The 72089-nt window shown below is 30.5% G+C and overlaps 2 protein-coding genes and 1 long non-coding RNA gene across 5 annotated transcripts; 2 read left to right on the top strand and 1 right to left on the bottom strand.

The window, feature by feature from the left end:
- Window positions 1–3557: 3557 nt before the first annotated feature.
- On the top strand, window positions 3558–9798 carry LOC105776945 (LRR receptor-like serine/threonine-protein kinase EFR). Its single transcript, XM_012599931.2, has 4 exons — window positions 3558–4505; window positions 4755–4826; window positions 6989–8980; window positions 9202–9798. The coding sequence occupies exons 1-4, from the start codon at window positions 3590–3592 to the stop codon at window positions 9558–9560; spliced, it is 3339 nt and encodes a 1112-aa protein (XP_012455385.1). The 5' UTR covers window positions 3558–3589; the 3' UTR covers window positions 9561–9798.
- A 24928-nt stretch (window positions 9799–34726) lies between these two features.
- Window positions 34727–36359, top strand: LOC105787160 (uncharacterized). Its single transcript, XR_001131458.2, has 3 exons — window positions 34727–34921; window positions 35125–36040; window positions 36154–36359. It is a non-coding gene; the product is annotated as an uncharacterized LOC105787160 (long non-coding RNA).
- Window positions 36360–58161: 21802 nt separating this feature from the next.
- LOC105776996 (protein GRAVITROPIC IN THE LIGHT 1) lies at window positions 58162–67958 on the bottom strand. Of its 3 annotated transcripts, none has more exons than XM_012600035.2 (3): window positions 67840–67958; window positions 67312–67405; window positions 58162–59861 (listed from the first exon to the last, which is right to left on the bottom strand). In XM_012600035.2, exon 3 carries the CDS (start codon window positions 59859–59861, stop codon window positions 58485–58487), a length of 1377 nt encoding a protein of 458 aa, XP_012455489.1. In that variant the 5' UTR covers window positions 67312–67405; window positions 67840–67958; the 3' UTR covers window positions 58162–58484. The 3 variants fall into 3 exon arrangements, with proteins under 3 accessions (XP_012455489.1, XP_012455481.1, XP_012455497.1); XM_012600027.2 differs by lacking the exon at window positions 67840–67958 and adding an exon at window positions 67638–67763; XM_012600043.2 differs by lacking the exons at window positions 67312–67405; window positions 67840–67958 and adding an exon at window positions 60044–60271.
- Window positions 67959–72089: the final 4131 nt, after the last annotated feature.

Consider the following 72089-nt stretch of genomic DNA (forward strand, 5'->3'; position numbering starts at 1 on the left):
AATATTGATGACTGTGTTAGCCGATTGATGGGGTATTGAAAAAATTCCAATAAAAGTCCCATTTTTTTTACAAAGTTTACAAACAGATATCTAATATGTTTCTAACAGCTTGGGACAGATGGTAGACTGTCGGTGGCCACCCACTTTCACCCTAAATCCTAAACCTGCAGATATATTAATTAAAATTATGCCAACTATATTTGATTTTGTAAGTTCAAAGAATGAAGAATAGGTAAAAATATGTTGGAAATATGAGGCTCCCAACAAAAATGCGATTCTTGGAAAATGTCATATTAATATAAAACCTCGAATCACCCTGGTTAACACAGACAAATAGATGTGGTAATCCATGCCCAAAGTGCTGGGTCTTATAAAGCATAGAAATGGTCTTTCACCTTCATAGACAGCTTGGAGTTGCAAATTGAAAGCTAGATGCCAGAAAAGTTAAATGAAGCTTAATTTGTTAGTTGTTTTTGGAGTAAAAATAACATGAAGGTCTTTGTTTTGTCCCATTTATTTAAAAAATAGATAAATTGATCTTTAAACATTAGATTAAATAGTAAATTAGAGATTTTTGTTAAAATTTTTATCTATTTATATTGTTAAAAACTAGCATAACTAATGAAATTACTAACTAATGACATATAGCATGCTAGCGTACCTCATGCTAAAATGCATAAATCATTTTTTAACAGTAGAAATAGATGAAATTTTTAAACGAATGATCAATTTACTTTTTGATTTAACATATTTGAATTAATTTACTCAAATAAAGAGTGAGCAAAATACAATCTACCTAGTATAGGAGCGTATATAATACTGTTATTTTTAGTCACAGATATCCGTAGACATTGCATGAATACTATTGGATCAAGCCGGCTAAGTAATCAATAAATGCCCACCATTATAAATTCCATGAATCTCTTATTTCATTCCAAACATGTAATACTTGACTTAGCCAACACGTTCTTCATTGATATAAGTGAGTTCAATTGTAAATAGAGGTCTTCCACATCTTCATTGATATCGTTCACTATTGACTAATTAACATATTGAGAGTATTAGCTCAAAAACATTTTTTTGAGTTTTCTTATTTTTTTACTTGTTTTGTTTAGTCGCAGTTTCAATGTCTTAATTCAAACTTTGAGGAACTTAAACAAATTTGAAGCAAATTCTTCATCTAAAGTCACACAATTTACTTGGTTAAAGTTTAACTCCGTAACACAATGATGAATCAGGCTCAAACTCATGAAACTTTGAAAGTTGTGAATTAAACTCTTCACTATTTAATTTTATTTATTTATTTTATCTTAATTAAAAGTTAATAAATTGACCATAATAGCTTCCATATATAATATATTACATTCGATTATATAAATGTATATTTTATAAAATGTAAAATATGAAGTATTAGATATAAATAAATAATTGGTTTTTTGACATTTTTATTAATGAAAACTTAACGATTTAAACATAAATTAATTCAATATAAAATTCAATAATGTATTTATTATATAAATTCATTAAAAAATTCCTTTAATAAAATCATAATTTTTATTTATAAGTATAAATATGATAAATCAAAATATCAATAGTTCCAAATTCAATAATATAATAAATAAAAAAGATTATATTAATTAGTTCAAAAAAGTTGTTTAACCCATACTCCTATATATGTACTATAGATTATAGAAAATCAACCTTTAGCATACATATTAGTCTTCTTTCATAATTGTCACGGTTGAAAGACTCGAGATTGCACAATAAAGTCTAGTCGCCTGGCCCGGACCCAAACAAGGGGTAAGAAGAAGATTCATGGAAAAGTTGGGCAAGCAAGACATGTTGAATCACCGTATTAAAGACACGTTTTCAACAAGACCCGCATCTTAAAGGAAAAGTGATAGCTACTGGTTTTAAATCCTTGCGAGAATTTACAAACGAAAAATAGCGAGAACACAATACAAACACATTATTCTTTTCTTTTAATATTTAATCCCATAGAATGAATTAAAACGTATAAAAAATATATAATTATTATAAAATAATCATTATACACAAGAAAGTGAAAGACTGATTGTACCATATCAATAAATGGGTAAGACAAGAATGCTGATGGAAAGTTTGAGCAGCCATTTTTGAATTAAGAAATGGGCAAAAAGTCATGAAAGTTAATATGAAAGGACCCCTCTCATCTATTCTTGTAAAGGAAATGTGATATAGCTATGTATGTTGTACTATTGCTTATAGATTTAAATTTTAGTCTAATAATTAGGTTTCTCTCAAGTTAATTAGACTGTTACACTTAAGTGCCAGAATACGTAAATTTTATTGTTATTCAATTAATTACAACTTTGAGCTTTGTTAGATAAATTTTAAAGTGATTAGATCACTTTCGTAGAAATTGCTTTATTTGTTGGCATGTTTGATAAAAAATATTGATTATTTGCTTGCATCTTTTGAGGATATCATACAATTAATTTCATGTTTATTAGTGAAGAAGAGATTGAATCAAGCAAGATTACTTTCCAAGGATTTTTATATAATTTACTCACCTTATATATTAAGATATGCAATCTAAAAAGATGTAGACTGGTTTTATGATCTTTTTGTATCCTTATATTAAGGATAATTGATGTAATGAGATTTGGGTAGGTAATTTGGATTAAAGATTGTTTTGTGAAGATGGATTCGTGCTTTAAATATGGAAAACTTGATCAATCATGGTAAAAGTTTTATAGTTGGGGCAAGTGTTTTTGAAGTGGCTGCCAAAGTGCTAGTGGAAGTGGCCACTTCGCCAAGCACTTTGATAGATATGTACTTGCCTTATTTAGAATTGAAAATCTTTTAGATGTTATTTTTATTGTTTCACTACTACCAATTGCTTGTTTTAGTTTAAAATGTCACACTGAAGACTTTAATAGAAAAGAATTAATTGTGATAAATTTGAAAAATAGTGGCACTAAATGCTTAAAAATAAAAATAAGACTAAATTTAAAATGTACAAAGTATAAGGACTTAGAGCATGTTTTAACTTTCAAATTATAATTCTATAATTTGATACAAACAAATAATCACTTTAATATAAAAGGAATGTCTAAAGTGCGTCCTTTATGGACACATGAATGCAGCGTGTTGTTTTCTTCTTTTCTTTAAATTATAAAAATAAATAAATTTTAGTTTTTGTCTTTGAGATATAATCCTTATACTTTAATTTTAACATAATTTTGTCTCTATATTTTATAATATTATTAATTAGTCAAAATAGTTAATAATATTAATTTTTAATTAAAATATTATTTAATTATATAATTTAAAAATAAAATTTTAAATCGAAAAAGTAAATAAATTAAATTATTTAAAATAAAAATAAAAAGACTAAATTCTAAATTAAAATATATAATCAGTGTGAATGAAATACACTAGTATTTATAAATTTAGTGTGGTCATACTGTTAACAATCAATAGATAGTGTGAACAGTCAATTAACAAGGGACTTCCACGGCAATGCGTGGGTCCATTCTAGTGTATATAAAGAATGGATTATCTAGCTTGACAAACTTCTTCTCATTAACTCAACACCAAAACTCAAATGGGGAAAACTTTCCTCAACTTAGCTCTTCTTATCATCTTCCATTTTTTTTTTATTATGGCTACTTCCTCTATGAAATTAACCACCATAGTTACCGACCAATTGGCTCTTCTTGCATTAAAAGAACATGTTATTCACGACCCCGAAAATGTCTTGACCACTAACTGGTCAGCTTCTACCCATGTTTGCAATTGGTTTGGTGTCAGTTGCGGATCCAAGCACCGCAGAGTCGTAGCTCTAAACATTACTGGGTTGGGACTCGTAGGAACCCTTCCTCCCCACTTAGGAAATTTATCATTCCTTTCTCTTCTTTCCATTTCAGATAATAGTTTTGACGGTGAATTACCTGTCCAGTTATCCAATTTGCGACGGTTGAAGCATATAAACTTTCGTAACAACAACCTTAGTGGAGAAATCCCATCATGGTTGGGATCATTACCTGAACTTCAAAGGTTGTTTCTGTATCATAACCACTTCAAGGGTGTTATTCCATTCTCTTTAGGTAATTTGTCAAAGCTAGAGATGTTGGACTTGTTCCAAAACCAGCTTTCAGGTTCAATACCCTCCTCCATCTTCAATATATCTTCGTTGCAGAAAATAAATCTAAGAAACAATTATCTCTTTGGCTCCATACCTTCTGTTTCGCACGATATTCTTTCCTTAGAACTCATAGATTTCACCTTCAATAATCTCACTGGCCATTTTCCAAGTGATATGTTTGATCATCTTCCGAATTTGAAAAAGCTGAGCTTGAGTGATAACATGCTTTCTGGCAAAATTCCAGCTAGTTTATGCAAGTGCAAAGAGTTAGAAATTTTATCGTTATCATATAATCAATTGGGGGGAAGCCTACCGGTAGAAATTGGGAACCTGAGTATGCTTCGAATCCTCTTTATTGGTCGGAACCACTTTGAAGGTGATGTATACTAAATTTTTTAAGCCACCAAAGTGTTTATTTTGTTATTATTTTATTTTAAAGGCTGTTTATTTTATTCAGGAAGAAAATTGTTAAGAGATATTTTCTTATCCCTCTCAAAATTCTATTCCCAGCCTTAATTCCTATAGTAATGAAGTGTGCAGTATGACACCTAATAGGATGGGGAATATCTTATTCAATTTATTGCAAACCGATAATTCTGAATTTGTGTGAATTTGATCATTGCAGGTGAAATTCCACAACAAATTGGGAATCTAACTCTTCTTATGGTGCTTGATACTGCCGACAATAACTTAACAGGTGAATGAGTAAAACGTAGTTTACAATCAAATTATTATATTTAATTTATAACTTTCTAAAATAATATTAGCTTCTAATTTATATTAGTATGTGATTTTATACATACAATATAGTTTGACTTTATGTAGTTAATGCAGAGTAATATTAATTAACATAATTAATCCTTGTATATTAATTAAGTGAGCTTAAAATTCTATTAAGTAATAACTTTATTTTACATGAATAAAATTAACACAACTTTATTTTTTATACTAATTATTATAATTTAAATTATAATTATCACAACTTTATTTTTCTATATTTAAATGTTTAGAGTTTTACTTAAGTAATAACTCTATTTTAAAATTAGCATAACTTTTTAACTAATAAATGTAAATTAAATTATAATATTTTAAAATGTGTATTAATTATCTCAACTTCTATTTTTAAACATATAATTCTTGCGGGTTCAAATTTTTTTAAATTCACACTTTTATATATATTATAGATTATAGATAAATTTAGCCTTATGTTTTTGATAAGTTCATAATCATTAGAAAAGTAATTTTTTGAATTAAGATATTGTCTACCTATACTTTACTATTTATAAAATTTAACTTTTTTAGGGTTTATAGCCTCCTATTTCCAATAATGTCTTTTTCAAATTAAGTTTAAACTTGAATTTTGTCTTTAAAATTATAATATGTATTGCCACTGCCCTAGATAACAAAAAATACGATTGAATTAATTTTATTGAACCCTAAAAGAAACAACTATATATTATTTATTTTTAAATAAACTATATATTGATTTGGCCAGTTTATTCTTTATGAATTCATTTATCATTATTTTCTACATTTTGAATTTCTTTCAACTTTAAAGTTAAACATTTTAGTTTAAAATTAAGGCTTTGTTCATGATTTAGACCCTGAATTTTACTCATTTTTCATTTTGGTACATAAATTTTATATCCCATTTTGATGCCTAAATTATACATCTATTATATTTTTTCAAACATTGACCGGTGACGTGACCATTGGTTGGACATTAGTCAATAATCACGACTAAAATGAACTTCAACAAACTGACACGATTTGGAATTTTTGAGATTTCAACTTAGATTTTGCTCTAGATCGATTTATTTTGTTGAGCTATCTAGATATTCTGATTTGTCAATTTAAGTTGTCCATTAATTTTGTTGAATTATCTTAATAAAATATGCAATTATTATTAGTAAACTAATCGTGTAAATTACGAGTTGCTTGTTACGTTGTTTATATCGTGAAACAAATAGAAATGTACTGTTTTATTTATGCATGTACGATTTTATAATTTTATATAGTGAAACAATAACTTTTTATGATTTCATAATTTTATCATTTTAATAATTATTAATACATTTTATAAATTTTAATAATTTATTATTATTACAATTTTAAATATTTTTACAACTTTTATGATTTTTATATTAGTCTCAATCATATGCAAAATGTATTTGGACAACTAGTTGCCTAGATTTCAATAAACCTGGATGTTCATTTGCCCAAATTCATTATGGATTTGCTTTTTAGTTATTTTTATTAATTTTAGGATTTTAAAATTTTTATATAGTTTTTATATTTTTATAGATTTGATAATTTCTATAATTTTTAAAATATTCTAAATCACATCGAGAATAAATTTTAAAAAATGATTGTCAAGATTCAATTGAACATGAATACTCATTTGTCTAGGTTCATTCGAGCTGTTAATGCTAATCAATGGTGATGCCATCAATTAATAATGTTGGACATGTGGTGTGTTCGCATTGGTTGGATGTACTATTTTTTTAACAGTAATAACTTTTTCGACAAAAAAAACCATAGGAGAGCAATAGCTTGAGTATCAAAATAAGACAAAAACTTTGAAGTATCAAAGTGAAAAAACATATGTAGTTTAGGGTGAAATCATAACAAAGCCTAATATTAATTACTTAAATATTTTATTTTTGTAAAAAAGTTTTATTGGGTTTATATATATTTTTCATTATTTCAGGTTACAATATATTTTATACATGTTAGTGATTTTAGTTTTAAAAACTAAATAAATTATGTCTTAGAATATTCTAGTTCACTGAGATCTTACTTGTGAATCAAATATAAACCCTTTTATGTTCTCATATTTGTTTGATAAATTTATGGCAGGTATAATACCACATCAGATTGGTAACCTAAAGCACCTAGAACTCTTGAATTTGGGATTTAACAATATTGTTGGTTCTATTCCTCCTGCAATATTTAATTCCACATTGTCGAGCATTTCTTTGGAGTTAAATCATCTTTCTGGCCATCTTCCGTCAGACATGGGCCTTTGGCTTCCAAACTTGGAAAATTTGTATCTTGGAGTGAATCAACTCCATGGTTCATTCTCAAAGTCTATTTGCAATGCCTCTCAGCTAACTCAACTTGACGTGTCACAAAATTACTTTTCAGGGTCCATTCCTGACAATTTGGGAAATCTAAGAAATTTAAAGGTTCTTGACTTGCAGGATAATAATTTAACTTCCTTAGGATTGAGCTTTCTTTCTTCTTTGACCAACTGTAGAGGCTTGGAATACCTGATTTTCGGTGAAAACCAATTGCTTAGTGGTCAACTTCCAGGTTTGGTAGGGAATCTCTCACGTTCTCTTCGGAGGTTCGATGCTTCTTTTTGCAACATCAGCGGTAGCATCCCGAGTGAAATTGGCAACTTAAGCAGCTTGATATCCATCGTTCTATTCGACAGTAAATTGACTGGAACTATACCTACTACAGTTGGAGGATTGAAAGAGCTGCAAAGTCTTTCTCTTGAAAACAACAAGTTAGAAGGATCCATTCCATTTGAATTATGTCATCTAAACAAGTTGGCTTTCTTGTTCTTGACGAATAACAAATTGTCTGGACCAATACCTGCTTGCTTGGGTAATCTCATTTCTTTAAGGAACCTATTTCTAGGCTCCAATATGTTTTCTTCCTCAATACCTTCAAGCTGGACAGGGCTTAACGATCTGCTCATCTTGAACTTGTCTTATAATTCTCTAAGTGGTCCACTACCAATTGACATGGGAAAGTGGAAGGTTTTAACTAGTATGGATTTGTCAAATAATCAATTCTCAAGTAATATTCCAACCGGGGTTGCAAATCTTAAAGATCTCACTCATTTTTCCTTATCCAACAATAGAATCACAGGTTCTATTCCCGAGTCATTTGGTGACTTGTTGAGTTTGGAGTTCTTGGACTTGTCAAGAAATAATCTTTCCGGTGAGATTCCCAAGTCTTTAGAGAACCTTCGTTTTCTCAAATATTTCAATGTCTCTTTCAATAGACTTCAAGGAGAAATTCCTAAAGGAGGACCATTTGGAAACTACTCAATCGAGTCGTTTAAAGGGAACGAAGCATTGTGTGGTGCAGCTCAACTTCATGTTCCATGTTCGAAAACTAGACCTCTTAGAAATTCCAAGGTGAGAACAAAGCTTATAATATCTGTAGCACTGCCAATTGCCTCTGCAATATTGGTGCTTGCTTTAATTATCATTATCTTGCGAAGAAGGAAGAGAAAAGACAGATCGACAACTCAAGAAGACTCGACACCTTTAGGAACGTGGAGACGAATTTCATACCACGAGCTTCATCAAGCTACAGATGGATTCAGTGGTAGGAGGTTGCTTGGTAATGGGAGCTATGGTTCTGTATATCAAGGGACACTGTTAGATGGGATGGAATTTGCAGTAAAGGTATTCAAGTTAGAGTTAGAAGGAGCTTTTAAGAGTTTTGATGTTGAATGTGAAGTTCTTCGCAACATTCGTCACCGAAACTTAATCAAAATCATTAGTAGTTGCTCTAATGATCTTGATTTCAAAGCTTTAGTGCTTGAGTTCATGTCTAACGGGAGTCTTGATAAATGGTTGTATTCCAACAATCATTCTCTGGACATCCTACAGAGGTTGAACATTATGATAGATGTTGCATCTGCATTGGAATATCTCCATCATGGTAATGCAACACCCGTGGTTCACTGCGATTTAAAACCTAGCAATGTTCTATTAGATGAAGATATGGTTGCACATTTGAGTGATTTTGGCATCGCAAAACTCTTAAGTGAAGAGGACTCAATGATACAAACCATGACCATGGCAACAATAGGATACATGGCACCAGGTGATACTTTTAGTTACAACTTTTTCTTTTCCTTCACAATTAATGCCAGTGTAGCATGTGGATAAAAGAAGGGATCATATGCATTAAGCTTTGATTTCCAAACCTATTAAATGACGCCTTTAAAGGAAGAAAATAGATTAAATTCAATTTTTTATAGCATTCATGCATAACTTTTTGGATTTTTTTTATTATTGATAGTGTTCTTTTAAATTCATACACAGAATACGGAATTGAAGGAATTGTTTCGACAAAAGGTGATGTGTATAGTTTTGGTATTCTTATGATGGAAACCATCACAAGAAAAAAGCCCACAAATGAAATGTTCGAAGGAGAAACAAGTTTGAGGAGTTGGGTGGAAGAGTCACTATCATCTTCGCTAAATCAAGTTTTAGATACCAACTTGCAGAGCAGTATTGGGAGGAAACGTTCAGCAACCGACAATTGTGCCTTATCCATTTTGCTAGTTGGGCTGGAATGTTCAGTAGAGGCTCCAGATGAGAGGCTTGATATGAAAGAGACAGTTACGAAATTAAAGAAGATCAAAGTGAGGTTATTAAAGGACATTGGACGGGTTCGTTGAAGAGGCAGTTACTAAAAATAAACTTCATTTAATAAAGCCTGTAGAGCATGCAAGTCTAAATGTGTAATTTACCTAGTCGACGCAATTTAGATAAGGTTATAACTTAGTCCTTAGATAGGTTTTATTCAATACTCAATTTAGAAAAGCGATATATTTTGGATTAGTACAAAGACATGAAAATTTTATTTAAAACATAAAATCAAACACTAATACAATATGAATACCCAAACATATCAAAAGCTAGGATTGGATTTTTATTCCGCAAATGCATTTTTATTTTTAAGTATTTATTTTATAGTATTTTACTATACTTATATAAAACATTTATCAACCATCTAACCTTATTTGTCGAGTCTAAAACCTCCAAAATTACTAAATATTTTCCCTCAATCAAAATATTAACTTCTAAAATTTATATAATACATCACAAATCCATTAAAGGATGCAAGTTAATATAGTTATCTTTAATATTAACTTCTATGGTAAAATCTTGTATCCATTTTATAAAAATCAAAATAAATTATTTTAGATTTTAGAAACTTTCAACATTTAAAAATATGTAAAATTCATTAACTTTATTTGAAATTTTAGAAATTTACAAAAAATAAAAATAAAATTACCGAGATGTCATCCATAGATTGAAATTCGTTGCCAGTCAAAATTAATCAATGATGGTTCAAATTTTTTAACCAAATTGACCAATAACGAATTTTGATCATCAAATTAAATAAATTCTAGTTAAAGTTGATGAAAGCGGATAATTTTTAAGTTTTTATATATTTTATTTTTCTAAGTTTGAATAAATTTTATCTAAATTTTTAAATTCTGAATTATATATTTTTTATTTTTATTTTATAAAATTTCAAATAGTTTTTCAAAATTTTAAATATTTTTTATAAAATTTTATTTTATAATTCTTGATTTTTATATATTTTTTTCAAGTTTTTAATGTGCTTGCTAACATAGTAGATGCATTCAACTATGACATTACATGTGCAAAAACCTAATTGATCCAAGTCATATCAATTTAATAGTGTTACAAAATGGATTTGAACGTACAAAACTTAAATTCCAGTTACCAATTTGAAAAAATATTTGGCACCAATTTAAACATTAAAATTAAATTTATTTATTAAAAAATTATATTTACTCTATCTCTACAATTTTACAATACAGAACTTAAAAAAAACATAACAATTTATTTGACCTTCTAATTTTTTAAAAATTAATTAATTACTAACATGACAATCTATATGTATACTGCATCAAGTAAAGTTAATATTAAAATTAAATTTTTATCTATATTGAGTTAATTTGATAAATATATAAATTTAAGGGTTAAAGAACGAAATATTAAATAAATAGCTAAAATAATTTTTTTTATTGAAGAGTGAAATAAATCGTTGTACTTAAAAAAATCAAAATGATAGAAATTTTAGCAAAGTTAAAAAGGGCATTGAATCATGAATTTGTATATAAGGATACCCATCGCCATGTAATTGATTCTTCATATATATATTGAGTGTTTGGAAGAACAAAAGGCTAAATTAATTGCAGAATTAGCTAATAGAAAAATGTTAGTTCTTTGGGTTTTAACTCAATGATTGGTGCATAATTTTTTACTCTTTTTGAGCAAGAACCCGAACTTCCCCCCTTCACCTAAATTACCAAAAGAAAGAAAAAAGTTAGGTCTTTCATCGTAAATCATATATGAAATGTAAATATGACAGCCAAAAACTTGGCTTTTACTACCTTTATTTGATCATTGAATTATATGAAGAAACAGAAAATTTTTAACGTTTTCTCCAGCTAAAGGAAAAAATACAAAAATGATCTTTGACCTTCGTGCACAACTTGAACCTGAAATATTTACCAAAAGAAGTAAACAAAATTCTTGGCATTACAAAGGAATTATAAAACAAAATGCCGGTCGAAATGCTGCAGTTGAGTTGTATCAACCCCAAGTTCCATGGTATCTCAACAAAAATCTTTTAAAACCAGCCTAAATTTTTAAGTACTTATTTGTTCTAAGTATGATATGACTTAGCCAACATGACGTGAAGCAATCTATCACTGAATTCATCTATATATATATGTACCTCGAAATCTAACTGATACTACACACTATCTAAAGCCTTCAAAACCAAGAGATAGAGGTTACTTGGGATCCCAATAATGGCTCGCTTAAACCTTGCTTTGCTTGTAATTGTCTTTGTTTTGATCTATCAGGTACCATCGATGCAATCTAGGAAGCTTTTCAATGGTGAGATGAAAGCAGCAGTCATTTCACCCAAGGATAATTTGGTTCCAAGTGATGTTCCCAAGAAGCCTACAACTGATAAAGATAGCATAATGGCTGATAATGAAAGGCTTTTTTCTGTTCATCTTGGTAAAATTGATCGATTGTTGCAATCAGCAATACCAAGTCCTGGAGCTGGCCACTAGCTAGCTAGACTCAGTTGTCTCCCAACTGTAGTTCAGTATAATATATACGAATTAGCTGCCGAAAATATATATAACTAGTGTACATGTAAGGTTTGTCTCTTATGTTGTTACCTGCAATAATCCAAAATATCTGCAACTTTAATTGAAAAGAATGCTAAATTGCAATGATAAAGCTAATCAATTTGTTCATGAGAAGTATGTTTATCATTGAAATACAATAAATTATCTTTGATGGAAGATTTTAGTTTCCACAACACCAAGTTCCGAAGAAACTGTTGAAGTCAAACCGACTTTAAGTCGGTAAAGCATGGAAAGAAGATTGGTTCTAAGTCGGTGTAGCGGTGGAGCTTATAAAAAATTGTTCGAGTATGGCGGTAAAGTGAGCATCTAAGTCCGTTAATTTAGGCTATAAATGTAGTGCATGTGCAGTGAGAAATAGAAGTGGGTAATGGAGAAAAAGAACGTGTTTATATATTTATGTTGTTTTCTAGTAAGTTACTTCCTTGAGTAATAAACTTATTTTGGTTTCAGTGTTCTCTATGCATCCAATAAATGGTATAAAAGTTTAGTTTGTGGCCATGTTATGATGACGAAAGGAATTCAACTGCACATTTTGAAATTAATGAAGATAAGTTATGATAACTGGAGCTTCCAAATAAAAGATATATTTGGCTCTCACTCAAGATTGCTGGAATATTATAAAAAAAGAATATGTTGAGCCTGAAAATGCAGCTGTTGAAGCGGTTTGAGAAGTGAAGAGAAATGGGTATTAAGGAAGCTCGTAAAAAAGATAACAAGGTTTCAAGGAGTTGACGACTTAACTTTTGAAAAAAAATTTGGATGCGAAAACATCACAGGAAATATGCGGGGGTATGTCTGCAATCACTAAGAGCTGAGTTTGAGAGGTTGAAAATGAGAAGTTCAAAAAATATTGATGACTGTGTTAGCCGATTGATGGGGTATTGAAAAAATTCCAATAAAAGTCCCATTTTTTTACAAAGTTTACAAACAGATATCTAATATGTTTCTAACAGCTTGGGACAGATGGTATACTGTCGGTGGCCACCCACTTTCACCCTAAATCCTAAACCTGCAGATATATTAATTAAAATTATGCCAACTATATTTGATTTTGTAAGTTCAAAGAATGAAAAATAGGTAAAAATATGTTGGAAATATGAGGCTCCCAACAAAATGCGATTCTTGGAAAATGTCATATTAATATAAAACCCCGAGTCACCCTGGTTAACACAGACAAATAGATGTGGTAATCCATGCCCAAAGTGCTGGGTCTTATAAAGCATAGAAATGGTCTTTCACCTTCATAGACAGCTTGGAGTTGCAAATTGAAAGCTAGATGCCAGAAAAGTTAAATGAAGCTTAATTTGTTAGTTGTTTTTAGAGTAAAAATATCATGAAGGTCTTTGTTTCGTCCCCTTTATTTAAAAAATAGATAAATTGATCCTTAAACATTAGATCAAATAGTAAATTAGAGATTTTTGTTAAAATTTTCAGTTATTTATATTGTTAAAAACTAGCATAACTAATGAAATTACTAACTAACGACATATGGCATGCTACGCGTACCTCATGCTAGAATGCATAAATCATTTTTTAACAGTAGAAATAGATGAAATTTTTAAACGAATGATCAATTTACTTTTTGATTTAACATATTTGAATTAATTTACTTAAATAAAGAGTGAGCAAAATACAATCCACCCCAGTACAGGAGCGTGTATAATACTGTTATTTTTAGTCACAGATATCCGTAGACATTGCATGAATACTATTGGATCAAGCCGGCTAAGTAATCAATAAATGCCCACCATTATAAATTCCATGAATCTCTTATTTCATTCCAAACATGTAATTAGAGCTGCTCATGGGCCGGGCGGCCCGGCCCGACCCGACGGCCCGCCCGAAATATGGGAGGGTTTGGATAAAAATATAGGCCCGAAATATGGGCTTGGGCAAAAAAACGAGGCCCGATTAAAAAATGGGCCGGGCCTCGGGCACCACTTTTTTAGCCCGGGCCCGGCCCGAATTTAATAATAAATATTTTATTTTTTATTTTTTTAATTTTAAAATACTTTTAAAATACTTTTTTAAATTTTTTTAATTTTAAAATATTTTTAAAATACTTTGTAAAATTTTTTAATTTAAAAATATTTTTAAAATAATTTTTTGGTATTTATTTAAAAAAAGGGGCCGGGCCGGGCCGGGCCGGGCCCGAGCTTATGAATTTTTTCCCGGGCCGGGCCTGGACAAAATTCTAAGCCCATATTTTGGGCCAGGCCGGGCCGGGCCCTGGCCTAGGACCCGGGCTGAAATTTTTTATGGGCCCGGCCCGGCCCATGAGCACCTCTACATGTAATACTTGACTTAGCCAACACGTTGCCATCTGAATCCTTTGCAGATATATATATATATATATATAAACCTTAATTCCAATTAGTTTAAGCAAGGCCTCATTATACACTGCATCAAAGGGTCACTCACTACTGAAATAAGACATTCCCTTCTCCTTCCAACTCTAAGATGGCTCGTTTAAGCATAGTTTTGATTATCTTTCTTTTCTCTTTTATCATCCAATCACCATCATCAGCTGAAGCTAGAAAGCTAATGATGAACTTACAGGAAACAGCTGAAGCACTTCCATTGAACAAAAATGTTGTAGTAAGTGTTGAGCAAATAGAACCAACACCAGCAGTTTCTTTTAGAAACAAAGACCATGAAATGGTTGATGAGGAAAGGCTTTTTGCTCTTCATCTTGCCAAAATTGATCGAATTTTACAGTCAGTCCCAAGTCCTGGAGCAGGCCACTAGAAACATTTTTCTTCCGTTTGTCCCCACCTAATAGCTTTAGGATATATACAGTTAATGTCATAATTAAGTTCTATCTGTTTCTATATAAATTATTGTAAGAGTATTGTTTCACCATTAGGAAGCTTTCATTTTATTTTCAGTCTTTTTCCTTCAAAGGGGGCACAAGAGTGTTCTTGATATGTACTAATTTGTAGTTAGAAAGGAATAGTGATTTCAAGATATGTTTCCAGTAACTTGCTAGTATTGCTTGAAACTCCCTGCTTGTATAGACCCCCAATATATTACTCCATAAATTGTTATTTTCTTGCATACAATACAACCATCTGCAATTTGCTTAATTAAGCACATGTTCAATGAATGTAGCAAAGAGTAAAGACTAAAGAGTAGTATGCAATATGAAATCGACATATAAATGAGCAGTAAACAGCTTAGAAAATGGCTAGTGGATTGAATCAGCTGACTAGATCTTTTAGAGCAGGCCCGGTGAGAGTGATGATCAGCAGCATGAAAGGTAGCTTCTTTTAAGTTTACTTTCTATATTTTGCGATAATCAACAGCATGACCAAATCATAATTTTTAAATACGAGAAATGGTTGACTAATGATATATTTATTAAAAATTATATTATTGCAGGCTGTTGCAGTACTCTTACTCTAAAGATTCAAACCACTAATATGAGCAATCAATTTTCATTCATCACCCCATGTTTTGTGCAAGGCCTATATTATGCAACTTGGATATTTGATGTACATGTTGGATATGAATATATTTAATATGGGTATACTTAATTATTTCGGATCATGTTTTCAGTGATATCCGAATATACATTTTACACAAATATTTAAAGGAAATGAAAAATTGTATGGTTGAGAATTACCCAACTAAACTCTCAATGAAGCTTCCCTGCATTATATACACTTCTCATCAAATAACTTTTCAGGGTTTTCAATTATATATGGCATATCATCTCGGCCAGTTAAAAGGTGAGCCTCACGTTTGTCTTTCGTGCAATGTGCTATAAATAATTGAGCTTGTTAGCCGACCAAATTCCACACCAATAGTTCATGCATGTAACCCTACTTCTGCAACCTCAGCAATAATACGATTCCAAAATATATAGAGAAAAGTTATTTCTTGTAATGGAATGAAATTTGGACGGAATTACGTTGAAAAGATAACGCACTAAGACAACTTTTTACTTAGATATGGTAATTTGTGTATTGTTTATTTTCTGTAATTATGTTTGAAGTATTATATATTTATATGATTCAAAGATTAATAATTTATTTTATATAAATTTTGATATATTCATATTGTTTTTCATGTTATATTTTAGATTTTTTTTTTGGACAGTTGTTAAATGCCATTAATTGGTGAGAACTGAATAACCGATATTTTTATTTTAGGCTCAATTTTTTGTCCAAAAAAACCTAAAACCAAATCGTTTCTTTTCTTTCTACCAGTACAATCTATTTTTGTTTTAAACCTAAACCCATGCCCAAAAAAATGAATTAAAATAATTTTTAAAAACGCCACATTACCCTATTTTTAAACCTAAATTTCTAAATTTTAATGTTGTAATGATTTATAATTACTATAATGGTTAGATGAATATTTGAATTTTGGACTTTAGATTATGTAGTTAGCTTTATTAATGTTTTAGAATTTTAGTTGAATTTGTTGTAAGAGTCCAATTTCGGCCTATGCCTAAATTATCAAAATAAAATAAAAATCCAAACTAATAAATAAACAGTCCAAAATTACATATCCACTATAGTCCAAGTTTTACCAAAACCTTAGCCCAATTCTAACTCTAGCCCAAATCAGCCCAACACCTAAACTAAACAAGAAAACCCTAGCCTCCTTAACCCTCTTCAGCCGCCACTCCTCCCATGCACGCCACCACGTCAGCACTTCTGTGCCCTCCACGCTCCCTTTGCCACCACATCATGCATCCTTGCCCCGTACCTGCAGACCAAGCAAAAGAGAGCACAACAGCAAAGAGAAAAACGTTGTATTTTTCGGCTATAAAAGCCATGAACAAATCAATGTAATTTTTTTACGGAGATTGAAATACAAAAATTGATAAATCAATCAAAAGAAAAAGTTCCAAAAGGTTGCCTTTATATTTTTGTTTTTATTTTTCTTTTCGCCTTATATTTGCTTTCATTTTAAAGAAGAAAACAAAGAATAAAAAAATCAAACCTTTATGCTTCTTTTTTTCGTTTGCGCCGCCGAGGAAGGCTGAGTTTCGTCATTTCCGATGAAAAACGACGTTTTTTTAGGCTCGAGGAGTCGAAAGGCCAAAAATGACATTCATTGGCGTAGTACAATTCGGTCCCTTACCTCATTTTATTCTCGATTTCTCCCCTAATTTTTTGTTTCATTTTTAATTTAGTTTTTTTCTGTTGTTATTATTATTATATTATTAAAATAATTAATTTAATATTATTCTTACATTATATTTCTTTTTTCCTTTTTTTTGTTTACTTACTTATTATTATTATCCTTATTTCTTTTATACATTTTTATTATTATCTTTTTATTTATTTATCTATATCCTTTCAAACTTTAGATTATTTATTATTTATATTAATATTATTATCATCATTATTATTATTATTAAATTATTTTACATATTATTTATTTATTTATTGGTTTACTATTAGGTTCTATTGTTTTTATATTTTTTATATATTTTTAGTTTTTACCTATTATTTTTCCTTTTATTTATATAGCTTATTTCTTTATTTTATTTTATTTTCGTCCTTATTATTGTCATTCACATTACGCATTTATTATTATTTTGTTATGCATGTTAGTACCGTGATTTATTTCTCACATTTTACTATAAAATCGTGCTACATTTTACCCGATACATTAAAAATGTTGTTTTAAACAAGCAATATTTCGTATTTTGAAATTTGAAAAGTTGTTCCCTAACTTACGGGGTTTCGACTTTCTAAAAAAAATCTAAATACCCGAATATTTTTAAAGCATAAATTTTAAATAATCTCGGGAATTACGAAAAGATCGTGTTCTAACTTACGGAATATGATTTTCTTCTAAAACCGAGATAGTCGAACATCTTTTAAAATAAACTTTTCAACATTTATTCGCGTATCGAGAATTTAAGACATTGTGTCCTAACTCACGGGACGCAATTTTTTTTCTCGATTAACGTGAAATATACCATTTTCTGGAAAATTTTTCAATTAAATAATATTTTAACAAAGGATTGTATTTTTAAAATCTTTTCAAATTTTCAATTCTCGACACTAAGACATTAATTAATCATTTAGGTCGTTACGAGGGTGCTAATCCTCCCTCGTACGTAACCGACTCCCGAACCCGTTTTTTCTAAATTTCGTAGACCAAAATTGTTATTTTAATAAATTAAATCATTAGAAGGTGACTTAATCACACCTCATAAAAATGATCAGTGGTGACTCCCTTTTTTTCATTTTTTAAAAATAAAAAGTCGACCCTCTTTTTTCAAAAAACTGGTTTCGACATTTGTAATGTATAATTTTTCTTTCATTTTTTAATTTATTTTTATTTTTTCCAGAATTTTTTTTTAACTGTGAATTGATAAAATGGGTGATCAAATTAATTAAACCGAAAATTAATAATCTGAATGGTGAGATATCGGTTTGTTTCTAAGAACTTTTGTTCGGGTGAGTGCTTTAGTAACGGGGGGAAGCTGTGATGTTCGGTTTTTATGTTCTGTTTTCAGCTGAGTTTTTGTCACAAGGTTTGGTAATAAAATCTCCTAAACAATGAGCCAAAAAGCCAAATGTAGTTTTTGTTTAAGTGACCAAGGCAAGCAACCAATAAATGATGAACAACACGCCAAGCAAACCATATACTTGATCACATCAAACCTTTTTTATATGAGAAGAAAATTAATGGAATTAGCGTTGACTGATGTCTGAATTTATATTCCTAGAAGTCAACTTATGTAATGATCCATCTCTTTGTGGCAAAGAAAACTGCTCTGAAGTCATCAGCACAGACCACTTTAGGAACAATTACACTGATGTTTGTCAACTTCATTAACATATAGCATAAAAAATTTGTCACTTTCTCAAGGCTTAGCAGCTAAATAAAAGCATCATTTTCCACGTATCTTACCTTATTCGGAATCTAGAAGTTTAGGGTTGTATAGAGAAAGAAATAGCAATTCGTGATAATGAAATTCATGCAAGGTTCACTACTTTCTAGCTAGTGCTGCAATAACAGCCCTCATTTTGCCCTGATAAAAGAGTGATTTAAAATATTTAGACTGATTCGCAAGGACTTAGCTAGCCTATATCCATTGGCTAAAACAATGTATTTCTACACTGAATAACACATTTACTCCTAGGCCTATATCCCATTGGCAAACTTTGTTTTCAGATCTCCTGTAGTCCTCTAGATCCTTGATCTATGAAAGTAAAAGCATTGTTCTAGTAAGTAAAGTGGGGAAAATAACAAACTTTAACTATTAACACCACACACACACAAAAAAAAGGAGAGTAGAAGGAAATGGTGTTTGACCCTTGCAAGGTATTGGTGATCAGAGGGGAAGAATCCAGTTAGTCCCCCAAGTATTGGTGGACATGATCGCATAAAGTTACTTATAACACATGCAAGCTGGTATACAGGCAGGGTAGTTAATTTTTACCTAACCCAATTTCCATGAATCTCTGATATGATCTCACATGCACAAAATTACCCATACATCCTTTCATTCATTGCCAACATGCTGAGTTAGCCTCCATTCTTATATATATGCCTCACAATACAACTAATTTGTCATACAAGGCCTCACTTCTCCAACAACAGGCAGAGAGAATATATTTTTAAAATGGCTCGTTTAACCCTTGTTTTGTTTATCCTTGTTGTCGCTTTGATCTTCCATCCAACATGTTTTGAAGCTAGAAAGCTTTTGAGCAACATTGAGAAGAAGCAAGTTCCTTCATTTCAGAGTAATTTTGCTGGAATCACGCTTGCCAAGGAGACTACAAAAATGCTTCCCGCTAGTGATGATGATAAAGGGCATGCAGTGGCCAATAATGAAAGGCTGTTCGCCATTCATCTAGCCAAAATTGATAGAATATTACAGTCCTCTCACCCAAGTCCTGGAGCCGGTCACCACTAAAATGGAATTATTCTCCCATTCTCCCCCACATTATATGTAGCTTTATCAAACAGTCGTGGTTATAATTTCTATGCTTTGCCTATTTACAGCACAGATTGTATGTCCTTTCTATTTGATTTTCTAGAGGTTTTATTTGTAACTTTGGGTTGAGGCCTTAATTTTATTAATATATGTATACAATGAAGCTTACTATGAATGAGAAATAAAATTCATGATCCTACATGTTTCACATTGTTCATCTCCATTTAATGCTTTCACTTTCTTGATACTCTCTTTATAAACCAAAAATATTGAGCTTTTTCGTAAGTAACATGATACCCTTTTCAGATCAAACGGTAAAGGCCACTTGAACAAGTTTCAAACTTGGAAATATTACAAATCTATGGAACAATATGAAAACAGAAGCAGAAGCAGAAAAGGACTTACTGAGTGTTAGAAAAATGTAAAGAATAAAAATATACTTTGAGGGCCCGAGACACTTTTTAAGTCTTTATCATGACATCAGGGTAGCATAAAAGTTTAAAATGTCCAAAATTTTTTAAATAGAAAATGTAAATCTATTACTTTTCATTAGATGTTATGTCTATTGCTTGAAATATATATTCCGTGTAATAATAATTACATTATGCTTTTGATAAGAGAACTTAAATTAAATCTTAGAGATGACATTATATAGAGAAGTAATCATAAACCTCAAAAGATCAATTCCATGGACTATAAAATGAACATAAATGATACATTGCTCGTACAAAAAAATATATATTTCAAAACATATATATTGTATTAAAATATTTGCATTAGAATCCTTAAGCCCAAGATACTTAAGTGCCCATCTTTTGACGAGTTAAATTACTATTTGGGTCTTAAACTTGGAAATTATTCTTATTTTGAGACTTGAACATCTTTTTTTGTCCAAGTTAGATATTGAACATGGCAATTGTTCCCACATCGGGGTCTAAATTGGGCAACTGTTCTTACATTGGTGCTTAGACAAAAAAAGTTAAATTGCCAAGTTGACCCTTGTATTTGGCAAATTTTCTCATATTTGGGGCTTAAACTTGGCAATTGTTCCCACATTGAGGTCTGAACTTTATAGTTTTCAAGGAAATATCAGGGACTAACTTGGGCAAAAAAAAGTTCAAACCCTAATGTAGGAACAATTTCTAAGTTTAGGACCTAAGTTGGATTAAAAAAAGTTCATGCCCCATTATGAGAACAATTGCCAAGTTCATGGCCAAACTTGGAACAAAAAAAGTTTAAACCCTAATGTGGTAATAATTGATAAGTTCAGATCTCAAAAAGTAATTTAACCTTCTTTTGACATATAAAATTTAAAAGCCCACTGATTAGACATGTCCAAGGGTTGAGCTACCTGTTCAGACCCGAAGGCCCGCCTGAATTTTAGGAGGGTTTGGGTAAAAATATTAAGCCCATTTAAAATATGGGTTGGGCTCAGGCTTGAACATTCAAGGCCCAATCCTAGCTCGATCCGTTTTTAAGTTTATAATAATTTATATTATGTTTTATTTATATATTATGTAATTTATAACACATTAAAATAAAAATCATACTAAATATATAAAACTAATCCAATGCAAACATTAAAATAATGATGACTATATAAAAAATTCGATAAATAAAAATATAAAATTATTAAATAAAAATAATATAAACATTTTTTAAAAAAATTTAAAATAATATGGGTGGACTTAGGCAAAATTTTAGGCCTATATTTCAGGTCGGGTCGAGCTTAAGTAAACATAAAGTATATTAATATCATGCTTAAGCTCAGCCCGAACCTGACCCAATCCGACTCATGAGAACCTCTAAATGAGATTAATTGAATAAGCATATCACTTATCTTATTTATTTAGGGTTAATGTACTATTTGCCCTCGAAAATTGCACCCAATTATCACTTTTGGTACTTAAAGAATTTTTAATTTGTACCAGTTTGATATCTGAAGTTTCCAATCCATCATTAGTTTTCCCTAACTGTTAACGTCGTTTTTTTTCATTTAAAAAAATTATTTCAAGAAAATAAATTCCTGGTGACGTCACCCTTTTTTTAACTGCGTTAACGGCTAGGGCAAATTGATAACGGGATGGAAATGAAAACTTCAGGTATCAAATTAATACAAAAAATTATTTAGGTACCGAAATAATAATTAGGTGCAATTTTAGAAGTAAATAATATATTAATCCATTTAGTTATTCATAGAAAATATATTATTTTATATTGAAATTTTCTAAATAATTACATTATAAACTATTAATACCTCCACTTAGTGTGAACCGTTATTGGTTCCACTAAGCTAAGGTCTTGTTAGCCATAATAAAGGACAATGGGCTCTACAATCTAATAATGCCCTCGAACCGCCATTGATATGCAGGTGTTACCTACAGGGCCTAGTGCTACCCTCTATCAAGCCTAAGCTACCAAGGCTTCCAATAATACCTATGCTTTAGCGCCTAATGTTTAATAGTAGTAAGTTGACTATTGCTCGAAGGCTCAATTTCAATGGCAGATTCTCTTTGGTCAGCAATACTAGAACTTTTAAGTTTATATAATCTAATATCTAACAACCATTCCCCACAATTCTTCATGTTTATCCTTATCAAAAACTTGGATGGTCTTCAATAAGATGTAAAACAATATTGAGTTATCTTTAGGTACTGTTCATCTGAAAAGGCCTACACACTCAACCGACAGTGCTTTCAATAATGTGCCTTTCATGTGGACATTGAACTAAGAAATGCCTTGGAAAGAACGACGTATCTGAATTGCAAATCAGAAACTAACCCAATGTCTCCATCATCATGAATTTTCCCTAATTCTCCATTTTACACCTAGTAATGCTTTTGAAGAAATTCTAACTCTAGGTTCTCAGTTCAATGGACAAAATGAAAGAAAATAATAAAGTAAGAAGGTTTTGAAATTAAAAACTAAAATTATAATTGTCAAAAATTAGTAAATAAAAATTGAGAAATCAATATAAAGATTTTTTTATTTCTTTTCGACCAATGCAAAATGTTATTAATAAAAGATAGTATTGAATTCGCAGAAAATATTATTTAAATTATGATTTTGTAAATACGACTTTATTTACTTCTTTTATTAATTCAACTTTTTTAAGTAAGTTTTATTTTTGGCGGTTTGAATAACTTAAGAAAATTAATAGAATTGGTATTGACTTATGTTCCAATTTATATTACTGGAAGTCCATTTATGCAATGATCCCTTTGTGGTAAAGAAAAGTGCTCGGAATTCAGCAGCACAGTACCAACCACTTTAGGAACAATTAGACTAGTGTTTGTCAACTTCATGAATATATAGCATCAAAAAATTCTCACCTTCTCAACTCTTAGCAGCTTAGTAAAAACATCATTTTCCGCGTATCTTACTTTCGGAACCTAGATGGTGATTGAGTATAGATAAAGATATAGCAATTCCTGATAATGAAATTCATGCAAAGATTCACTACTTTCTAGCTAGTGGTGCAATAACAGCCCTCATTTTGCCCTCATAAAAGAGTGATTTAAAATATTTAAACCGATTCACGAGGACTTAGCTTATATCCATTGGCTAAAACAATGTATTTCTACACTGAATAACACGTTTACTCCTAGGCCTATATCCCATTGGCAAACTTGGTTTTCAGATCTCCTCCATGTTGGAACATTTTCAAATATTTATAGTATCTTAATAATTATAAATGAATTTGTGTAATTAATCAAAAGATAAAATTTTTGGTCATTGGTCAAAAGTTATATCATTTGATTTTTTAAAAAAGAATTATAACTATTCAAAAAATATTATTTGAATAGTTACAAAATTAAATGAATAATTATTATTTATTTATTCATAAAGACACCTATTGAAATGAGATTTCATTTGGAAATAATATCAACAAATTCTAATATTCTTTCTTTCCTTCCTTCATTTTCTAATATTATTAGATTATTCTATAAAGTATTACTGCAGAAATCCTTTGTAGAAACTGAGTTTTTGTTATACATTGCTCAGTTCATAGTGGACTATTCTCGTCAGTGCAAAACGCAAATAGTCATTGACTTCATTGTATCCTCGAGGTTAATTTGCTTGGAACTCATTTGCACACCGAAGGTAGGTGGGGGCGAATATAACCTTAAAGATAGTGGCTTGATACACGCCTTGGAGCCTATCCTAATTCTTCTTTTTCTGTTCGAGTTTCGATCGTGTGTTCAAGATTTTCTTTACCGGAGTTTTGAACTAACAATTTTAAGGTTATATTTTCATTATGACTACCACAACACATGAAAGTGGAACACTAAGGGAGTTGGCTTCCAACTTTGTTAAACTTGATTGGTTTGATGGTGGCAATTTTCGACGATGGCATAAAAAGATGCACTTCTTATTATTAACTTTGAAGATTGCTTATGTTTTGGATACTCCAAGACCTGAAGAGAATGAAAACGAATCTGTTGCTACAACCCGAGAAAGACGAAAATGGGACAATGCTGACTACATGTGCATGGGCCACATATTGAATGGTTTATCTGATGGTTTGTTCAACACCTACCAAAACGAGGTCACCGCTAAAGAATTATGGGACAAATTGGAGGCAAGATACATGACTGAAGATGTTACAAGTAAGAAATTTCTTGTCAATCGTTTCAATAATTATCAAATGGTTGATGGTCGTTCTGTTATGGAACAATTTCGTGATATTGAAAAGATGCTGAATCAATTTAAGCAATATGATATGAAAATGGATGAAATGATTGTGGTATCCTCCATAATAGACAAATTTCCTCCATCTTGGAAAGACTTTAAAAGAAGTCTAAAACATAAAAAAGAGGAAATATCTCTTGAGGCTTTGGCAAATCATCTTCGTATTGAAGAAGAGTATCGAAAACAAGATCAGAACCTAAATTCTGAAAATGCCAAAGTACATGTTACGGAGGAAGTATAGACTACTAAACCATTCAAGAGAAAGTTCAATCAGATTGATAGAGCACCTAAGTTCAAAAAGAAACAAAAAGGCTCATGCTATCATTGTGGAAAGTTGAGACATTTCAAGAATGAATGTCGATTTTTAAAGAAGAAATCATCTTCTAAGGCTGATAATAACGAAAAGTTCGTTGCAATGATATCTTAAATTAATATGGCACAAGATGATAATACATGGTAGATTGATACCGGAGTAACCAAACATGTGTTCAAAGACAAAAGCATGTTACAAAGTTCACACAATGTGAAAATGACAATGTATTGTACATAGGAAATTCTTCCACCGCAGCAATTAAAGGCAAAGGGACTGTTGAACTACAATTCACTTCTAGAAAGGTTTTAACCTTAAATGATGTATATTATGTACCAGAAGTTAGGAAGAATTTAGTGTCTGGAAGTGTGTTGAATAAGTTTGGTTTCAAACTTGTTTTTGATGCAGATAAGTTTATTTTGTCTAAGGGAGGAATTTTTGTAGGGAAAGGGTATATGTATGAGAGCATGTTCAAACTCAATATTATTAATAAGAATAAAAAATACTATTTATGCTTATATGGTTGAATCTTTTTGTTTGTGGCATTATAGATTAGGTCACTTGAATTATAGAAAATTGAATGACATGTATAAATTAGATTTAATTCTGTTTTTAATAATAATATTGAAAAATGCAATACATGTATGTTGACTAAAATTACAAGAAACACTTTCCTAAAGTTAAAAGGAAAACAAAATTGCTTGATTTGATACATAGTGATTTATGTGACATGCATAATACTCCTACATTAGGTGGAAAGAAATATTTTGTTACTTTTATTGATGATTGTTCTAGATATTGTTATGTAAATTTATTGCATTCAAAAGATGAAGTGCCTGATAAATTTAAAGTTTATAAATCTAAAGTTGAACTTCAGCGTGAAACATTTATTAAGTGCTTAAGATCGGATAGAGGTGGAGAATACTATAATCCAAGTTATTTTGAACTCACTGGAATTGTCCATCAAGTTTCAGCCCCTTACACACCCCAACAAAATAGTGTAGCTGAAAGAAAAAATAGAGTCTTGACTAAAATGGTAAATTCAATGTTATCATATTCAGGTCTTGGACAAGGTTTTTGGGGAGAAGCTGTTCTAACAGCTTGTCACATATTGAATAGAGTTCCTAATAAGGAAACTAAAATAACCCTCTATGAACAATGGAAGAAAAGAAAACCAAATCTTAATTATTTGAAGGTTTGGGGTAGTAGAGCTATTGTAAAAGTTCCAACACCTAAACGTAAAAAGTTAGGTGAAAGAGGAATTGAATGCATATTTATAGGTTATGCACATAATAGCAAGGCATATAGGTTCATGGTAATTGAACCAAATGATTCAATTTCAATTAATACTGTTATTGAATCAAGAGATGTTATTTTTTTATGAAAATAGATTTAATTCTATATCAAGACAATTACAACCACAACAATTGATTCATTCTTCAAATGAGAATGAGATTCCATTGAAACAAATTGATAATAATGATGAATCTTGTCAAGAATTAAGAAGAATTAAGAGGATTAAAAAGGTCAAAGATTTTGGACCAAAATTCATTATGTTTCTTATAGAAGGAAAAGTTGAAAGTATATGCAATAAGATACCTTATTGTTATAATACTGAATCTGATCCTATTACATTTGAAGAGGCAGTGAAATCTCAAGACTCTGTTTTGTGGAGAGAAGTAATAAATGATGAGATAGATTCAATAATAGGAAATCAAACTTGGATCTTAGTTGATCTTCCACTAGGTTCCAAGCCAATAGGTTGTAAATGGATCTTCAAAAAGAAAATAAAGGATAATGGAACCATTGATAAATTTAAAGCAAGGTTGGTAGCAAAAGGTTTTACACAAAGACAAGGTATTGATTACTTTGATACCTATGCTCCAGTAGCAAGAATTACTACAATTAAACTCTTAATATCACTTAACTCTATATATAATTTGGTTGTTCACCAAATGGATGTTAAAACTGTATTTCTAAATGGTGAATTGGAAGAGGAAGTGTCAATGGAGCAACCGGAAGGATTTGTTGTTCCAGGACGAGAGCATAAGGTATGTAAGCTTGTTAAATCTTTATATGGGCTTAAACAAGCACCAAAATCACAATCACATTACATTGAAAATGTGCTTAAAAAGTTTGATATTTTCAACTGTATACCAGCATCCACACCCATGGATTCTCAATTAAAATTAGTATCTAATGATGGTAGGAAAATTGATCAATTGAAATATGCAAGTCTAATTGGTTGTCTTATGTATATAATGACTTGTACAAGACCAGATATTGCATATGCTGTTGGAAAATTGAGTAGGTACACAAGTAATCCAAGTAGTTTGCATTGGCAAACTTTGAATAGAGTACTTAGGTACTTAAAGCAAACTATTAAATATGGATTGTGTTATAATGGATATCCTCCAGTTTTAGAAGGGTATTCGGATGCTAGTTGGATTAAGAGTTTGGAAGATCATGCATCTACTAGTGGATGGATCTTTATTCCTGGTGGAGGAGTCATTTCTTGGGATTCCAAAAAACAAACATGTATTACTGGTGGAGGAGTCATTTCTTAATTTATTGCTTTAGCCACTGCATCTAAAGAAGCAGAATGGTTAAGAAATTTGCTTTATGATGTACCTTTATGGCCTAAGCTAATTTCACCTATTTCTATCCATTGTGATAGTGAGGCTACTCTAGCAAAGGCATATAGCCAAGTATATAATGGAAAGTCTAGACACATTAAATTAAGACATAGTTATGTCCGACAATTAATCTCTGATGGTGTGATCATTATTAATTATGTGAGGTCAAGTGAAATTTTGCCTGATCCTTTGACAAAAAGTCTTGCTAAAGATGCAGTAAAAAGGACCTCAAAAAGGATGGGACTCAAGCCTATTAATTAGAGTCACCCATGATGGAAACTCGACTCAACACTTGGTATAACGTCAAGTCTTGAGTTCAATGAGACAAAGTACATCATTAGTATGTGACTGTTAGCACTATAAATAAATCCATCCTAAGATTAAAGTGCTTGGTACCCGTAATGATAAGGGAAGGATGAGTAATGTATTCTTAATGGACCCATAACATAAATATGTTAGAGTGTTATAATTACGGGAACACTTTTGATGGGATCCACCTATGTGAGTGGAAGTGTGGCCGCTTCTAGGAGCTCAAGGGCTTGGCTCTGATAGCATTCATGAAAAGAGGACATAGACACATGGCCATAATAGTGTCCCTAAATACTATGCATTGACCGATGTTGAAATCATTGTGTGAGATGTGTTCAGTTAATCAAATGAAATAGTTGGTTCAAAGCTTAGTCTACCATGCAATTTCGATTAACTTTAACATGTTTTCACTAAGTGAAGGTTCAATCGTAAGGCACCTTTATTTATGCAAATTGATTTCTAAGAACATCAAAATCTAAATATTTTGAAAATGGGGGAAGATTGTTGGAACATTTTCAAATATTTATAGTATCCCAATAACTATAAATGAATAGGTGTAATTAATCAAAAGATAAAACTTTTGGTCATTGGACAAAAGTTATATCATTTGATTTTTAAAAAATTATAACTATTCAAAAATATTATTTGAATAGTTACAAAATTAAATGAATAATTATTATTATTATTATTTATTCATTCATAAAGACACCTATTGTAAGATGTCTCTATGAAGAGACATGAAAATTCCTATAAATAGGAATGAGATTTCATTTGGAAATCATAGCAACAAATTCTAATAATCTTTCTTTCCTTCCTTTATTGTCTAATATTATTAGATTATTCTATAAAGTATTACTGCAGAAATCCTTTGTAGAAATTGAGTTTTTGTTATATACTGCTCAGTGCATAGTGGACTATTCTCGTCAGTGCAAAACGCAAATAGTCATTGGCTTCATTGTATCATTGAGGTTAATTTGCTTAGAACTCATTTGCACACCGAAAGTAGGTGGAGGCGAATATAACATTAAAGATAGTGGCTTGATACACGCCTTGGAGCCTGTCCTATTTCTTCTTTTTCTGTTTGAGTTTCGATCGTGTGTTCGAGATTTTCCTTACCGGAGTTTTGAACTAACACTGTAGTCATCTAGATCCTTGATTTATGAAAGTAAAAGCAATGTTCTAGTAAGTAAAGTGGAGAAAATAACACACTTTAACTAAACACCACAAAAAAAAAAAAGTAAAAGGGGAAATGGTGTTCGGTTTGACGCTTAAAAGGATGAATCACAAAGTATAAAGATCGTGGTCAGAGGGGAAAAATCGAGTTAACCCCCAAATATTGGTGGTGACAAGTGTATGGAAATTGCAGGAAGTTACTTAAAACACATGTAACCCGGCTTACAGTCTAGTTAATTTGTACCTAACCATGCAGAAAATTACCCAGATATCCTTTGATTCATTGCAAACGTGTTGAGTTAGCTAACAGAGGTCCCTCGATACTTATATATATACCTCCGAATACACTAATTTGTTATACAAGGCCTCACTTCTCCAACAACAGGCAGAGAGAATATATTCTCAAATGGCTCGTTTAACCCTTGTTTTGCTTATCCTTATTGTCGCTTTGATCTTTCATCCAACATGTTTTGAAGCTAGAAAGCTTTTGAGTAACATTGAGAAGAAACATGTTCCTTCATTTAAGGGTAATTTTGCTGGAATCACGCTTTCCAAAGAGACTACAAAAATGCTTCCCACTAGTGGTGATGATAAAGGGCATGCAATGGCCAATAATGAAAGGCTATTCGCCATTCATCTAGCCAAAATTGAAAGAATATTACAGTCCTCTCACCCAAGTCCTGGAGCCGGTCACCGCTGAAATGGCATTATTCTTCCATTGTTCCCCCACACTATATGTAGCTTTATCAAACAGTCATAATTTCTATGCTTGCCGCTTTACAGCACAGAATATTGTATGTCTTTCTATTTGATTTTGTGGGGGTTTTATTTGTAACTTGGGGTTGAGGCCTTAATTTTATTAATATATGTATACAATGAAGTTTGCTATGAATAAGAAATAAAACTCATGATCATACATGTTTCACATTGTTCATCTCTCTTTATAAGCCACAAATATGAAGATTTTTCCGTAAAAGAACAAGTTCCGAACTTAGAAAATTCCAACTCTATGGAACAATATTAGAAAAATGTATAGTAAAGTGGCGTGAGGGACTTCTAAGTCTTTATCATAACATCAAGGATACCACAACATCTTAAAACCCCCAAAGTAAAATAGTGAAAATGGTTTATTATAAGAGTTGGACAATCTAAAACTACTTCTAATATGTACTTAATTATTGCTTATAAGCTGCATTCTTACGTAACATTGATTTTGGTTGATGCTGTATTTGATTATAGGGTAATAATATAAGGAATAAGTTTTCTTCAAAATAAGTGAAAATTTTCGTTCTCTTCGCCACAAATAAGTCATGAGTAATTAAAATTATTAATTGTGATTAGTATAACTAACCAATAACTAAAGCATATGAAAATAATACTTCAATCAAAAAAATGTTATGCTGATTGTTTTAATGCAAAAATATATTAAAAATATGTATAGTATTAAAATATTAATCAATATAAATTATTTGTATTAGAAACATATAAAATTTAAAAGCCCATTAAATCTAAATACTAGACATAAAAATTTAAAAGCCCATTAAATCTAGCCCTTAGTTTTTTACTTACTCATAAAATAATGTTATTTTATACTATTTTTTAACTTTTCCAAGGTGAAATAGAATAAATGCACTGGAATGAAAATTGCATAATTCTTCTACTGAATTATGTAAGGTTATTTGTTTAGATTCAAAGGTCTGTCCGAAATTTAAAAGAATTTGGACAAAATATTAGGCTCAAAAACTGAACTTGAATAAAAAATTAGACCCGTTTAAAATATGGATTGAACTCAAGCTTGAACATTCAAAGCTCGAGCCTTGTCCGGCTCATCCAGTTTTTAAGCTTATAATATTTTATATTATGTTATTTTTTATATATTATGTAATTTAGAACTCATTAAAAAAAATTTATACTAAATATATAATACTACTCTAATATAAACATTAAAATAATGTTTAGATGACTATATAAAATTTCAATAAATAAAAATATATAAAATTATTAAATATTAAAATAATACAATATAAATATATTTTTTAAAATTTTTAAAAATAATATGGGCAGGTTTAAAATGGGTTTGAGTTAATTTTTTTTGCAAATATAGACAAGTTTGGACAAAATTTTAGGCTCATATTTTAGACCAAACCAAACTTAAACAAATATTAAATATGTTAATATCATGTTTAAATCTCACTCATTAGAAGGTCGTATTAGCCAATAACAATGTCTATTGTCTCAATAGTGCCCTTGAATCGCATTGATACACGTGTGGCATCGAGTGGCTAGGGCCACTTTGTATCAAGCTTAAGCTACGAAGGCTTCCAATAATATTATGCGTTCAGCATTTATTGTTTAGTAGTAGTAAGTTGACTATTGCTCTCAACTTTAATGGCAGATTCTCTTTGGTCAGCAATACTACAACTTTTTATCATCTAATATCTAACAACCATTCCACATAATTCTTCATGTTTATCATCATCAGAAACTTGGGTGGCCTTCAATAAGATGTTAAATTGATTATGATGATCTGAAAATCTTTAGGTGCTGTTTATCTGAAAAGGCCTACACACACAGTGCTCTCAATAATGTGTACCATACGATACAGTGAATCAAGAAATGCCTTCGGAAGATAGTATCTGAAATGCATATCAGAAACTAACCCAACGTCTCCATTATGATGATCTTTCAATTATTCTCCAGTATATTCCTAGTTGATTTTGAAACTTTTAAAATTTTAAATTAGTAAAGGTAAAATTATACTTTAGTTTCCAAAAATAATAAAATTTGATTAAATCTTTTAAAAATAATAAAAATAAAAATTATTAAAATAGTGAAATTATATTTTTATTGTTATAAAAATTATAATTTAATTTTAAAAAAGTTTGATGCTTAGCCCCGGGTGGAAAGATAGCAGAGATAAAAACCCGGCTAATAATAGTTGAGAATTACCCAACCCAATTTTCAATTGAGCTTCCCTACATTATATACATTTCTTACCAAATAACTTTTCAAGGTTTTCAATTATATATGGCCAGTTAAAAGGTGACCCTCACATTTCCCTTCCCTGCAATGATCTATAAACAATTTAGCTTGTTAGTCAACCAATTCCACATCAAGAGTTCATGCAAGTACTTCGGCAACCAAAGCAATAGTATGATTCCCAAATATATAGAGAGAAAAGGTTTCTAGTAATTGAATCAGTTTAATGGAATTAGTGTTGGCTGGTGTCCCAATTCATATTACTAGAAGTCAACTCATGTAATGACCCGTTCCTTTGTGGCATACAAAAGTGCTCTTTCAGCACAGTACAGACCACTTTATGAACAATTACTTATATTGGTTTACTAATTCATGAAAAGCATCCAAAAATTCTTACTTTGTCAAGGCTTAGCAGCTGGATAAAAGCATCATTTTCCACGTATCTTACCTTATTTGGAATCTAGAAGGTGATTGAGTATAGATAAAGATATAGCAATTTCCATTAATAAAATTCATACAAGGGTTGCTACCTTTTTAGTGAGTGGTGCAATAACAGCCTTCATTTTGGAATTGTAATGAAATACTACAGTTTAGGTTTTGCCTTAATATATAAGTTGGTCTTCTAAACTATTTAGATTGATTCACAAGGACTTAGAATGCATTCACTATGCAAGCAACGTCAATACAATCTTTGATGAAAGCAATCCATCATGACAAACTTACTATCAACACCAGTGAATAAGAGATGGTTTTTACAATACTGCAGGTCCCTGTGGTTTTGCTGGCATGCCTTGAAAATGTACATGGTTTTGACACTTAAAAAGGTTGAATCACAATGTACAAAAGAAAGTGATGAGGATTGCATGAAGTTACTTAAAACACATGCAAGCCGGCTTACAGTGTAGTTAATTTGTACCTAACCCAATTTCCATGAATCTCTCACAAGATCCCATGCAGAGAATTACTCAAATATCCTTTTATTCATTGCAAACATGCTGTGTCAGCCAACAGGAGTCCCTCGATTATTATATATACCTCACAATCCAATTAATTTGTCATACAATCTTCACTTCTCCAACAACAAGCAGAGAAAATATATTCAGAAATGGCTCGTTTAAGCCTTGTATTGGTTATCGTAATGGTGGCTTTGATCTTTCATCCAACATGTTTTGAAGCTAGAAAGCTTTTGAATAACTTTGAGAAGAAACAAATTCCTTCATTTGAGGGTAATTTTGTTGTAATCACACTTTCCAAGGAGCCTACAAAAAACTTTCCTGCTAGTGATTACGATGAAGGGCATGCAATGGGCAATAATGAAAGGCTATTCGCCATTCATCTAGCCAAAATTGATAGAATATTACAGTCCTCTAGCCCAAGTCCTGGAGCCGGTCACCGCTGAAATGGCATTATTCTCCCATTGTTCCCCCACACTATATGTAGCTTTATCAAACAGTCATGGTTATAATTTCTATGCTTAATTTGCCTCTTTACAGTAAAGATTGTATGCCTTTCTCTTTGAATTTCTTGGGGTTTTATTTGTAATTTGGGGTTGGGGACATAATTTATTAATATATACACACAAAGAAGTTTGCTATGAATAAGAAAATAAAATCGATGATCATACATGTTTCACATTGCTCATCTCCATTTATTGCTTTCACTTTCTTGATACTCTCATTATGAGCCTAAAATGTGAAGATTCAGGAGTATAAGATGGATTAAATTTTCTTTTATTCTTTGATGGGCCAATGTTAAAAGATACAAGAACAGAGAAACCAAACAGTAAAGACCACTTGAACTAGTTTCAAACTTGGAATATTCCAAACTTACGGAACAAAATATAAAAAAAAGAAGCAGAAAAGGACCCACTAAACGTGCGTAGCATAATGCTTCTGCTGAATCACTGCATGCATTTCATTCATATTATTGGTTCCACCAGGTCATGGTCTTCTTAGCTATAATAAAGGAGAATGGGCTCTACATACCTTCTGAATAGTGCCCTCGAACAGCCTTTGATACTCTAAAAGCTGAAGCTTTCAGCATCTAATGTTTAATAGTAGTGGCAGTTTCTCATTGATCAGCAACATTAGAGTTTTTAAGTTTTTATTATCTGATATCTAATACATGAAGATCAGAATTAAAACATATGTATTAGTTATGTAAACAATTTAAATTTAATATGTCAAAAAAAAAGACCTTGCAATTAAAAATTATGGTAATTGAGTTGAATTTAATAAAAAAATCACAAATACAATAATCTTTAATAAAATGTAACATTTGATCTTTAGGTACTCTTTTATGTGAAAAGGGCAACACACGCAACCGGCAGTGCTTTCAATAATTTGCCTTTTATGTGTACCATAGGATACATTGAATCAAGAAACTAACTCAATGTCACCAGCATCATGATTTTTCCTTTATCCTCCATTATATACCTAGTACTGCTTTTGAAGAAAGTCTAACTAGGCTCCCAGGTCAACGGAAAAAGTTAAAAGAAAGAAAATTTGCTGGCTTTTTCAGTGCAAATTTACCTAACCCAATTGTTTGAAAACCTTGTCAAAACAATTTATCTGGTTTTCAATTGTTACATATAGTCTAAACCACTTTAACTTCACCCTCACGCCTCTACTTCATCATCCACGCACAGGCTTATATATATATGTATATATAATAAGATGGGTTTATAAGCATTACTTCCTAAGAGTATCCTTTCTTAGCACTCTTAATGGTTCATTTCAACAAAACCAAAAGTCCTTGTTTGGAGCAGAGCATCGTTGCGAGTGCTAATCACCTAGCACGGTGCTTTCCCTGACCAGCCAATGAGGTTCGTTCACAGCTTATTTTTCTCAAGAGTTGGCTCCCTATATAAATTTCAGTGACCATGGAAAATTATCTCATACACGTACTGCTTGTTTCTCTCCTACTTCTCTTTTTCTTTCCATTAATGATAATACTCTGTAATGATATATTTTTATGTATTAATTACATATTTATTTTGAGTATCCTACTAATTTTAGCTATTTATAGTTTTTTATCTTGTAGGGACTAAATTGAAGGCTAAAGGAAATTTAGGAGCAAAAATCATGAATTTGAAGATAAAATGAGACAGCATGTGAAATAGGAAAGAAGTGGTGCCAAAAATACAAATTGTGGAAGACTTGGGGCCAACAATTCAAAGAAGAAATTTTATAAACATAAGACTCTATTTAAATTTTAATTATATGAGGATTCTTGTTAAGAATTATTATTTAGAGTTAATTTCAGCTTTTATCTTTATTTATCTTTATTTATCTTTTAGAATTTAGATAGGAATAAATTAGGTCTTCTGAGTACTATAAATAGGGGATGGAGTGATATAAATTTCACTCATCTTTTCGGTAAAAATTCTCTCTCCCAAAAAGCTCTAGCCTTTGTTCCTTTCATTTATTCAATAAAATTCTATTTTTTAAGTTTATTTCTTTTTCTCAAAAAGCATGAGTCACTAAATTCATTTAGCCAAAGTTTGTTGAGATTCCTCAAAAGGGTTGATGAGGCTCAGAATCTGCACTAAGCCTTTTCAACGAGTATTCATCGTTTCTCTGTACTACGGGATTGACGCTTTTGTCCATGTCCCTTCAAAAGTGATCTTTTCATCTTGTGCAAAGACGGCCGCTTTGTTTTTGGAAGGTTACACAATCGATTCGTTAGCTTATTATGTCAGTGGTTGTCGAGCTCAAGAGACAAAATGGCGTGGCATTCGCCATTGAGAAGTGATGATCTAGTGTAAGACAGTCCCACAAAAGCGACGGTTGATTAGAGTTAGGTTCTCCTAAATTTTAAGTCTAAAATCTAAGTGGAGTTGGTGGTTGTAGGTGTCCTCTTCCACTATAATTGGCTTATTCTGTTCGAGAATGATCACCTAAAAGCCTAGGATTGAACCAAAGGAGGATCAAGATAAATGGAGGTTGGAATCTCTCCATCAAAAACTCTTTTTTCTCAACTTTGTTTATTTTTACAATTTCAATTTCAATTTGCACTATCTCAATTCAACCAAACTTTTAATTTTTTTTTTTCCAGGCACGCTGTTTTTCTTGGGCATGACTTTACCTGGGATCTTGAGGAACAAGAACTTGTACAAGTCCAATCTCTGAGGATTTGACCCTACTTCCCTTATACTATTCTTTTCGTTAAGGATAGGATATTTTGTTGCTTTCAATGACGCATCAGTTAAGCTTGTCACTTTGTTCTCAATTAATCTCATTATTAAGTTCTTTATGTTTCTACATACTACTACAAGAATATCATTTCACCAATGATTTTTTTTTATGCGATATAAGTTCTCCTTCAAAGGGGGTGGAAGGGTGTTCTTGATATTTACTAATTTGAAGTTAACAAAGGAATTAATAATGATCTCAGCATATGTTTTCAGAATCAAAACATACAATTTTAACTAGTTAATCACTTTTGCTTTGGATCTCATGCATATTTAGACCACCAAAATATTACTCCATAGATTGTTATTTTCTTGCGTACACCTGCTATTTGCTTAATTAAGCACAATATCAATGAATGTGGTACTATCCAGTAAGACACTGATGTATAAATGAGCAGTAAACAGCTTAGAAAATGGCTGGTGAATGGAATCAGTGGATTAAGTCTTTTAGAACAAAAGTTTTGAGTCATGCATACCTCTAAACTTCACTAAAGGCAATCCAATACAATTATTTTCTTAAACAGCGGCATCATTGGGTTAGCAGTTAACAGCATGAGAGGTAGCATTTTTTAACTTTCTATCTTTTGCAATAATCAGCAGTGTGACCAAATCATAATTTTTAAATACGAGAAATGGTTGACTAATGATACATTTTAAAGGTTATATATTCTAACTTTTATTTTTAAGAATTTAGTTTTTACTTTTTAGATTTCAAAATTTAGGTTTAATGGTTAATAATATTAAAATGCTTTTGTTAAATTTCTTAATGTGACTTTTTGAGTAAAAGAAATACTCACTTAATAATATAAAATATTATTGGAAGTTTAAAATAAAAGAAAATACTCACTTAACAATATAATTTCTTAGTAAAATTATTTTTACTTACATTTACTATGATTGTGAGAGTTTAATATTTTAAGTGTGTTTATTATTGTAAGTTTAATCACTTACAATTAATTCAACAAAAGTTCATGTAAGTTGCTTCTAAATGTAACACACTGATTTCATCCTCACTTCCATTTAAGCAACTTTTAAAAGTTTCTTTTTACCTTTAAAAATATCTTAAGTTTTTCAATGGGTGCTAATTAATTGGGTGAAGAAAGACTTTTAAAAGCACTGATTGTGCTTACTATTCTACACAAATTAATAAGGTGTACACCTTACTTATTAATTTGTGTAGAATAGTAAGGTGTACAGCTGGTGATTGTGCTTACTGTATTTTTAGGATAGCATGCAATAAAACCTTTCGGCACTAATTATTATCATCAAGAGGGCATAGATCGTCTTAAAAGAGTGATATATATGGTCCGCGCCTCAATCTCGGTCACCTTATTTTAACTATCAAAGTTGTGATAAATTTGACAATAATAAATTAATCCTACACTCTTGTCAAGAATAAATATTGTCACATTCTCCAACAATTTGAGATGAATTCTTTATGAAGAACGTTGTTGAAAACTTGCTAAAAACTACTCAAGTTGGTGAACTAAATCACCCTTTCTGCTTTCATGGTGCAAATTATAAAAGATGGACGCGAAAGACATTTTTCTACTTGATACTTTTGAATTTCTATTACATTTTGGTGGAAAAGAATACCAAGAAAAAGGATACTGAATCTTTGACTGAAGAAGAAGAAATTGAGCATGAAAAGAATGTGAAGAAATGGGAGAAGGATCATGACCATTGCAGAAATTATTTACTCAAATTTCTTTCTGATAATTTGTATGATTATTATGATCAAAAAAGTGTACTTCATCAAAGAAAATTTGGAAGACATTGCAACAAAAATATGACACTAGAGAAGCTGTTATTTCATATTTCAAATGATGAAAAATAAATCTGTGATTGAACAAACCCACGATCTCATATGCTTGCATATGATGTTCGACGTAAAGGTTAATTGTTGATGAGCTAATGAAAATCTATTATTCGCAATTGGAACGCCTTGTGCCATAACCAAAAAGAACTTTCCAATTAAACCTTTAACCATCCGTAGAGAGTAGAAGAAGAACAAAGAAATCAAGACGTTACTATATTTTTGGAATGCTAAATTAGAACCTTTGATCCCCAAAATGGTAATTAAGCTCTAACTTTTTAAGAAAAGAAATCAAGACATTACTATATTTAGGGTTAAAGGGTGTAAAAAATGTTCAAACTTTTTTAAAAAAAAAGTAATTAAGTTCCTATTTTATTTTTGTACTCAATTTGGTACTTGAACCGTCAAAATGCATCAAAAAGACCCTCAAACTTTTTCAAAAAAAACAATTAAGCCCCTTTTTTTTACACTCAATTTGGATACTTAACTTGTCAAAATGCATAAAAAAGATCCTCAAAATTTTTCAAAAAAATCAATTAAGCCCCTGCTGTTTCTTTCACTCAATTACCAAAATACATAAAAAAGGTTAATTGCCCCTAATTTTTTTTTAGTTAAAGCCATCACATGTCACAAGTGACAAAAAAATTTTAAAATTTTAAAATTTTAAAATTTACGAAAAATTAGAAAAAAAATATAAAAATATAAAAAAATGTAAAATTTTATAAAAATCATAAAAATTATAAAATGCATCAAATAGGCCCTTTAACCATTAACTTTAACGGTCAACAGTTAAAGTTAACAGTTCCCATTTTTTTTTCAATTAAAGCTATCATGTGTTGCAACACAACGTGACATATGGTGAAAATGATAAAAAATAAAATAAAAATAAATAAAAGTTATAAAAAATTATAAAATATTTTTTTGGTATGATAATTTTATAACTCTTATACAATTTATATTTCTTTACATTTTATCGTTTTCTTACAAATTTATAAAAAATTATATTTTTCTATATTTCGTATATTTTTATTTTTTACGATTTTATAAAATTTTACAATTATTTATATTTTTATGATTTTATAATCTTTTTATAATTTTTAATAAAAATTAAATATTTCTTATATTTTTTTAAAATTTAATAATTTTTATAATTTTTATTTATTTTTATCATTTTTGCTACATCTCATGTTGTGGTTGTGACATATGGTGACTTTAAGTGAAAAAATTTAGGGGCAGTTAGTTTTAAATGTCAACCGTTAAAGTTAATGATCAAATGATTTTTTTATGCATTTTGGCAATTGAGCGAAAAAAAAAAGCAGGAAATTAATTGCTTTTCTAAAAAAGTTTGAGGGCTTTTTTTATACATTTTAGTAGTTCAAGTACCCAATTGAGTGCAAAAAAAGAAAAAAAGGGGCTTAATTTTTTTTTTTAAGTTTAAGGACCTTTGATACATTTTAAAAGTTTAAGTACTAAATTAAATTAAATGTAAAAAAAAAAAAAAAACTTAATTACTTTTTCTGAAAAAAGTTGAAGGCTTTTTAGATCGTTTAAGCCTTAAATATACATTAAGTTATATTATTATCAGACTATCAGACCTGTTTGATTGAAGCCTCTGCCATGTGTCTTGGCTTTATTGTCTCTTCTCTTAATTTTCTCCAGCATCTCCGATTGCCTATTTGCGATCTGTTCTTTTATGCAAATCCATGCAATACTGCTCGAAATCAAAGCATGCCCATTTGATAGACTGAAGTTGAAAACAAAAGAAAGTGTATGGTTTTCAGTGAATGCAATTGCAACCAACAAAATACATTCCTTCATTCAAATTTTAACCCAAAATGTTCAATGCTACTAACTCACCAACATCATTTCACATTCCCATCCAAAATTTCAAATCCCTTTAATCGTTTTGATCAATAAAACACTATAACTAGATTGTTAGTTCGTTATCCCATCAATCATCAATTCCCTAACTTTTTCTTTTTGGTTTATTGCCATTTTGTTTCCTCTCCATCTCTCATAAACCTAATCTGTGTTATTTCCTTTTCATTTTCTAGAGTTCTCATAGCCAGCAACGCTAACTCAGGGTCTATTTATGTGCTGCTTTATCGACTTCATATGTGAAAGAAGGTTACTATTAAAAAAACTTGAAAAGCATAAGTTACAAAAGGTTCCTTCCTATAGCTACTGCAGTGCTCGAAGATTTCAATACGAGACATCGAGCTTTTGTTGCTGCAATGTAAAAATTAAATTAACGACAACTCAAATTCCAGCAGGTGAATTATATAAATGCCTTATTTCTCAATAAAACTTTATCATTTCAAAATAAATTAAGAGCATACAATAGTATATTATCATTCACATAATTTGGAGTTCATTTGGATAAATAATATACATCTTCAAGAACCATGACTTACAAATTCCAAGCACAAGGGCAAATATATCATGATCTTCCATCACTTATACCTGAATCAAATAGTCTACTTTATTTTCAATTACACTATTATGATACTGACATAAAAATCAAAATAGAATGAGAATACTACAAGAAGCTAAGTTAAATGTAGAAATTCTTAAGAGATTAAAAGATTTTCCTTCATTCAAATATTTGAAGATAAATATTGCAGCAAATGCTAATCTTGTACTGTTGTATTTGTTCATGCACATTCGACAACTCGGCATACAGTGAAACATTAGTTTAGATGCTATGATAGCAAAATTAACAATAAAATAAGAGTTACACAATATTCAAATAATGACAACAAAATAATAGCAATATAATAATAAAATAGTAGCAAAACAGTTAGAAAATAGCAGCAAAATAGCAAGAAGTTTTTGCCCAAACCCTCTCACTTTTCGGACGGGCCTTCACCCATGGAAAAGTCTAACTACAATCTAATACAATTTTGTTTTACATTTTTGCTAGTCTAGGGTTTAATGCAGAAAAACGATAAAATATATCTTATGGGGAGTATTATTGTTTTGTTTTTCAAAAGAGTACGAGTGAAATTGAATTAAGGAGTAAAGGTGGAGGACTAAATTTATTATTGCATCTTATATATAGAACACTAAAACAAACATTTAACAGTCTAATTTTAATAGAAGAGCTAATTTGCTCACTCATCTAACATATAATGACTAATTTATTTATTTCTTTAATAAAGAAGCTAAAATATAATCCAAAATATGATAAAAGCGTTTGTGTTACTTTTACCACTTTTTAATCAAAACCATATGCAACATTACATGAATTTATACATTAATTACAATCATAGTATAAAATAAATAAAATAAGATTAAATGAATATGTCAATGTAAAGAAAACAAATAATTAACTTATAAATTTATAGATGTTTTATAGAACTTCATTTGCTAAAATGGCTAAAATCAAAATAATTCTTCAAAGACAAGAATTTTGATGTTTGCAACTTAATTTGCTAAAATACTGTATTTGTACATTGAATGACTTCTAGCTCCTAATAAAAATATATGTCATTTACTTCTACGCCTATATCCATTGGCAAACTTGGATTTCAGATCTCCTGTAGTCCTGTATAGCACTGAACTATGAAAGTAAAAGCTTCGCTTTAGTAACTAGTAACAGAAGTGGGAAAAATAACAAACTTTAACTATTGGCATGGCACCAGAAAGAAAAGTAGAAGGAAATAGTGTTTGACCCTTACAAGGTTGAATCATAAGGTATGGAAAGGAAGTGATGAGAGGGGAAGAATCCAGTTAATTTGTACCTAACCCATTTTCCATGAATCTCTGACAACACCCCATGCAGAGAATTACCATAATTTCCTTTGCTTCATTGCAAACACGCAAAGTTCCCCAACTGGGGTCCCTCGATTCTTATATATACCACAGAGTACAACTAATTTTTCATACAAGGCCACACTTCTCCAACAACAGGAAGAGAGAATATCTCTAAAATGGCTCGTTTAACCCTTGTTCTGGTTATCGTTATTGTCGTTTTGGCCTTCCATCCAACATGTTTTGAAGCTAGAAAGCTTTTGAATAACTTTGAGAAGCAACAAGTTCCTTCATTTAAGGGTAATTTTGTTGGAATCACACTTGCCAAGGAGCCTACAAAAATGCTTCCTGCTAGTGATGATAAAGGGCATGCAATGGCTAATAATGAAAGGTTATTCGCCATCCATCTAGCCAAAATTGATAGAAAATTACAGACCTCTCCACCAAGTCCCGGAAACGGTCACCACTGAAATTGCATTATGCTCCCATTGTTCCCCCACACTATATGTAGCTTTATCAAACAGTCATGGTTATAATTTCTATGCTTTGCCTCTTTACAATGCAGATTGTATGTCTTTCTATTTGATTTTCTTGGGGTTTTATTTGTAATTTTAGGTTGGGGGCTTAATTTTCTTAATATATGTATACAATGAAGTTTGCTATGAATAAGAAGTAAAGATGATGATCATACATGTTTCACATTGCTCATCTCCATTAATTGCTTTCACTTTTTTGATACTCTTTTTATAAGCCAAAAATAAGAAGATTCTGCAGTTATAAGATGAATTAACTTATTATAAGCATTTTACAGTATAACCTTTTTCATAAGTAACAAGATACCTTTTTCAAATCAAACAGTAAATACCAGCACTTGAGCAAGCTTCAAAATTCGAAAATTCCAAATCAGTGGTGTTGGGTCATGTTACGAAAGTTTCATTTCTTGTTGAAATATTCTATTGAATTGTTTGTTGGGTACCATATTTTTTTCTTGTGTCTGGATAAATTATTTGGACATTCCTTTAGACAACAGTTTACATGCCTTCAGTATAGCTCAAGATCAATTTAAGTGTTGACATTTTTTATTATGCTTAGCTATATTTGAATATTCTAAGTAGCAAATAAAGGAAACTTTTGTGCTACACTATAGAATGGGCATTCTTATCTTTTCGACTACTTTGAATAAAAGGGGGAGAGTTTGAAATGATTGAATAGGTTTATCCTTTATCTTATCCTTGTAGACCAAGTTGAATGTTTTACTTAAATACGAAGACTATATTTGATAACCATGATGATTTATCTTGGATAATATTTCTCTTTCAATAGTGATCGAATTTGGTTGATTAAAGAATCTTGTAATCCTTCAGTCAATATGATTTTGTACTTCCTTGAATTGTGCTTAAATAAGTATTTTATATAGAATCAAATAAGAAGTGATCTTCAAGGATTAGACTTCTATAAAAATTAAATCTCTTCGTTTAAGATAATGCGATCACACGTAATGTCTTCATATAATGTCATTTTTTTATTGGTATTCAACGTGATCCAATATCTTATAATTGTTACTTAAAATTCTCATAGTGATGTAAAAATTAAACTAAAATTTTTAAGCAAAAGTATGCCTAACATATATGGAAACATGCACAATCGTCCAGTTGCAACTCACTGCAACCGGCAATGCATCAGTGACATGCAATTTGCACTAACAAAGTGGAAAAAAGAAAAAGAAAAAGAAAAAAACTCTGACCTTAGTTTGTTCTTTGAATACTTCTTAAATTCTCATAGTCGAACACATCATATGAAATTCTTTCTAGTTCTTGTATGGATTTTCATTTTCTAAACCATCGAAAGTAAGAAACAAATGGATTAGTCTAGGTTCCAATTCAAAAGATAACTCTAACTCAAGATACTCTATGCGAAATGTTTTTTTATTCAAATCTGACGCAGCTCTCTCATGCTTCTTTCTTGATTAGTCTTCTCTTCTTCTATTGTCGATGTGCAAGATGAATCGAAAAAATCGAGCTATGTTTCTGGGTTGGTAGATGAAGACAGTTGGTTGGATCATGATTTAGCTCCCTTCTTTAGTTTTCGAGTAGTTTTCTCAATCTCAAGATTGTATATTGGAGTTCACTTACACAAAAAGAAATAAAATTATTGAAAGCAATCCTCGACAATGACACCAAAATTTGGTGGATGTCAAAACCAGTAAAAATCAATTCTTGATAAAAATATAAATTTTATAGATAACAGTGAATAGGGTTTTTTTTTATAAAAAGCAGTGAATAGAGTTGAGTCCAAATAGACAGGTGATAATTTTATTTGTTTAGTAACACCAGTATTAAAAATAAGGTGGTTTTAAAATTAAAATATGTAAAAGAAATATTGTACATACATTTTTTAATAAGTTTGGATTCATGGGTTTGATAATTGATATTATGTCATAAGTTGGTTATAGTTAACCAATCACTTATTACCTTCTTGATAACTAATAGGAAACTTATTGAAATTTCCATTATAAATTCTGATCATATCTACTCTTTTTTTACATAATACTTAGAACTACCCATAACCCACTCCCCAACTCATAAATAGGAGGATAATGCACTTCAACGCACTTGAACTCATATCATCCTGCATTGGTAACAATGCTCATGTCAATCGATCTATTTATAGGCATCTTTTTAAACAAATAGTATATTTTAGCCCAAACTATAAAATTTTGTAGGTGAGGATATTGTTAAAATAGCGAAGTAGGTTGGATTAAAATCTGTTGGCAAAATTCCTTGTTAAAGTTGTTGTCCTCCAACTCATCCGTTTATTCATGAATAAATAAATATAAATCAAAATCAAATAATTAAATACCTTAAATTACAAATTAATTAAAATTGATGCTAACATATCACACATCTCGTGGATTAGGTAAAAAGAAAAATTCGTGGAAAGGTACAAGAAAAAAGGCGGCTAATTATAATAGTTGAGAATGACATATCACTCAATTTTCAATGAAGCTTCCCTACATTATGTACACTTCTTATCAATTTTCAGGGTTTACAAATATACAATATCTATCATCTCAACCAGTTAAAAGGTGACCCTCACGTCTCTTTCGTGCAATGTCCTATAAATAATTTAGCCAACTAAGTGTTCAATCATGTAAGCCCACTTCGCAATTCTATGAAACATTTCTTGTAATGGAATGACTTTGATGGAATTAGATGGAGAAAGAGAAGTGTACTAGATATAGGATAATATTAAGAGTAAGAAATAGGATAATCTAATTCTAATTGGTATTAAACAAGTGTTTGATAAATACTTTAGTTATTGCTTTATTCAAATTAAGATATTTTATATTTATTTTTATATTTTATTTATATATTTTCAGGTATATTATAATTATATATTTATATAATTTGACAATTATTTATATTCATTTTTTACATCAAACCTGAGAAGAAAATTAATGGAATTACTGTTGATTGATGGAATAATGTAGCTTTGAAATCAGCAGCACAGTACCTACCACTTTGGGAACAAATACCGATGTTAGGCAACTCCAAAAATATTTATATATTGTGTGGATTACAGTGAACCATGAAAAGAAGTTTTAATAATGTGTGGGGATCATTCTCTCTTTTCATTAACTTTTTTTACTTGAAAATTGAATAAAAATTTCAAATTTGTATATAAATATTTTTTAGCATTTAAAATTATTTTTGAAAACATGTAAGGTGGTTAAAGATATTATTTTAGAAATTTCTAAATATATTGTATACCTTTTAGGTATATGTAATTGCTCGGCCCTAAACAGAAATTAAAAAAATAAAAACAAAAGTAAAAATTGATAGTCCCAAAGTCCATTTACAAAAGAGGCCCAAATAGCCCAAAACAAAAAAAACCCTAACCTAAAATTTTACAAGCCCAGTGGCCCAAAACATTTCAGAAAAACTAAGAAACCCTAATTTCTTTCTGGCAACGCACCCCTCCCTTCGCACGTACGCCGCCCAAGGTGCCTCGTCCCGAGGCCTGGCACCCCCTGTCGCCATTTGGACCAAAACAGCAAGGGCCTCCGCCTCCGTTGACCGCAATGCCTGCAAAAAAGGATAACAAAAAAAGAAGATAGAAGCAGCAAGAACAATAGCAAAATAGAGCAGGAAAAAGAAAAATAATATGTATTATTCAACTATAAAAGCCAGACCTAATGTATCTTTGTTGACATATACATGAGAGTAATAAAAAAACAATAAAATTTCAAAAGGTGATTTTTTTAATTTTCTTTTTGAATCTACCAGTATACATATATATATATATAATAAGGAAAAAAATCTTACTTGGAATACATCGTCGCCACCACTGGTCAGTCCTTTCCATCGATTCGAAGAGTCTGGGAACCTTTTAGGGTTCCGACGAAGGCCTCATCGACGAAAGGCGAAACCTTTAGGTTTCTTTTCCCTCAGTCGAGTATCGGTTGGGCCTTTGGGGCCTTAAACTCCAGATATGGGTTTTATTCGAAAAATGGGGCAGAATATAGTTTTTTTGCATCTTTCGCCCACTGTGGATGGTGGAGCCGTTGCCAGTGACCGGTGGCCGATGCGGAGGTGGTTCGCTGGAGCTATGGCTGGCCAGAAGGGACTTTGAGAGAAAAAAAGGGGGGTTTCTGTTTTTTTTTTAATTTTTAGCTTAAATAAGTGGTGCAAAACGACATCGTTCTGGGCCAATTTTCAGATGTTAAAACAAAGCCATTTTGACTCTAACTCGAATCCGACCAGACCTGACCCGTTAATAGGATCCGCGTGTTTTCTTAGCGTAAGGGATATTTATGCTTTTAACCCTTCTGCCTTTTATTTAATTTTCAATCTAGTCCTATCTATATGTTATATATTTAAAATTTTACCATATAATTTTATTTTCGTTTTATTCTAGTCCATTATGAAACGGCGCATTTGGAGGATTGGGAATAATTTCCCATCTAATCCCCGTACCTTTGCACGCGTTTTATTTTGGCCCTTCATTCTGCCCTTTCTTTTTTTATTTTAAAATCTATCCCTAAATTTCGTCTAAATTGCGACTTAATCCTCATTTATTTAATTTCAACCCTTGATATATTTATATATTTATATATATTGTTTATTTATTTATCTATTTATTATCATTTGCTCTTTTTATTTATTTAAAGATTATAATGTTTATGTATTATTTTTATTCTTATCTTCATTACTACTACTATTATTTATTTATTTATTTATTTATTTATCCATTTATTTATTATTTGGTTTTATATATTTAAAGTAAGATTGTTACATTTTTCTATTTGTACATTTTACTTATTTATTATATATTATATTATTTTTATCTCGTTTTACTGTTTTATCATTTCTTTTATCATCTTCACATGTTTATATTCGTCATAAGGTATCTAGCATTTTGTATTTGTATTACTTTATTTGTTTTATTATTAATACCACGAATTAATATTTTTATTATTGTTATAATTATATTGATTTTATTATAGCGTTCCTTTATTTAATTATATATTATCATTCCAATATTCTACTCATATAGTCATTTTATATTGTTTCATCATCACTACATCATGCATTAGGTTTAGATATAATTGGTTGTTTTTACACTACACCCCAAATAAGATAAATACACATCGTTTTAAATATTACATTTGCTATTATTCAAAAAAGAAAAATTTAAAAAAAATGGGCAATGTTCCATATTTGGATATTTGAGAAGTCCTATCCTAATTTATGGGGTTTCGATTTTCTCGTTGAACCTAGATGATCGAATATCCTTTTAAAATTAAAATACATGAGATTTAATTAAATATTAAAATAAAGAGTCAGTTTATTTTTGAGGATTCGAGATGTCATGTCCTAACTTATGGGATGTGACATTTTGTTACTTCGAGATAAGATATCCTTTTACACGTCCTGATTTATTCAAGTGGGTTTAATAAAAAATAACATTATTACAAAATGGAATCATGTTTTTAAATTCTCTTTAAATTTTTAATTCTCGACTCTAAGACATCAAGTAATCAACTAGGTATCAATTTTGGGCGTCACGAGGGTGCTAATCCTTCCTCATGCGTAACCGACTCCTGAACTCATTCCCTGGATTTTGTAGACCAAAAATCATTGTTTTAGTAAATTAAACTTTTTATTAAAATGATCAAATTACGAGGTGATCCGATCACACCTCATAAAAAAGGATTGGTGACGGCTCCCATTTTCGTTTTCAAAATAAAGTCGACTTCAAAAAAAAAAGGTTTCGACAGTATATATTTAGAAATATATTATATATATTTCTTATTCATACAGAGCAGTATAAATATTATGTATATTCTTAAAGTCTATCAATAAAATTAAAAGGGATTACCTATTCTTGTCTGGAGCTCTACCACATGTTAGTGACCTTTTAAGAAAACATATAAATATTGTTTTTTTATTTTTTATTACTTTTAAATTTTGTTGTATTCTATTGATCTTCTAAGGAGGTATGTATTTTTTATTTTAGTATTTTAAAATTTTTAAAACTTCTAAGGCTATGCCACTTGCTTAATTGTTTATTCTATTAGAAAAATTATTAAATTAAAATTCAATGTAATACTTTGCTTGACTCGTAAATATTAAATAATTAATATTTAAGAATTCTCATGTTAGTTTTGTGGTCCTGAAACCATTATTTCGATACCATTAAAAAGCAGATTGTTACAAAAGTTCTCACTATAATTTAACTATATATATAAGCATCAAAATATTGTTTCTTAAATGAGAAGAGATTGTATGAAACTGTGATTCTACGTCATCTTTATCAAGAATGACCAATCAGATTTTTTTTCTCCTGATTTTCAGCTTTTTTCTCCTGGAAAAGTTTAAATCCAACTAAACATGCTAAAAATCAAGAGAAAAAAAAATCTGATTTATCATTTTTGTATTGAAAAGAGATAAGAATAACATGAAATCATAATTTTCTATTAAAAGCTTAGCAGCTGAATAGAAGTATCATTATCCACGTATCTTACCTTGTTTGGAATCTAGACGGTGGTTGGGTATAGAAAAAGAAATAGCAAATCCTGATAATGTAATTCATGCAAGGGTTCACTGTTTCCTATTTAGTGGTCCAATAACAGCCTTAATCTTGCCCTCATCACCCATTGGAAAAAGAGATTTAAAGCAGCTAGCCTGCATGCATTATGTTTACTATTTTCAAGATGCTTAGTTATTGTCAAAATGCTCACAAATTTTACTAGCAAAATCAGTGGATAACATATGATTTTACAAAATTGCATGTCTCTAGGGTTCTGCTGGCATGACTTGAAATCGTACATGCTTTCTCTGAATTTCTTCAAAGACAAAAATTATATATGTATGCAACTTAATTGGCTAGAACAAAGTATTTGGACACTGAATAACAGCTTTTTCTAGCTCCTAAAGAATTTGTTAGGTCATTTAAGGCCTATATCCATTGGCAGACTTGGTTTTCAGATCTCCCGTAGTCCTGTAGATCATTGAACTGTGGAAGTAAAAGCTTTCTTGTAGTAAGTGGGAAAAATAACAAACTTTAACTATTAGCACCAGCAAAGAAAAAAATGAGGGAAATTGTGTTTGACCCTACTAACTGTGGTGATATAAGTGTATGGACATTGCATGAAGTTACTTAAAACACATGCAAGCTCGCTGTAGAGTGTAGTTAATTTGTACCTAACCCAATTTCAATGAACCTCTGACAACATCCCATGCAGAAAATTATTAAAGTATCCTTTGACTCATTGCAAACATTGGGGTCCCTCGATTATTATATATATGGCTCGCAATTCCAACTAATTTGTCATACAACGCCTCACTTCTCCTACAACAGGAAGAGAGAATATATTCTAAAATGGCTCGTTTAAGCCTTGTTTTGTTTATTGCTATTGTCGCTTTGTTCTTCCATCCAACATGTTTTGAAGCTAGAAAGCTTTTGAATAACTTCGAGAAGCAACAAGTTCCTTCATTTAAGGGTAACTTTGCTGGAATCACACTTTCCAAGGAGCCCACAAAAATGCTTCCTGCTAGTGATGATGATAAAGGGCATGCGAAGGCTAATAATGGAAGGCAATCCACCATTCATGTAGGCAAAATTGATAGAATATTACAGAAGTCTTCCCCAAGTCCTGGAAACGGTCACCACTGAAATGGAATTATTCTCCCATTGTCCCCCCAATTATATGTAGCTTTATCAAACAGTCATGGTTATGATTTCTATGCTTTGCGTCTTTACAACACAGATTGTATGTCTTTCTATTTGATTTGCTAGGGGTTTTGCTTGTAACTTGGGGTTGGGGCCCTAATTTTATTAATATATATATGTATACAATTAAGCTTGCTCCGAATAATAAATAAAATTTATGATCACATGTTTCACAATGCTGATCTCTATTAATTTATATTTAAACATTTTATTAAATCAGCGTCATTCTTAACCATGTCATCAACTTAATTATGAAATTACATAAACATACCTTATATTAAATTATATATTTATCTTTTATACTTTTATATTATCTTTAAATAAAAGAATTATAAATTATAAATCTAGTAATAGATAACATGTTGAATAATATTAAGATATGAGTTTCATGACCATAATGAGTAAACTCTAAAATAACATAGTATCGTCCATTCACATAGTGGTTGTTACAAACCCTAATTTATTATAAGGGTTTTAAGTAACCTTTTAAATCAAACACAAAAGACCACTTCAACAAGTTTTAAAAGTAGAATATTCCAAACCTATGGAACAGTACGAAAATAGAAAGAGAAAAGGACCCACTAAAATGTAAGTTGCATAATGGATCTCCTGAATCACAGCATGCAGTTTATATCCCTTACTGGTTCCACCAAGCCAAGGTCTTTTTTAGCCATAATGAAGGACCATAGGATCTACCATCTGAATAGTGCCCTCGAACCCCCATTCAGTGGCAGAGCCAGGTTGAGCCCAAGGGGCCATCACCCCCCAAAGTTTAATTTTTTTCAATTTTAGTCCTTTGTAAATTTACACTATGATTCTTCTAAAAATATAAGTAGGCCCCCCAAAGTTTAAGATTTTTATAATTTTCCCCTTTATATATATTATAGCCCTCCTAAAAATATAAGTAGACCTCTCTAATATTTTTATAAGATTAAAATAATATTAAAAATTTATTCTTGATATAAACAAAAGAAAATTTCTTGAAGAAGCTAAATTATTGATGATGACTTTTAATGATATTTTTGTTAAATAATAATAAATTAATATTTATTTAATAGTTTACTTAACATAATAATATTTTATAAGTAATATAATAATATATATAAAAGAAAAGAAAAGAAAAGATGGAAGTGACTTTTATCATCTTTTTCCATATTGTTGCTTAGCAAGAAAAGAAGAAAAACAATTTCTTTATCATTTTCTTTCAAATTTGAAGTATAAGGTATGTTTTTCCTCAAACTTTTCATAGATTTTAAATATTTGAAACTTGTTTTACATATATGGACCAATAGTTTTTGTTTTATCAAGTATATTAAAAGTTGTCATCAAAGGATACTGATGGAACTTAGAAGCTTATAAAATTAAGTGAAATGTGTTGTTTTTTTATGGAAAATGATTAGGAGACGGTTTCTAACTTGTTAGAAGTGTAAAACAAAAATAGTTAGATAATGTTATAGTAAGTTTCTGCCAAAGTGAAGGGGGGAAGAAAACCTTGGTCATTTTGTTTAAAATTATGTCAAATGATAGCTTGTGAAGCAATGAGCATTCCTGTGAAAATGAAATAAAAATGATTAACCGAGTCAAATGATAGTTATTTCGTCTTAATTATTGGAATACTGTTTATTTTGAATATATTTTTTATATGTTTAAATCGAATATCATGTTGGAATACTACTTTTTTTTTAATCGATTGTTTATATGTTTAAATTGACTGTTATATAACACTTCTAATTTTAGCTTAATCCCTCAAAATTAATATCCCGGCTCCTCCACTAGCGCTATTGATATGTTATCTAGTGCCTAGGGGCTACCCTCTATCAAGCTTTAAGCTGCCAATAATACCATAACCCAAGGTCATTCAGCATCTAATGTTTAATAGTAGTAAGTTGACTATTGCTCGGAGGCTCAAATGAGTGATCTTTGGGTATTGTTTATTTGAAAATGGCCTACACACGCAAACGGCAGTGCTTTCAATAATGTGGCTTCTATGTGTACCATACGATACACTGAATCAAGAACTGCCTTGAAAAGTTTAAAGTGCAAATCAGAAACTAACCCAATGTCTCCCCATCATCATGATGTCTCCATTTTATACCTAGTACTGCTTTTGAATAGAGTCCAAGTAGGATCCCAGGTTAATGGAAAAAGCTAAAAAGAAAACAACATTGGTGGTTCTTTCAGTTCATATGTACCTAACCCAGTGTCTTGAGAGGCTTTTCTATCTGGTTTTCAATTGTTACATATAATCTAAACCACTTTAACTTCACCCTCACGTCTTTACTTCATCATTCACTGGCTTGTGTGTAAGATGAGTCTATAAGCGAATCCAATTATCCCAAAACTTGTAGCATAAGCATTACTTCGTAGCCTATCCTTTCTTGCCACTCTTAATGGCTCATTTCAACAAAACCAAAATAGTTATATATATATATATATTAGATTTCTTCGCATTCTTTTCTAGTTTGATATCTAAACATGACACTATTTCTTAATTTAGTACATAATTTTTTTTAAATCTAATTTGGTATTTAAATTATTTTATCCAATTTGATACCTCAACTTGTCAAACTATATTCAAATTACTCAAATATACTAACAGTGTCATTTTTACAAGTTAGCAAAAATAATCAATGTATTACCAATATGTGGTAGATGAGATGGAAATTTTGTATTTCATATGTTCAATTACTTTTAATTCAACTTCTTTATTTTTATTTTATTTTTTTAATTTAATATAATAAATTTCTTTTTATTTTGGGTTTTAAAAAATTCTTGTTCTTTTTTTCCGTATCCATTTGTTAAGCATGACTCAAAGCACAAATTTTTAACATTTGGTCATACTTTAAGCATGTGGTCCTTCTTGAATCATACATGCCATTAACAATCAAAGCAATCTAACATTTGGGCATATTATTTAGCGAAATAAAGGAAACTCCAAATAATTGTAATCATTCTTACCATTAAATTTCATACCATTTACCACATGTCGGTCATACATTAGCTATTTCTATCCCCTTATTAAAAACTATCACCATTGCCTTTTACAATAATTTGTATAAAATTTGACAAGTTTAGGTATCAAAATTGGACAATAAAAAGCTTAGGTATCAGATTAAAAAATGACAAGTTCAACTGTGAAATTAAAAAATTAAGTACCAAATTAGAAAAAAAATTCAAGTTCAGATATTAAATTAAACCAAAACTTAAATACCAAATTTTGTAAACATGTGAAATTCAAATACTAAATATTATCTTAAACCTTTAAAATTTTGGGCCGAAGTCCAGATAACTGCTTAAAACATCGGCCTGCCGGAGATTGCAAATTGGATTACATTCGGTTTCGACCTCCAAATTTGAAGCGTCTATATTTTAATGCTATTCTGGTTCTACTCAAATAAATAAACAGTTCTCATAAGCAATTTTAATTTAGGGGTATTACAACATATATTCAGTTTTTTATATATTTAGAAGGGTCTTAAAAAATACATATTTCTATATGTTGGACAGAGACTACAACAATAATAAGTGGTTGAACTATTATCATATCAAATCCTACCTCTGAACATGTTTGATTCTCATAATTCTACAGGACTCAATTTTTCATTAGTGCCCAAAATTTTCAGCCAACTTAACAAACCTTCTTCACCTAAATCAGCCATCCAAAATGAAAATGAGATCCCATTTACAAATCATATGAGGCTACTCTGTTCTCATTGCTACTTCACCCAAGCCTTTAAGGCCAATTAAATTACTAATGAAGAATCAAGTGCTCAACTTTCAAGGTTTTCCAAAATAAATAAATGATGCCATTGTCGGGTCTTACAACAACGTGCAATGGGGATCATCATTCATAATCACTGGGGATCAAATACCAAAGCAATACAATACAATATAATATAATTTTAGAGTCATACTCATTTATTTTTATCCAAAAATCTCATAAACTCTAATCAAGGACGAAGCTCGGAGGAGGGGTCATTTCCGCGGGATAATTACTCTCATTCATAAAATAAAAAATAAAAAAATAAAACTTGAAACTCCGTAACTGGGCTTGAGATCCAATCCTCGGAACAAGCATTGTGCAAAGTGTTGTTAAGAGTTCCTCATGGGAGCATTGTTGATGACCTTGTTGCCATTGATGATGAAGAATGAGAGAAGAACCAAGCATTGTATATGTGTATTTGTATGTATACATATAAATAAATATTTGATATATTTACAATGAAAATTTTCAACTCTACGAGCAAAGTCATCAACAATGCAAATAATTAAATTTCAACTTGAAAATTAAATAATTAAACAAGTGGCAAATTTTCCGCTACAACAATTATTCTATATAAGCTTAGCGTAGAAAAAAATCTAATCGACTTGTAAATACAATTAATTTTTACAAGTGATAAGGGAGCAGTTAACAATTGAAGTAATTTGTTACATAGTTCGAGAATTACCGATGTTTGTGCAGCCTTACTCAAAGAGTTAATATGCAATCTTCAATCTCGTACAAAGAATTATTTAAGTCCTATAACTCTCAATGTAACAACATTACATCTATACTAAAGTTCTAAATCACTTTACACTAGGTTTTTCTTTGAAAACTTAGTTGTAAAATCAAGTGACTCAAATGTACACACTAAACAAGTTCATAAAGTACCAAAGCTCTCTACCTTCTAACTTATATAGGTCTCACATATATAAGCATTCTTGACTTCTTAATATACTGATCACGTCCCACCAAAGTAGCCAGTAATACAAAACTATCAATATCCTAATAAAGTTTAGGAAAAATCAAAGATTTTCAAAATATTCTTTCAAGTCACTTGTCCCAATCATCATAAAACAAGCTATTTGATTTGTATGATCTGGGTCGATACAATCTTCAATAATTTATTCCTGTATTAAATTAATATCCATGGATGAACCAACATACTTTCACGAAGTCATATTAGTCATGGCTCAACTGTTTTGGTTCAAAAAATTACCAACAACAAATACGTGATGTTATAGTTATGAGGAGTTATAGGCACAATTGTAACTATTGTTGTAACTGCAACCATAATAGCTCCAACATGATTAGCATAACCTTTATAGATCATTGAATTTGTCATTTTAAATCTTATCTCTTATTTATAAGATTTATCATATTTATAAAAATATTTTAATTTTATTAAATTATTTATTTAAATAAATTTACTTGATAAATAAGAAGTCTGATTCTATTAAAATATGCTCATTAAATGAATTTATGTAATAATAAATAGAAAAAAATATTAATTATTTAAATCTTTATGTTTCCATTCACCAAAAAATTAAAAGAATATTTTAATTGTCTATGTAATAATTAATTTTATATTATATATATAATTTAACAAATAATATATTTATATAATCTAATCTAATATATTTATATTATATTTATATTATATTATCTACAAAGTATTTTGTTTAATTTATTGACTATTAAAAAAGAAAAATATGAAAACTGAATGATAATAAGAAATTTTATTAACACCATATTTGAAGTAATAAAATAATCAGTATATTATAATTATATTTATTAGTTATTATTTTAAATAATATTATTTGCATTAAATATAAGAAGTAAAACCATATTATGTATTGGATACGATACAAATATTTTAACTATGATTTCAATTATTATTATAGTTAAATTATTAAATAAATTAATATATTTTAATTATGTCTAACTATTTGAAGAAAGAATTAAAAATATTAATTAAAAATCTGATACAATAATTTAAAATATATTATTTGAAAATTAAGGTATAAAATCGTGATATTAAAAATTAGTATATATCAAACCTACAATCATTCATAGAAGCCCGACATAGAGAACAAGAAACCAAGAGCACCCCACGTTGAGATTTTTAAGATGGCTCCTATACTTTCAAAAATTAGAAATGGCTCCTACCATGATATAACACTTATGTCCCACTTCTTTTTTAAAATGATTCTCACAATCTACCATTTAACTCTACTTATACTTCTTCAAAAATTAAAATCTTACAATTTTATATAACAAACATAAATTTAAATTTCTACATAATTTATTTCAAAGAAAATTAAACTAGGGTTATTTTGTTTATGTATGCGTGAAAAGATATATTTATGAAAGTGTAAATGTCTATGTATATCTCATAATTGACATATAAAATAAATTTTAATTGTGGAAATGAATTAAATTTTTATGAAAAAAAAAATGTATATATATATGTAATTTTTAATAAACTTCCATTCTACTTTTACTGGCTTGTCTACATCTGATTCTGCAATCAGAGTTTAATTTCTTACATCATACAAGCCAGATATGAGCTTCAGTTCCTCTCAAAGCAATGAACAGCTAAGATGGCTTTCTGTTTTGTGGCAGTTGAAACCACTAATCATGACAAAACAAGAATCAAGCAACAGATCATCCAAACAGCTTCTTGTCATGGACCCTTGTCTGATTTGAGCCTTACTTTCCCTAGTGTCTCAATCCCACAATATATCCGCTTGAAAACCTCTTGTCGATTATGATTTAAAACCAACTTTCCTCACCTGTACCAAAAATCACCCCATAAGAAGTGTAGGTGAACGTACTGTTTTCTTTTCAATTAAGTATTAACATGTTTTGATATATAATTCGAGTTTAACGATATTTTTAAATATTACAAATATATCTTAGTTATATTTGTAAAAATATATTTATATGTAAATATAAATTTTAATTTTACTAGTTAATTCAATACTTTAGTTTAATAACTACTAATTTTCAATATAATTATATAAAACTAAAATTGTTAAGATTAATTTAAAATTTGATTTAAATACCAAAATCAAAACACACCAAAATTTTAACTGAAATAAAACTTAAAGACTTAAAAGATACATAACGATTATTTCTACTACATACATCCAGAAAATTTAAAAATAAATAAACAAATAAATAGAGGAGAAAGAAGGGAAAAAAATCATGCATAAACTAAAAGGCACGTGGTTGATCTTGATGATGAATTGGAAAAAAAAATGGTCCACAAAATTAAATTCCTGCAGAGGAAGATAAATGTCTCTCCTATTGAATGCTTACCCGATATTAATGCCACAACTGTCCAACCTCATAAACTCTTGTGTGGTTTCCATTTCATTTCCAACATTTGAAACTTTGAATTGGTGTACATTTTTGTTTTCTTTTACCTTAAGACAAGATCCCCACTGTCAGCTGATACATACCCATCTTATTTACGTTTTTTCACATAATTATATTACATTTTTTAATTATGAAGTGTCAAATCTAGCATCAACACAACCCATGCTTTCATTGTAAGCACACTATTTTATTTTCTTTCATTCCATTCCATAACCGACCACATTGAATTTTTCTTTTATAATTTCTTACTGCGCAAACAACTAACTATAATGTTTGTACTTTTTCCGAGTCCAATACACTCTTTTGATAATACCTAAAAAGGTTGGTAACATTGCTTCAAGTCAATCCATGGGTTCACTTTGTTGGAACTCAAATGCACGAAATTACCTTGTGTTAAGTATTACTCTAATTTTCAGTCAAATTTAAGAAATAATCTTTTAGTTAAACTCTGTTTATTTGTTTCAGTCAAGCACTAAGTAGTTTAGATTATTTTATTATTATTTGACATCTGATTTTAGCCTATAAATTGACTCTTTTACAATTTTAATAAATACACCTATTATAGATTAAAACTCATAACACATTTAAAGAATTTTGTGTTTACGTTTGAGAATTCTTTGTTTTCGAGTTTTCAAAATTTAGTTTTATTTCTATCTTCTATACTCTTCGTTCTTTTGTCATTATAATAAAATTATCCTCACCGTAATTTTTTATCTTCTTTGAAAGAATTTTTCCATGTTAAATTTGTGTATTCAATTTCTCAATTTATTTCACTATTTTTATTACTTATTCCTTTAATCGGATCGATACCTAACCTGGGTTAAAATTTTAGACCAATTTCATCAAAATAAGATGGTGGAAGATTCCAACACAAATCTTGGAACAAGAAATCAGACATGTTGATAAAGTACAGAGGCAAAAAGATAAGACAAACCCTTCTGGCAATACGCGGCATGGCACCACAAAGCTTTTACATACATATGATATTCCCAAAACCTATATAATTATGTACATATTATATATAAAAGCATCAGAATAAGGCAATAATGTCAAACAGCTAAAACATCATTGGCCTTAAGATTAACAAAATTGGGGGAATGTGTCTTTTACATTACAAATTACCTGTCAAATGACCCTTTCATTATCATTAAGGCCATACAAACTATGGGACAAACTCCCCAGCTAACCACATGTTCCAATTCCCCCCCACAACAACCAGCCAATGCCATTCCTTCAAACCTAACTCACTACCTTGATTTGAATTGTGAGAGATAGACTTGGCATTGTATTACTGTTTTGCCGACCCTGAATCCCGGAACGACGGTGAATGCGACTCGGGGTTCCGGTCCGATATCAGCCGAAAGGAAGGCTTCATCTGCTACACTTTCCATATACACTTCTGAGAACCTACAGCCTTTGGTTATTTGAAAGATTGATGCTTGGGGCTGGAAAGCAAAGGCTAAGCAATGCAAGAGCCAAACCTTTTTTGCCATTTCAGCAAACAAGGTGAAAAATGTTGTGTCTGGGAACTGATAGGAGCTCACCATGTCTCTAGTGTTCAAATTGCCAAAAAATGATGATTCCATCTTGGGATGAACAACTTGTAAGTACTTGTTGCGGCAAAATTTGGCAAATGTTGACTTGGGTTTTATCTCCAGATATTCCTTAACTTTCATGGATTTTAATTCCATAAACCTATCGAAGAACACTTGAGCATGTTTCTTCCCCTGTGGTACTGAGCTACCAAAAAGGGAGAAATAAGGCAGGTGGAAAGCCTTGAACATTTCCCTGCAAATGAAGGACTCAAATGCAAAACATTTATCATCTTCTTTCCAATACATAACACCACTCTGTATTGAACTTGCTGCAGCATTGATATCCCAATCGGCTAACTTCATTTCATCGATCATCAGCCGGACGAAACCCCGAATCGACTTCACGGTTTGTCGGAGAACCGTAATGACATGAGTCGGGTTTAAGGTGGAGAGGTGTAGATTGTCAAGCACAAATAGCTGACCACTTTGGTTTAATCTCTTCTCAAGCAGCCTGTTTTGCTTATTGGATTCATCAAGCTTTTCTTTAAGGAAAATGATCTCGGATTCCTTGAGTCTCGTCTGAGATTCCAGCTTCTTTCCCATGATTTTAAACGTGGTTGAAAGGCTTTTCAGTTCTTGGATTTCGGCTAAGGCCATTCCTTGTTCTGGTGAAAAATCATACTGTTTCTTCAAGAAACACTGCTTCAGTTCTGATAATTTCTTCAAATCAGAAACGATTAATTGATCAGCTCCTTGAATCCCTTCAGCATCATAAGGAGATTGAGCATGCTGCAACTGAGCATAACCTGCTTTAATGGCTGAAACAGTAGCAAAGATTTTGGCTATCAGTGCTTCCAAGGCCACCTTTGTTTCAAGCTCTTCTTCTTGTAACCTGTCAAATTTCTGGGATAATCTCTTGGTGGTCTTACTGTCATTCCACTCTTCAGTTCCCTTAGGTTTAACCTTGTGAACCCCATCATCATCGGGGACAACCCCAGCTGCCGTCGCGTGCCGGTGAAGAACTTTCGATAAAGTTCGAGCCCATTTACTCTTTGATGGAGTAACAGCCGATGGCCTCACCGCTTCCATCTGCATAGTATAATCACAAACGATGCCAACGGCTATAAGCAAAACAAAGGAAAGAGATGGGGGGGAGACAGTAAAGAAGTATGAAGATAATGACAATGATGACCGGTTATATGAAAAGAGAAAAAAAAAAAAGCAAAAGACTTTAACAGGAAACCAAGGTCTTTAATGGAGGATGCTTTAACCTCGTTGTGAAAGGAATAAAAATCTGCAAGACTTTTTTAACATAGCGGGAAAAAAGAGAAAAGACCAAATACAGAGGAACGGGTAGAAGAAGATGACGATGGAGAAGAAGAAGAGCAAATGGCAATGATTCAAGGAGAGGCTCGAAAGATGCGTTTAACGTTAACAAAGTTCAAAAAGCTATAAACCCTTCATTGGAGAAAGCAAAAGATGAATAAAATAAATACATAGACAAACTTCCCTAATATACCTATTATATATTTCTTACACATTCCATAAGCTTAAAATATATGGCCAAAAGTTTTGTTTAGGCATCAACATAAAAGTATTAAAATACTTAAATTAAATTATTAATTTTCTATTTAATCAAATTTTAAAAAATTTATATTAAATTTTTAATTTTAAACCTGAGTTATAAAGTAAATTTTCTATTAAATTTTGACTATGCTCCTATTTAGTACCAAACTTGCATGAAATTTAAGACTCAATATCTGTGTTTGTAAACTCGAAGTTAAATTTAAATTTAATCGAAATTCAATGTAATTATATAACATAGCTTTTTAATTTTTCATATAAATAAACAATTCAAGAATTTTGTCTAACAACTTCCATTATTGTACATTTAAGAACTGCAACTTCATCTGAAAATATAAAAAAATGTCAGAAGCACATGGAAGGATGAAAAATTGTCCAAGAGGGTTTCCAAGAAAAATAATGCCAGAAAACTCAATTAATCTGAAAGGGGTTTTTTATAAGAAGATTGGTGAAAAGCACCAAAGGTATTATTAAATCCAAAAAGTATAGAAGATGATCTAAATACATACCATAAAAAGTTCCCATAAAATGGTAAAAGAACACTTATAAAATTTCAGCACAAACCCATATTAGGATGTGCTCTATTTCGTTAAATTACACAAGCAAAACAACAAAAACACACATAACACTTTTGTTTTATATATACAAAAACACACCCACAAGCAAAACAATGTATCATCTACACTACAATCTATATGTATACAACTTCAGAAAAATTAAAAATATTAATTCCTATACATTTTAAAATTATTTAACAAAAAACAAAAATTTAAAACTAAAAACAACGAAAAATTAAATTAAAAATTAAAATGATTTTTTTATAAAATTAAGAAAAAAAAAGCCCATAAACCACTTGAAAATTTTTTCCAACATGGGTTCCACATTTTTTTTCATAAATGACCCCACAAGTTCCTCAAAAAGTACAAAAAAGAAAAGCCTAAAAAAAAGTGAATAATGAACCGTTTATAAACTCATAGGATTCTTTAGGGGTCTATACATTCAAACCCTAGAAGAACTTCTCCTATATAAAGTACGCTAAGTTTTAAAGGGGGAGATCCACCCAAGTGAAAAAAATCTGATATGGGACAATTACTGCATATTCATTTACCCATATGAGGCGTTCTTTTTTGCATATTCACGTGGCTAACCAGTGACTGCTCTGCACTGTGATGCAATCAGCCAATGATTCTATTATTTATTTTTTGTGTATTTCTAAAACATCTTCACCAGCCAGTACTCAAGGATCACATCACCGTATGTATATATAATTGCTAACACTTTCAATACACCGAATAGTCATTTTTATGCAGTGGGAGGCGATTCCTATATCCGTTGGATTTCTGAAGCAGCATTTGGATTTTACTGAGATTCGTGCCATTTTGTACTACTAATAGCTAGCTAAGGCTAAATCTAAATCTAGACTCAATCTTCACTGTTAAATGTATTTAAAATATTTTTTTCCCTTAGAACATTATAAATAGGTAATGTGAAAAGAAGAGGTTTTTTTAAGAAATTATAAAAAATTAATTAAATACAAAAATTGGGTTAGAAACCAATTAATTATGAAAATTACATGTTTCTTACATTATTTTTCGACGTCGTCAGTGTGTCAGACAACAGCACCTCACTTTTTGCCTAATCATAGAGCAAACATTACATTTTTCTTAAAAATAATTTTTTGTGCCGCCACTCTGTATTAATTGGCCCAGGTAAACATTTAATATTTACAAAAATAGCCCTAATTCAATATTTACAGAAATTTTCGACAATCCCACCACGTCTAAGATTATTTTCGCTGCTCGACCGTATATTCTACTGATGATAGGTGGGATACTAATGCCGGACTCAAAACAAAAAAAAAAGTCCATACTATGTACTTGTCGTTACTGGAAAATCTTAACAACACTAGGGCCTACAATTGGGGGTTAACAGTTTTGGCGACACTGTACCGTGGGTTTTGTCAAGCGACAAATCACAAGACGAAGGACATAACCAGTTGCCTTCTTCTGCTATAGTCTTGGGCTTTATATCGAATGTCATTTCTAGCATTAATGAATTACCAACCACCCGTGTGGTCACTTATTAATAAGTGGAAAAATTAAAATTTTTAAAAACAACTAAATATAATTATATTTTGTGCGTGCAAACTATACTAAAAAAATTGCAAATTATTTTTTAGATGGCTAACGACTTCGGGAATCAAGAGAACAGAGACAATGCCTGTATACCGCCCAATGATTGAAGCGCACTCCGGGGAACCCTTAAAATACTATTATAAATTTGGTTTTTTAAAAATGATAATATTTAAGTTCTATAAATATTTTTTATTGCAACATTTGAAATAGATTTATTTAACCATATAAATTGTCGATACTATAAAGTTTGTGTGGATGTCATATTTGGGGGAAGACGTTACAACAGTCATTTTAGTGTAGGCCAACCAATAGCAACTAGTCTAGACAACCAACGCCCCATTGCTTAATTTTCCAATGGTCGAGTGGCATAACATTAATCGGGTTTTAAGACGATTTGGGTGAATTCAACATGTTCCGAACACTCCACAAAACCTTGATGATGATCACGACATTAACAAAAAGGGTAAAGACAGCAAGAATTGAGCTGTCATACATGGTCAATACCTTGCTTTGTGGACCGCCAGACTCGAGAGGTGACCTCGGTTACATGTCCATGTTAGAGGTTTCATGCCTTTACCCGAGTACCGAAGTTGGTACAAGGCGAATGGGAAATCATTTATATAAAATAGTCAATTTATGGTAGTACCACCACACATGTGCCTGTAAGGGTCTCGAAAACAAGGACTAACTCAAGTGCACCATCATCGAGGTCCATCATCTAGTGTAACCCAACCTATCTTGAACCCCGATCATTAGCCCCAACATCCAACCTCCAAAATGTACTCATACTTTTCCTAACCCCAACAATAACCACCTTCCTTTGATGACATCTTTGGAGTGAACCCCGATCCCAAACCCCAACATTCGGCCTCTGGACCGTACTTATACCATTCCGATCCAAACAGAAACCCTCCTTTAAAGACATATTTGACTCGACACTTTCATTTTGCAATACCCCACCACCCCTTCTAATGAGACATAATTTCAATAGATCATTTAGTACACTTGTAAGAACACCAGAAGTTGGTCCGAACACTTATGAATTGCCACACGAGAGTGCACCCTTCACCAACAGAAGTCGCCTGATCCTTACACGACGAGGTCAATGACAACTCTCGAGTCCACACAATTTTTATTTATGTTTAACTTACGTAAATTTAAGTTGAATGAAAAAAATTACATTGATGACTAAAAAATATTTCGTAAAATGTTAAGCAATGTAATGCAAAAAAAAAAAGAAGTAAATAATCAACATGGTAGACAAATGTTATATGGATAAAATAAATATTACGTGAATATTATACCAATACTGACATTAATGCTCAGGTTCACCCATTTATCTTACATCAATGCCACTATGAATTCTCGTCATATGTGGTCGATCTTTAGGATACCTACGGAATTGTTGGTCTAACAGCACCTCGAATGCAGGTGATGGTATTTCCCAATTCAAGACATCCAACATTATGGGAAACTCGTTCTCCCAAATACACAATGTGCGTTGCAGCGTGTAAGTTTCGTCTATCAATTGTTTGACATTCGAATTAGAGTCGCACACGCTACATGAACATGCACACACGTATATCTAAGGATCTAAAACTTACTGCACTCGCTGCGCCTCTTACAGAGATCAACTGTGTAAGACCTTGGCAAAACTCCCAATCGAAGGCCGATGTAGTCTTATATCCGAAAAGATTCTATATCCCAAGAATACAGTTCTGCACTCATCAACTGTGCCTTCTGAGCGTTGATTTCCATGGCCTTTTTAACCTCCTCACCGTACACATGCTCGACCATCAACTACATCGCTTGCCTTAGCTCTATTCTTGGCACCAATGTTGAAAGCTTATAAAACGTTGCCGAGAAAATGGTTGAAATTGGCAAATAACATGTACAATTTAAGAGAGAGTTAACCACCTCTGCGAGGTTGGTCATCATATGATCATATCGATGCCCGCCATCGTACCATTGAATCTATTATCATGACTTCATGTTCCCCAACCACTGTTGGAAAAGTTTCAGTACCCCCACCCTGCATATAAATTTCAATATGACAGTGTTCCAAAATATTTAAAAATTAAAAAATAAAAATAAAAATAAAAAATTATATTTTAAAATATCTACAAATAAATTAGAGGTGTCCATGGGCCGGGCCGGGCCCAAAAAATTTTTTTCGGCCCGCCTCCTAGGCCCTGGCCCAACCCGGCCCGAAATATGGGCCTGGAATTTTATCCAGGCTCGACTTGGGAATAAAATCATAAGCCCGAACCCGGCCCGGCCCATTTTTTAATAAACACCAAAAAATAATTTTAAAAATAAAAAATAAAAATAAAAGTATTTTAAAAATATTTTAAAATTAAAAAATAAAAATAAAAAATATATTTTTATTAAATTCAGGCCGGGCCGAGCCCGGGGCAATAAAGTGGTGCCCGAGGCTCGACCCATTTTCTAAACGGGCCTCTTGTTTTTGCCCAAACTCATATTTTGGGCCTATATTTTTACCCGAACCCTCCCATATTTCGGGCGGCCGTCGGCCCGGCCCATGGACACCTCTAAAATAAATTTACAAACGAGATATTTTGCCCATGTTCATGAGTTGTTTACACCAGTATTTATTTTTGTACTCCTTATGAAAGTTGACAGTGATGTACCTAATGCAATAGACGAACCTCCATGAAACCCTAAAACACCTAATAACAGCAAGTAGTCTCTTTGATCTGTCAAAGGTAATCCAAACGTTGTTTTGTATTACAAAACATGCCATTACAAGTTCATAAAAAAAAGTTCCTACGATTCAAAGTTATTTGACTCTACCATGGCGACAGTGATCGACAATATGTTTCAGTTGTCATCATGTACACCCGAAATCAGAAGTATTTACGTATATTTACTATAAATTCAGGTACCATCAACCTGCACCAATGGCTAACAGTGGCAAAAGGCCCTAACACATGGATCGAACATCCAAAATAATCAGTGAAAAATTCGTCTCCTCGATTGTAATTCATCATTCGAGCCATTGCAAAAAAGTGTTTGGAAACCAACCACAGTACAGTATCCTGCACGTCCTCTTGTATTACAACTATTCACCTTTAAAGTTTATTTTATAACACATCCTAATCACCATACAAATGTTCCATCACCATTTGTTTCACCCACCGTTCTTTTCTATCAGACACCCTATAGTTGAATCGAGCCTGCATATCAGCAATAAGGACCAATGCATAAATGGTGGGCATGTTTTTTGCCAGCAGCATGATGCAGTTGTAGATTATTTTCACATCTAGTTTGCATGTTCTTGCATCATATGCAGTCGTTTATGTATAAAGCCCGTCTAATATTCTAATTGTCCACATTTAAGTCCTTTGCATTAATGCTGCCCGAATCTGGCACTTACATCCGTCTTCATCCTTTCAACATTCCCCAACATATAAAACTGATATAGATTTCGATACTTTGTAGTCCACCAACAATTTAATATTGTATCGATTTATGACAAATACACAATTCACCTTAACAACTCTCTAAACTGCAAATTTATCCAATCAGTTGAGCATGTACTATATTTGAGTACTCGGGAAACTCGAGTTTAAATATTGTTCAAGGTCTACACTCAACATTCGAGCCCCAATATCATTTCATATAACTATACCACGACTCGTGTTCCTGACCTAACCATCCACTACACCTTAATCATCCAAATCGAGGGTCACTAAATTCTTCAACATTATTGTGGGGTTAATCTTCATTATTGGACTCTTCATCACCATCTACTATAGTGCACAACACCTTTGGTTGTATCTTTAGGCGGAGACTCGAGATTAGGTTGTTATACGAACTCCGCCATAATTTGGATTTTCACACGTTTGAGATGTCCCTCCACAACCTGAGTAATCTTCTCATCCGACATTAAGATAAAAGTCAAACTTGTGATGTTGACTTACTAGGACAACTTGAATGAGTTCGGGATCGACTAACTTTGCAAATAACTCAATTGGTCAATGATTCTCGATTTGAGGCAGGCAATAAATTGCGATAATTGTAAACACATAAAAATTCAATATATAGTCTGTAGGTGCCGACAACGAGATAACCAGCACCCAAAAAAAATCTAACAAAATACAGATGCTGACAACGAGAAGACCAACACCAAAAAAATATTTTTTCATAAAAAAATTCCAAGCAAAAAAATATATTGGTGTCGACATGGGGAAGGCCGACACCAAAAAGAAATTTTTACACAAGTCCTGACCTCGAGAAACACAAGAAAAAAATTTTTTACCAGACACGGGTGCCAGCCACTGTAATACCGACACCAAAGCATACCGATAAAAATTTTGAATTTCTTTTAGGTGTCGGCCACCTAGACATCAACACCTAATAAAAAATATTTATTTTTTTGAATTGAAAAATACCCATATTTTTTAAAAAGTACTCAAAAAAAGATATAAGAGTACCGAGCATTTTGTGTGTGACACAAAAAAAAAATATTTTTTCTCCAACCCAATTATATTATAATGATTACACAAATCAACATTTTAGTACGGACACCGATTGACACTATAGATTTCGAGTCATTATCGTTACAGATTTTGAACTAATTCATTTTCATAAATAATAAAATTTTCAGGTTATTTTTAAAAATAACCTCAAAACACCGAACCGATGAACAATCGAAAACTTTAGTTCCTATAATAAGGATCAAAATGGAAAAAAAAAGACTAAAATATATGCACTAAGCCATAATTAAATGGGTATAGAAATTCTGCAGCTAAAAGGAAAAAATAAAAAACTCTTACAAAACAAACCCAAAATTTCACCTGTCAACTTCTTCCTCACTTGTGTATTGTTTCGTTTGCGTGAATCGATATGACAACTGAAAGCTCCCACTCTTTCTTATTTACACAACAATTCCTGTAATATTATAAAATCATTAAAAAAGTTGCTAAAGAAAACTGATAACAACGGAATAAAAACCCCAGAAAGTGTGAGGAAGAAGAAGAGAAAATTTGAAAATAGAAAGGATATTTGGGAAGGAAGAAAACCGAGAAGCTAAATCCCGAGAAACAAACAGAAAACAGTGACATTCAAATATAAATTTATATATAAAATAAACATAAAAAATAAAGAAAATACACTAACTAACCTATCAGCTCTCCCATGAAACAAAGATGAGCAAACCAAAGAACACCATGGAAAGTTAACATTATATAACCCCCAAAAAAAGAGTTTAAAATCAATACAAATACAGAAACCTTTATTTATAGTAGCATTACATTGAACAACTTCAAACTTCTTTTTCTGAGATAAACATAAAAAGGAAAGCATTACTAAGATTCCCGACTTACCTTAAAAAGAAGGTTCGTTGATGGTATAATTTCGCAGAAAATATGTATTAATTAATATTGCTGAAATAAAATGGAGGAAGCTTGCTTGGTAAGAGATGAAAGTTGAAAAGACGGAAAAGGACAAAAGAAGGAAATTTTTGTTAAGACACGAGATGGCATTCTGGTAAGTGAAAAGGTGATTTTATTTTTGTTTCATCTAGAATAGATATGAAAGGTTTTTCACTTAATATAAAATTATTTTTTATTTCTGTAAAATATCTTATTAATTTTTTTTAAATTAATAAGGTTTATTCACTGGAACATCCCTATACTCCACTCGAATATCGGGTTAAAGTATCAGAATATTACATTATTTGCTACATTCTTCGCTTATCAAATGTTTTTATAAACTTTTAAAATATTTCAATTTAGTCTTTTTTGTTGTAAAAGTTTATTATTCACTAATTAACCATATTATATTAATTTTCTTTCTTATTACACTTTAATCACATAATTTATCTCAATATATTGTTTCACATATCAAATTTCTATATATTTCACTTTTATTATTTCATCCATATATTTTCTCAAAATTTACAATTTAGTCCTTGTCATCATAAAATTTCATATTTTTCCATAATTTCACTTTTACAATATTTTATACATATTTCATCATCTCATAACACATTCATTAAACTTTAATCATAATTTCCATATTCACATATTAAATTGTTTCACACTTTTGTACAATTTTTAATTTAGTCCCTATTATGATGTAATTTATTTTTCACCATATAAGCACTTTAATCAAATAATTCATTATAATATATTATTTCACATGACAAATTTTCATGCATATTACTTCTCTTGTTTTAATTATAAATCTCACAAAGTTTATAATTTAATCCTTAAAATTATGAAGATTCATTATTTACTATAATTTCACCTTAACATCACTTTGTGATCAATTCACTACTTCTTTTAAACTCTTCATCAAAAATCTCAAACGATATTTATTTCATTAAAAATAATTTTTACGAAATATTTTTAAAAATCTATCAAACAACAAAAAAATATTTTATATAAATTTATCTAAACACTAAAAAAATAAATTATTTTCTAAAATTAATTTTCAGTCAACAAACGTAACCTTAATTTTAGTTTATATTTACTTACCGGTTAAAATTGGTAAGCGGATGGAGATTATAAAGCACGAGAAGGGTAATTTTGGGAGTAACGTATGATTTTTCATCAGAAGGGAAATGCAGGGTGGGGATTTGAAGTGCGAAGGACGGTAGATTCTGGGACAGCCAAATGGGTCCAACTCGTACATCTGAGTCTTGAGAGTTGTGTCCTGTCTTCTTGCACGTTGGTAAGAAATTGAATCTCAACACATTCACTTTACTTGATACAACAAAAATCCAATTCACAAGTGTTTCTTTGGATGATGGTAGGAGCTTGTGTGTTGCAGGTTCTACCATTAACAATATTTCTACATATCTTGGAAACCTTTCATTTTAGTCCTATGCATTAATTTTTACTTTAAAATGTTTTCGATTCCATTTATCTTTACATCGAAGTTACTACATTCGCTCCAGTAAATATCTTAGAATATTTGAAAATAAAGAGAAAATAAGTCATGAAAGTTATCCAAATTTCGCTGTTGAGAAAAATCAAACCATCTTCAAAATGGGAGTAGGTTGGTGATGTGTAACATTATAAAACTAAGAATTGATTGCATTTTCAGCTGGTCTCAAGTCAATTTCAACAATGGAAAATGAATAATTCTAATAATGAAATATTCAAAAGATGCATCTATACTCAATATTGAAGTCTTTCTTTTCTTTCTCAATTTGTAACCATTTTAGATTATTTCATTATTAATATAGAATCATTTAAAGATTTAATGCTTTCCTAAGGTAACATTTGTGGCATATGCCTCTTTCAAATAACTTAGCATATTTATATTATTTAAGAAAGTAGGTAGGCAACTAATAAGTAAAAACAAACTCTATTTAAAATTACTTCATATAAAATATGTTTTTCTTATTAGAGGGACACCACGAATCTCTAACATTGACTATAAAATGAACGTGTACAATATAAAAAAAGCATATGATTTTCATTAACATGTCATTTTCTTTAATCGAATAGTTAAATGTTATCGTTTTTTATAAGCCGCTCAAGTTTGAATTTGAATTTTATTCTAAGCTTATTTGATTCTCTTTCTAATTTATGTTGTTTCATGCTTTTATTTTATTTTATTTTATTTTATTTTTAATTGATAAACATGTTGTTTTCAAGTTTTTATTTTATTTTTATTCAAGTTTTTATTTAATAACTTCTTTATTTATATAAATAAAATATATATATTTATATATCATTATATTAAATATGTTTTAAAAACATCAACTTATTCTTTTGATATATTTTTCTTTATATGTAATTTTATATGTCAAATATTTATTTTTCACTTACATTATGAGTATGATTATAAAATTAAATAACTATTTTAAATATTTCACATATGAAAATAATGGTATTTAAAATAATTATTTCAAAATCATTATTTTCACCTACATTGTAGGTATGGTAAGTTATTATAAAATTAATTAATTATTTCAAAATCACTATTTTTAGTAAACAATTTTTTATATGTAAAATATTTATTTTTCTGTCCATATAATGGGTGTGAAAAAATTTAAGATTATATATATTTTGTATGTGTATTTGAAATAATTATTTGAAATATTTCACATATAAAAATAATGGTATTTGAAATAATTATTTTTAGAATATTAAAATTTCCCATACCCACAATGTAGGTTAAAATATAATTATATTTGATATATTGCACATAAAAAAGAATGATATTTTGAAATATTTTACACATAATAATAATGGTATTTGAATTAATTATTTAATTTTATAATATTAAAATTTATCACACTCACAATGTAGGTGGAAAAATAAATATTTGACGTATAAAAATTATATATAAGTAAAAATATATAATAAAAATTAGTTGATATTTTTAAAATAAAATATTTTAACATAATTATATATATATCAAAATATTTTTTCTTTATATAATTACATATTTATTATTTTGTCTATATAAATAAAAAATTATTAATTAAAACATGAATTCAAAAAAAATTTAAAAACAATATATTTGTTCATTGAAATATTAATTAAAAGTAAGCTTGAAAGCAAGAAAATAAAAAGGTTGGGAAAATATTCAAACCTTGGTCACATTGATAAAAAATACCAACATTTAACCATTCGATAAAGAAGATGACATATTAAAAATATGTATTTTTGTATAATGTGCTTTTCAAAAAGCACGTTCAATTAACAAAAACGACTTATTTTTCTAAATAATGTAAAAAATGACTTAAACTCGCTATTTAAAAAAAAAACTACTAATTTTGTCTAAGAATGGCAATGGAACGGGGTAAGGGTGGATGTTGCTAAATCTACCACTGCTCCACAGTTGGCACACTCTACTCCACCACTCGCTTTGCTCCACTATGAATGTATAATTTTGAAAACCATTATCACCTCCATGGATGTTGGATGCATCTGTCCCTACCCTAACCTACCCTACTCATGGGTTTTGCTTTCTAGATATGGATATTAGAGTTGTGTGACCCAAATTCTAAGAGATTGCTTGCAAGTCAAGTTAAAAAAATATATCTTCTTTCTAGAAGATTTAGTATTTATAAGTATAATATATTTAACATTTATTAGCATAATACATTTGACTTTAATTAAAATTAGGTTTTTTCAACCTATAAATAGATGTAGTCAAAACTCATCTTGTAATCATTCGAATTTGACATAGTAAATTTTTTCTCCTCTGCCCGTGGGTTTTTTCCCAAAAGGGTTTCCACGTAAAAATCAGTGTGTTCTTTATTTCTCTTTTCTTTGCAATATATTGTCATTACCGACGTTCTATTTTTACAAATTGGTATCAGAGTTTTCGAGTAGTTTATCTCGATCACGGTAATGGAATATTTGAAGAATGAAATTCCGCTATTGGATCGCAACACCAAATCTGCATTGTGGCAGATTAAGATGCAAGCAGTTCTTGCACAGATAGATCTGGAGGATGCCCTACTAGGGATAAATAAGATGCCTTCGACATTAAAATATGAATAGAGGAAGCGTAAGGATTGAAAGGCGTTAACAAAATTACATCTGCATTTGTCTAACAAAATTTTGCAGGATGTGATGAAGGAGAAGACCGCCGCTGCATTATGGAAGAG

This window comes from Gossypium raimondii, chromosome 1 (genome assembly GCF_025698545.1).
Source record: "Gossypium raimondii isolate GPD5lz chromosome 1, ASM2569854v1, whole genome shotgun sequence".
In the NCBI taxonomy this organism is placed as follows: domain Eukaryota; kingdom Viridiplantae; phylum Streptophyta; class Magnoliopsida; order Malvales; family Malvaceae; genus Gossypium; species Gossypium raimondii.

Bases quoted from the DNA above. Each gene is read 5' to 3' on its own strand.
- LOC105776996 (XM_012600035.2), bottom strand. From the start codon at position 59,861: ATGGAAGCGGTGAGGCCATCGGCTGTTACTCCATCAAAGAGTAAATGG.
- LOC105776945 (XM_012599931.2), top strand. From the start codon at position 3,590: ATGGGGAAAACTTTCCTCAACTTAGCTCTTCTTATCATCTTCCATTTT. The intron at 4,506-4,754 runs GTGATGTATACT...TGATCATTGCAG, and splicing joins TGGTCGGAACCACTTTGAAG to GTGAAATTCCACAACAAATT. The intron at 4,827-6,988 runs GTGAATGAGTAA...AATTTATGGCAG, and splicing joins TGCCGACAATAACTTAACAG to GTATAATACCACATCAGATT.